This window comes from Giraffa tippelskirchi, chromosome 4, assembly GCF_054371585.1.
Source record: "Giraffa tippelskirchi isolate mGirTip1 chromosome 4, T2T-mGirTip1v1.2.pri, whole genome shotgun sequence".
NCBI lineage: Eukaryota > Metazoa > Chordata > Mammalia > Artiodactyla > Giraffidae > Giraffa > Giraffa tippelskirchi.
The window spans coordinates 133,609,702-133,679,759 of record NC_137278.1 but is presented as its reverse complement, the minus strand read 5'-3'; the positions used below and the strand labels follow the sequence as shown (position 1 = coordinate 133,679,759).

General features: G+C 50.3%; 1 protein-coding gene across 2 annotated transcripts; it reads right to left on the bottom strand.

The window, feature by feature from the left end:
* Positions 1–10,129: 10,129 nt before the first annotated feature.
* Positions 10,130–65,928, bottom strand: VDR (vitamin D receptor). 2 transcript variants are annotated; one of them, XM_081589127.1, is made up of 10 exons: positions 65,878–65,928; positions 45,624–45,705; positions 42,217–42,364; positions 33,114–33,244; positions 25,712–25,896; positions 25,426–25,540; positions 22,489–22,660; positions 14,898–15,049; positions 14,594–14,710; positions 10,130–13,371 (listed from the first exon to the last, which is right to left on the bottom strand). In XM_081589127.1, exons 3-10 carry the CDS (start codon positions 42,360–42,362, stop codon positions 13,112–13,114), a joined length of 1,278 nt encoding a protein of 425 aa, XP_081445253.1. In that variant the 5' UTR covers positions 42,363–42,364; positions 45,624–45,705; positions 65,878–65,928; the 3' UTR covers positions 10,130–13,111. The 2 variants fall into 2 exon arrangements, with proteins under 2 accessions (XP_081445253.1, XP_081445252.1); XM_081589126.1 differs by lacking the exon at positions 45,624–45,705.
* Between the last annotated feature and the right edge of the window lie 4,130 nt (positions 65,929–70,058).

Genomic DNA, 70,058 nt, shown 5'->3' with positions numbered 1-70,058 from the left:
AACCCCAGCAGCCCCCATTCCCAGCACCTCTTCCTCCACAAGCGCCCCCACCCCAAGCTCCTCCCCACTGGGCTTTTTTTGGGGAGTGGGAGGCAGGGGCTGGGACTCTCCATCCTCTCCCCCAGCCGAGACCCCGGCCTGAGGCAGGCCCTGCTGAGACTCCAGATGAGCTAACACAAGCAGGAAAAGGGAAGAAGCTTCTCCTGGCCCAGAAGCAGGGAGCTATGGAACCCCTTCTGCAACTCCAACCCTCTACTTCCTCAGGCTGGATTTTCCTGGTACCTCAATGCTGGTCCCTGAGTCCCTCCTTCCCCTTTATTCTGCTCTGACAGGGCACAGGGGTGTAGTGTCCACAGTGTGTGTGTGTGTGTGTGTGTGTATGTGTGTGTGTGTGTATGGGTGTTGGGGGTAGGAATAGGAAGGGTAGTCTCACACCCTCATTAATTACCTAGTAAAGCTTTTAAGGCTTTAGGGACCCCTACCCAGCCCTCCCTGGGGAAATGTAAGTGAGTCAGGGAGCCGCAATGTGGGGGAGGCAGGGGAGGAAGAGCATGGGGGCGAGGAGGGGGCTCTAGAAGGCAGGCGGGGGCGAGGGGAGCTGTGGTTGTGTTATCTGATGTGAGGAGCCAGGTGTGCTCTGGGGGTGGGGGAAGGAGCAGCCTGAGAGAGAGAGAGGCAGAAACTGCAGACTCGGCCTGGAGAAGCAGAGAGGCCGAAACAAGAAAGACAGAGCAAGCCTGGGACGCCCATCAAGGTCTCTCCTCGTCAGAGACCAGCTTCCCTCTCGAGCTCCCTCTCGAGCTCTGGAGGCAACCCGGGGTGGGGGTAGTGTCCTCCTGGTGGCCCCCAGCCTGGCTCCCCCAGCTCCCGGAGAAGCAGGCAGCTTCTCTCCACTGCAGGACAGAGCTGGGGTGGCCGGGGCTGTGTGGTGTGGGCCGGGGCTGTGTGGTGTGGGCGAGGGTCCAGCCTCGTCCCGAATCAGGGCAGTTGGAGACAGTTGAGGGTCTGTAATCTCGGTTGGGGGTTGATGGGTGGAGGAGGCTTTGCAGAAGGAGATAATGGGGAGGAGCCGAGCCCTGGCCTGGAACAGGGTGCCGGGGGCGGGGGGGCCAGCCTTCCCCCTCCTCGGGTGGCTTGAGCAGGCCTGTGAGCACCGTTGGGGCACCGGTGGGGCACCGGTGGGGTCCTTCACAAGTGGACCCACCAGGTGTGAGTCCCACCTGCTCCAATCCCAACTTAGGTGTATGTACGACGGGGGGAGGATGACTGAAGAGAGGAGAGGATCCCCCAGGAGGTGATGAAAATTCTAAGAACGAAGTCTAATAGTCACCAAGCACTTACTGCGTGTGCACCAGGCACAAGTCTCAATGCCGTGTGTTCACTTGTCTACTTTTCACAACATCTCCCAAGTGAGGATCACTAGTGTCTTCGCTCTATGGGAGAGAGACAGACCCTGTCCACCTGCCAGCAGTCCTGGCAGCAGCTACTTCAGTCCGGCTGCTCCGCTAGAAGAGGCCCTGCAGGAGTGGCAAGCTCCCTCCTGTTAGCTTCCCAAAGACCCCACGTTGCCCTCCATGGAGGGGAAACCAAGGCCGCGAGAGCTCCAGTTGCTGCAGTTGCTGCGCCCAGGTTATACAGCTGGTGAGAGGTGGTAACAGGATTCAGGACCACCTGCTGTCTAGTCCCTCTCTCCTTCACCACTGTGGCTGCTTTCCTCAAGGCCGGGAGTGGTGTGGGGTGGAGGGGCAGGGGACCCCCTTGTGTCCCTCTGCCTCTGCACCCACAGCCCAGCCCCTGCTGGCCTGCGGTGAGGACAGCCGTGGGGAGCACCCAAGGAAACCAACACCCAACTGAACCGTCCACTGCCAAGGCCACTGACATCCTGCCCACCGACAGTACTCCCTCTGCTCCCCGCCCATCCACTCCTCCACCACCTCAAGGCCTTCCTGTGAACATGGCAGAAGGCAGGAGCCCCTCGGGGCGGGGTCCCTATCAGAGAGGAAATGAAGCTGGCTTCTTTCCCATCCCCTTTATCATTTCTCCCCATCCCTACTTTATCACCCAGGGCTGTTCCACCATTCCTCCCCCACCCCACCCTTTTGCTCCCCTGGGGCTCCAGGGTGAGAGAGGGGAAGAAATTTAAATCAGTGGAACTTGGGGTGGGGCTGGGGGGAAACAGAAGGGACAGCGGGAAGGGGTTTCCCTGGCTCTCTGAACCCAGCTGCTCATTGGTCCTCCGCGCTTGGCTGGGCTGGCCTTGGTTGCAGAGCCTTTTCTGGTGGGCTGCTTGCTCTACCTGGCCCTCCTGGGAGGCAAATGGAGAAACAGGAGCCAGGGACAGACACAATTGGGGCCCCTGCTCTCCCCTCTCCTTGTCCTTGCTCCATGCTGGCTGCCACAGATGTTCACAGAATTTGTCATGAGATGGGGTTGGGTCTGGGTGGCACGGACCTTTCCAAATGCCCTGTAGGATTCTGAGTGCAAGTGAAGAGGACTGTGGGAGGCCCCACAGAGCTAAATAAGGGCCGCCAGGCTGTGCTGCATGTGGCTTCTCCATTTTTCACCACAGCATCTCACGGTGGGTGCCTCAGGAGAGTTCTGCCCACTGCCCACTGTCTTCCCCTCTCAGTAACCAGGATCTAAGAGACTGTGCCTTTCTTCCTCCAGTCTAGCTCAGACAGTATTTGCAGAACAATCCAGCTCGGAATCTGATACTTGATCCACCCCTTCCTGCACCCCCTGTATCAGATATCCTTGAATCCCCGAGCCTTGGCTCAGATCTGGTCTAATTTTGTAAGAATCTGTTCAGACTTGGGGTGAGATGGTTGGGTCCTGGAGAGGGAGGGGCTATAGAAGCATTGCCAAGTTCCCCAAATTCTTGTGGATGCCTGGGGTTTTGCAAGGCATCCACTCACCTCCTCAAGACTCAGTCTCATTACCCACCCCTTCCCTTGTTCCCAGGAAAGTCTTGAACAACCAAACCGAAGGGCTCTGGTCGGGGCACTAGTGTCAACCTGCAAAAAGGCATTGTCTTAGCTCTGTCTTAACCAACTCTGTACTTGATTTGCAGACCTAAGTTTTGGAAGATGCAAGGCCAGCATGGATAGTCAGAATGTTAGATGACAAAGTGAGGATTCCAAAGATTTGAACAGACTAAAATGTGGGCAAAATCAAATCAGATAGATATGAATAGGGATAAATGCCATGATAAATTCTGCATTTTGGTCCTCAAACCCAATCATTCACACACAGAGTAAGGGAGATATGGCAGGTGCTGTAGAGAGAGGCAGTTAACATATGGGTTCTGAAGCTAAAGGGACTTAACTTCTCAGTTTCCAAAGTTCAAGGGAAGGTGTTGAAATTTGCATAAGTCTGTTTGCATTTTATCTTCCAGCAGGGACCCACGCAGAATTTTTTTTTTGAACTTGACATCTATTGTGAAGATCAGATCTTTGAGACACCGACAGAAGTGGGTGGCGCATTGCCTCATTTTCATTCATTCATTCATGTATTTATTCAGCTACATTCATGGAATCCCTCCTTTGTTCCAGTCTGGTAGGGAGCCCCAAAGCCCAACCAGATATGTAGAACACACATCCTACCAGACAGTGGGTGCACCATTCTATCCGAGTGGGGCAAGGGAGGGTACAGTGTGGTGAAGTTCAGGGAAGAATTTGTGCAAGACATGAAGCTTGAGCTGGAAATTGAAGCAGCAGGAAGAGTCTGACAGGTTGAGAAAACTGGGAGATGGAGAATAGGTGGGGCAAAATCAGGCCAAGGAAACAAAGCTTAGAAGGATGTGCAGTGTAGAGCTCAGAGTGTAGGCTGGGACTCCTGTGGATTCCTGAGCCCCTTTCAGGAGCTCTGCAAGGTTGAAACTACTTTCATAATAATACCAATACATTAAGTGCCTTTTAAACTCTCATTCTCTCACTTGTGTACACAGAAGTCTCCCAAAGTTTTCACGATGTGGGGTACTCTAGCAGATGGGCTGCTGACCAGTTATGAGAATCTAGCTGCCTTCTATGAAGCCAGACATCAAAGAGATTTGCAACACTGTCAAACAATCCCTTCTTGTCACTAAACTTGTTAATTTTAGTAAAAATTGTGTTATTTATGTTAACTTATAATAGATTCATTACTATTTTTAATTTAATGAGTATTTAATGTTTTTCTCAATTTAAATTTCTAATAAAAATGGTATAGATGATCTTATTTGCAAGGTAGAAGTACAGACACAGATGTGGAAAACAAACGTATGAACACCAAGCGGGAAACAGGGAGGGGGACGATTGGGATGAACTGGGAGATTGGGATTGACACATATACAGTAGTGATAATATGTATAAAATAGTTGAGTAATGAGAACGTACTGTGTAGCTCAGAGAACTCTACTCAGTGCTTCATAAAAAACAAAACAAAACAGAGATGTAGGTATATGTATAGCTGATTCACTTTGCTGTACAGTAGAAACTAACACAACTGTAAAGCAACTATACTCCAATAAAAATTAATTTAAAATGTTAAGAAATACGTTTCTAACTTGGCAAATATAGATGGATATAATCCACATAAACGAAAGCTCTTTGGAGGTGGGGGGTAGGCATTTTGGGGGGCTTCCCAGATGGCTCAGTGGGTAAAGAATCCACCTGCAATACTGGAGATGGGGGTTCAATCCCTGGCTTGGGAAGATCCCCTGGAGGAGGGCATGGCAACCCACTCCAGTATTCTTGCCTGGAGAATTCCATGGACAGAAAAGCCTGGCGGCTACAGTCCATAGAGTTGCAAAGAGTCAGACACGACTAAAGCGACTGAGCACACACGCAGGCGTTCTTTACTTTTAATGGTCCAAAGACCAAAATATTTGAAAAAAAGCTGATGTGGAAGCAGCCTGCCGAGCCATAGTCACAGCTGCACGTGGTTGAAGGTGACCATAGCTAGTCTCACAGTCTGGACAGTGACGTGTGCTCCTGGATCACTGTGGGCCGTGCACCCCACCAAGGGAGCATGGGTCCAGTGAACACCAAGGTGAGTGAGTAGAAACTGTGACACGACAAATACACGGAGCCAACCTGATTCTTGCGGCTCATCGCGATTTCCCTCTGGATAGGAGCCACTTACGTCCAGAGAATACTGACTTTAGTTATGGGGGGGGTAATATGTGTACAGTGAGGTCACTGGGGAAGCGAAGCTGGTAAAGAAAGACCATAGTTGAAAGAAGCTGGGAACAGCATTAACTATAGAGTTCCCCGTTTTTTGAATTTCTGTGCCTACCTTCCCATCTCTTTCCCACAATTTTCTCTCCAGCGGAGCTGTTTCCATTCAGGCCTATTTGGCTTATTAAGTTGCACACCTGCCCCCTGGTGGCCGAATGGAGCAATGACGCCTTCTCCCCTCGCCGGTAGATTTTCCTAGAGCAGGAGCTTATGGCTTCCAGAGGCTGAGATCTGCGTGGCAGGGTCAGCCAGATCCCTCTGGAGCTAGTCCAGACAGCCTAGCAAGGATCAGTCGTCAGAGGGCTGGAGCGGTGTCAACGTCCAGTGAAAACTTATTTGACCATCCCTTCACTCTGCAAGCTAATAATGATGCTGGCAGCATTTATGATAAGGGCTTTTCACAGATTATATCACAACGAACTAGAAGTGGGAACTATTATTGTTGCATTGTATAGATGAAGATTCTGAGACTCAAAAACATTAATTCACTTGCCCAAGGTCACAGAGATAGCCATTGGCAGAGCCAAGGCAAGGCCCCATCAGTTTATGCCATTAAGTGTTTGGCTTCTGCTTGTGCTGCCTGGTGATGGCCTGTTTGCAGGTCTGTCTTCTTCCAGTGGACTGTGCCTTTCTTGGGGTGCTGCTGCTGTTGCTGCTAAGTCGCTTCAGTCGTGTCCGACTGTGTGCGACCCCATAGACGGCAGCCCACCAGGCTCTGCCGTCCCTGGGATTCTCCAGGCAAGAACACTGGAGTGGGTTGCCATTTCCTTCTCCAATACATGAAAGTGAAAAGTGAAAGTGAAGTCGCTCAGTCGTGTCCGACTCGTCGCGACCCCATGGACTGCAGCCTACCAGGCTCCTCCGTCCATGGGATTTTCCAGGCAAGAGTACTGGAGTGGGGTGCCATTGCCTCTTATTCACCACTGTATCCCCAGCACTGAGGCCAGTGCTGGGTTTGTGCTAGGAGACACTGCAAGGACTGCACAACCAAGCTGGACCTCAGGGGGAACCGGGGGCCAGCAGGGAAGGTGCTCAGAGGACCCAGACAGAAGGGATCAGGCACCTTCACAGAGATAAGGGCGAGAGGAAGAGAAGGGAGTGGGGGAGAGTGGCCAAATAGCTTAAACTTGTCCCTGTAGGGCAGCAGCACCACCTAGTGGTAGAACTCAACGTGATTTCGGGGGGAATAAAACACTAGACAGTCCAAAGCTCAGAAGCTGGGAACAGCCCCCTCTGGAGGGAGCCCCAGGAACTGTTGCTGCCCACCCCCTAGAGCCAAAAAGAAGGGCCTGGAAGCGTGCTGGTCCCTCCACAAGGCGTCAGGTTTTTAAAAATGTGAAGAAACAGCTCCGAATCCTACATAGCCTTGGCTGAAAAACGGACACATGAAGTTCACTCTTTTCTGGGGAGGGGGAAGCCTGCATCCAGTGACAAGGAATGTTAAAAGCTGGCTCCCTCACCTCAACTTGGGGCAACCTGAAGGGCCATCCCAGTTTCAGAGCCCTGGTGAGGGCTGGCTGAGACCTCTGCTGAGACTGCACCGCAGCCCAGCTTCTCCCTGCACCCGATCCCACTTTCTTCCCTGCCACCCACAATGATGATCTTGTGACTACTCCCTGGTGAGCTCCCTGCACTTCCATCTACATTTCAGAGTAGGCTTCCCCAGAGCCCAAGGCGCAGCAGCACTGTCTCCTGTGTCACATACTGTGTGTCTCAGTGCCTAGATTCCAAGCAGCTGTCTGGACCAGTGACCACCCCCATCCCTAGCCCCAGTCTCTGCTCCACATCCTGCTATGCCTCCTGGTCAGCTGGAGCACACACCGCCCCCCCCCCCCCGCCTCCAGGAGCCTCGCAGACATCATGCCTACAGTGAGGGCCAGTTGGCATAAAGAGGCATTCCCGTGGTCACACTGGGATGTCACGCATCACCCTGTCCCCTGCAGGGCCACGGGGCAGGCAGACAGACCCGAGGTGCATAGACAGCCTCCAGCGAACCTCAGTAGCAGCCAGAAACCCTGATCTGAGGGCTCTGGCCACTCCAGGCAAGCCCTCCCTGTCTGCTGGTCCCCAGGAGTGAGGTAATCAGTATGTCCTGGCACAGTGCTGACCTTTTTATGCCACATGAAGCTCTGAGCCTATCAGCCTTATGATCTATGAGATGCTTCTTATTTACATCTCTTCTGAGGAGCAGATGTGTTCACAGCAGTCCCATTACAACGTTGCTTGATGTAAAGGGAGGTTGTTCCCTAAATAGCCTCTGGTGGTGGTGGTTTAGTCGCTAAGTTGTGTCCAACTCTTGTGATCCCATTGACTATAGCCCACCAGGCTCCTTTGTCCATGGGATTTTCCATGCAAGAATACTGGAATGGGCTGCCATTTCCTTCTCCAGGGAGTATCTTCCCAACCTGGGGATCAAATCCATGTCTCCTCCATTGCAGGCAGATTCTTTAGCACTTAGCCACCAGGGAAGCATTTGACACCTCTATATGGTGTTAAATACTTAGTGGCCATCTGATGGACAGATGGACAGAAACGTACCATCCATGAACAGGATGCACTGTGTAGACCAACCCTGTCCAACAGAACTTCCTGCAAAGAGGGAAATGGTCTATCTGTTCCCATAGGCCTGAGGCTACTGGGCACTAAGAATATGGTGAGTGCAGCTGAAGAGCTAAATGTTTACTTTTATTTAATTTTAATGAATTTTAATTTAAATAGTCACATGCAGCCACCTTATTGAACAACACAGATGTGGACCCAAGGCCTGGAATATGAAAACTAAAAATCACTTTCTCCTAACTGGATGCATTCCTCTCTGTTTACCTGGAAAAGTTGATTGCAACACAAAGCCTTGGAGATTTTGTGTTCCTCTGGATCATCTATAAAAATGCTAAATAAGAGCCTCCTAACATAGGAAAAGGAGTCCGTCAAGGCTGTATATTGTCACCCTGCTTATTTAACTTCTATGCAGAGTACATCATGAGAAATGCTGGGCTGGAAGAAACACAAGCTGGAATCAAGATTGCCGGGAGAAATATCAATAACCTCAGATATGCAGATGACACCACCCTTATGGCAGAAAGCGAAGAAGAACTAAAGAGCCTCTTGATGAAAGTGAAAGAGGAGAGTGAAAAAGTGAATGTTAAAGCTCAACATTCAGAAAACTAAGATCATGGCATCTGGTCCCATCACTTCATGGCAAATAGATGGGGAAACAGTGGAAACAGTGTCAGACTTAATTTTTTGGGCTCCAAAATCACGGCTGATGGTGATTGCAGCCATGAAATTAAAAGACGCTTACTCCTTGGAAGGAAAGTTATGACCAACCTAGACAGCATATTTAAAAGCAGAGACACTACTTTGCCAACAAAGGTCCGTCTAGTCAAGGCTGTGGTTTTTCCAGTGGTCATGTATGGATGTGAGAGTTGGACGGTGAAGAAAGCTGAGCACCGCAGAATTGATGCTTTTGAACTGTGGTGTTGGAGAAGACTCTTGAGAGTCCCTTGGACTGCAAGAAGATCCAACCAGTCCATCCTAAAGGAGATCAGTCCTGGGTGTTCATTGGAAGGACTGATGTTGAAGCTGAAACTCCAATACTTTGGCCATGTCATGCGAAGAGTTGACTCATTGGAAAAGACCCTGATGCTGGGAAGGATTGGGGGCAGGAGGAGAAGGGGACGACAGAGGATGAGATGGCTGGATGGCATCCCCGACTCAATGGACATGGGTTTGGGTAAACTCCGGGAGTTGGTGATGGACAGGGAGGCCTGGTGTGCTGCGATTCATGGGGTCGCAAAGAGTCGGACACGACTGAGCGACTGAACTGAATGAACAGTTTCTGGGGACTTGTCGTAACATTTCTTCTGCCAGAGATGTAATCTGGGATAGTATTTCTCTAAACCCATTCACTTTTCTTGACAAAACAGCCCTCAAGCCCCATCCCCAATTCTTCTACTCCCATCCCATCCCCCACTGACACATTTGATTTGAAATCTTTTCAGATGCTCCTGAAAAATTAAATCACATCCAGAGGTTCCCCGACCAACTTATCCTAAATAAATACATTGGTTATGTTTTTCCTGCATGGTTTCCCAAGATGACCATTCTGTGTCTTTTGTTAGTTATTTGCGCTTGTGTGTTTAACAAAGCTACTCTTTATTATGTGTGCTGTGCTAAGTCGCTTCAGTCGCCTGACTCTTTGTGACCCCATGGACCATAGCCCACCAGGCTCCTCTGTCCCTGGGATTCTCCAGGCAAGAATACTGGAGTTGGTTACCATTCCCTCCCCCAGGGGATCTTCCTGGCCCAGGGATCAAACCAGCGACTCTTAGGTCTCCTGCTATGGCGGGGGGCTCTTTACCACTAGCGTCACTTGTGAAGCCCCACCCTTTATCATAAACCCCACTTTTTTTGGAAATGGAGGGGGTGCATTGGCTCCTTGGGGTCTTTTGAAGTCCTGTATATTCACAAGAGTCATTTGCAGCTTGCCAAGTCATGTCAAATACAGGCACAGTTTAGTCAACAGGTGCCTGGTTTCTATTCTGGAGGTTTTAGGTAAGGGCCACACAGAAATGGACACAACACATGCTACTGAATGCTTCCTGAGAGTAGAGCCCTGTTGTATCCAGCACCTCCAATTTATCTTTCCCAAGGCCTACTTTAGGAATGGGAACCTCCCTTACACCCCTTTTCATAGAGAGCTGGCATGACTAGCTGTCATTTGTCAGCCCCTTCAGCTCAGCAGGAATCAGTGTAATGTAGCAGGTAATTAACAGCTTCTAGAGCCAGCTGCCAAGGTTCAAACCCCATCTCTCACTTACCACCAGTGCCGCTTTGGGCAAGTTATGTGCTCTGTGAAATAAGCGTAGTAGTCGTCCATTTTCCCAAAGGGTCCTTAAAAGGATAAAGCAAGCTGGTTTGCATAAAGCATTTATTTACAGCAGTACTTGCCATAAGGTTAGTGCTATGTAAGTATCCACCATGTTTATTACCATATGGGAAGCTTTCTTCATTGGTTTTATTTGACAAATTCTTGGCAAATGTTTTTTCTCTTTGGAAATCACCAGGAGCCATTCTTCAAAACCCTCTTTGCTGTTTTATTTCCAGATTTAACCAGATCTGCTGCACATCCCAAGCTTCCCTGTTGACCTCATTCATATTCTCCTACTTCTTCCAGTCAGCCAGAGAAGGCTTTTCCTATCTCCCAGAATCTTGTTTATTTGGCATTTTTGCTGTATACTTTCCTGGCTTCCCTGGTGGCTTAGACAGTAAATAATTTGCCTGCAATGTAGGAGACGTGGGTTCAATCCTTGTTGGGAAGATCCCCTGGAGAAGGAAATGGCAACCCACTCCAGTATTCTTGTCTGGAAAATTCCACGGACAGAGGAGGCTGGAGGGCTACAGTCCATGGGGTGGCAAAGAATCGGACATGACTGAGCAACTAACACTTCCTAGCTTTCCAATAATATACTTTAAAAGGTTGAGATTTATGACTGTCTGCCTTCACATTCTCTCATTCTAAAACAGAGAGATGACAACATTTTCTTTCAGTCGCGGGAACCTCACTTTTCTCTCCCTTCCAGCTGCTAGACTGGACTTTGGGACTGCACTGGGCTGTCGGGGCACCAAGGCTGGGGAACAGTGTCCTCAATGCGTCCTGCCATGTTCCCTGGGAGGGTGAAGATAGTACAAAAACAAATTCACTTTATTGATAGGGAAACAGCATTAAACCAAGCTGAGGCAGAGACACCACCCAACCAGGGCCACACTGGGGTGGGGTGTGAGTCACACTGAGATACAGGCTGACCCTTTTCCTGGTCCTGAGGGGTCAGTGGGGTGACAGCCCAGGAAAGAGAGGCAGGGCTCTGGACTTGCTCTGTCTAAAACCCAGGGCTTCCCCCAAGGGACAGGTCCGCCACCAGGGGGATGGGATGTGAGGTCTGAGCTGTATCGCGGTGCGGTAAAAACAGCACGGGACCCCATGGCCAATGTCCAGGTCCAGACCTGCGGCTGCTGTGAACTAGTTACACGAGCTTGGGTAAGTCACGCCTTCTCCTCAGCATCAGGTTTCTCTAACAAGGGGATTGAACTGGGTTAGCGATTTTCAAGCCTTTTCTACAATCAGATCCCAAGGGTCTCTCCTTAATTTGTAAAATAACAACAATAATAGTGTGCAGAACTTCCCCAATGTAAGTCCACACCTCCCATAAGCATCTCTTCATGAGCAGTGCCTACTATCCACTTTATCAGGATGTGGTCCCAAAGGTGTCTAATTCTAAAGACAGCTTCCATCTATCAGACGTCAGCTCTGGATATGGGAAGAACACCGACTTTGAAGTTTGGTGCCCCCACACCACCTGCCTCACTGGCCCTTTCTGACTTTAGTGGGCGGGGTGGGAACAAGGAGGAACCAGCCCCACCCAACTCCACCTGAAGCGCTCTCCCAGACCCACTGCCCCCCACCCACACTTGAGGTGCTGGAGCAGTGCTGGAAGCAGACCCAGGCAGCCAGGGCGGGCTGGGGCTGTTGGGATCTGGAAGTTCCTCTCCCTCATCCCACCCTCCCATGGACAGAGGAGCCTGATGGGCTACAGTCTGTGGGGTCGCAAAGAGTTGGACACTACCGAGGGACTGACACCTTCACACTTTATCCCACCCTGCCAGGAAGGAAAGACGAGGCCCGGCTGGTAAGTGGCTTCTCCAGACTGCTGGGGGTGGGGACGGTGGACCGATCTCTGGGTCACCACCCTTGGCCATCCACCCCAGGGTGAGGCCCGTCCAGCCCCACAGCCGCCATGCAAGGGCTCTGGAGCCTGTGGCCAGTCCTCTGTCTGGGGTGGGTTGTAGGGACCCACAGGGTTTGAATGAGGACAGTGGCCACAATCCTCTGGAGCCTGGGGGCCGTTCAGTCCTGCCACGTGGACTGTGGAAGGGAGAAGAGCCCCCGCCTCTCCAGCCCCTTAGCTCCAGGCTGAGGAGCTATGGGCTCGGTGGCAGGATGGCTGGGGCCTCTGTCTGCTACTCTTCTGCCAGGCTGGTTTGCCTGTACCCCATCACCTGCGCCCTGCTTGCTTCTCTGCTTGGCCTCTCAGCACTTGGGTTCTGGGCCAGTGGCCCCTACCATGGGGAGAAAGCCCATCCTACCAGAGCTACTACTGGGGAGAATATTACCATGATGATAGGATGAAGGTGGGCCCTACAGCGTTAGGCAAGCACTCTTTGGCTGGCAGAGGTGAATGAGGGTGGAGGTTGTGATCTTGGTCACCTTGGTTTTGGGGCTTCCTTGGCAGCGAGTGTCCTAGGAGGGCCAGGGTAAGAAGGCAGAGGAGGAGGGCCCATCACAGCACCCCAGGGGCAGACAGCACAGACCGGCAGCAGAATGAGGAGGGGGTTGTGAGTCAGTATTTATCGTGGGTGGGCGGAGGAAGGGTGGTCCCAGCAGCTCTGGATGGGTGGGCCTGGAGTGCAGTGGAGGTCCCGGTGTCTCTGTCCCTGAGGAATGGCTCTGTCTCTCCCACCTGCCTGTTTCCTCGGCACCAGCCAGCAGCCACTTCCAGAGTGGCAGGGGCATCCCTGGGCAAGGGTCCGCCTTCAGCCTCTGCCCTCTGCCCCCACTGTGTTCCTTTGTCAAATAAACAAAAAATCCTCAAGACTGAGGTCTTGAGGGAAGGGGGGATGCGGTGGAGGAGGGGGGCAGCCTGTGGCCTGCAGGTGAGGGGGACCTGGTGTTAGACAGGGCAGGAGAGAGGATAGGCCAGCCGGGGAGAGGAGGCAGGAGAGGAGGGGCTGAACCCCAGCAGGGGTGGAAAGGGCTGCTGGGCAGCCGCCAGCCCCAGGCCTGGGTGCCTGGCCCTGGAGAGGCCGCCCCTCTCAGGTACCAGTGCAGGCCGCCAGAGTCAGGAGATCTCGTTGCCAAACACCTCGAGCAGGAGGGGCGTGAGCTTCATGCTGGACTCGGGCTGGAAGGAGAGGCAGCGGTACTGCTTGGAGTGCTCCTCGTTCAGGCTGCGCAGGTCCGCCAGCTTCTGGATCATCTTGGCATAGAGCAGGTGGCTGCCTGGGGGCGGGTGGCGGCAGCGGATGTAGGTCTGCAGCGTGTTGGACAGGCGGTCCTGGATGGCCTCTACCAGCGCAGCGTCCTGCACTCCAGGGCGGTCTGTGGGCAGAGAGGCGGGGGGAGGAGCTCTGAGTCGGGTCCCTTACTGCCCAGCCCCCACCCCTCAGCCCGAAGACAGACCCCCAGCTTCAGCATCTTCCTTGGTCACTCCTGGACGGCTGCTAACCTGTGACACCAGACCTCCCCAACCCCTTGGCCACTTCCCATTGCCTTGAGGATCAAGTCTCAGGTCCACCTGGGTCATCTGGTCCTGTCCCCACCTCGTCTCTCTCCTGTCTCTATTCTCCATCTTTCACCAGGATCCCGATCAAAGGCTCCCTGACCGCCAGGCTTCACATCTGTGTTCCCTTTACCAGGAAGTCATCTCCTTTACTTTTGCCTGCCTCTTACTGATCCTTCAGGTAACGGCGTAAAGGACCTTCCTCAAGGTCATTCCTGATGAGCCCTTACCGCCAGATGACATCAGGCTCCCATTTTCTGCTCTACCCTCTGTAGCATCATTTACTTTATTTTTAAAACTCTCATCACATTAGGAGTTGGTTGTTAAATTGCATGTGTTTAATGTCTTCTCCTACACTTGATGGCGGGGGGGATATGTGTCCTGTTTGCTGCTGAGTCCCTGTGCCAGGCATAGTGCCCGGTGCTTGACAGAAGCCTGATAAATCAGTGCTGAGTCAATGAATGAATGCATGAATGCAGTGGGAGGGGCTCCCATGTCCTCTCCTTGGGCGCCTGCCTAGGAAAGTGTCCCTTTATAGAGGCCACTGGCTTGTTCCCTGAACACCGTCTAGGTGGAGCCTCACCAGCCATCCAGCATCCTCAGGACTGCAAGATCTCCTCCTCCTCGACCTCTCTCCCTCTTCCCACCCCAAACAGACAGGAGAGCTTGAGGGTTACAACACTCTGCCTCCAGTATCTGTCAGCTAAACTCTCAGGCCAGTAGAGCCATCTATCAGGCCTCAGGGTTTTGTGCCCTGTCCCCAGGGGACCTCAAGTGTCAGCAGAGGTCAATCCAGTTCACACAAGAGCAGAGCCTGAGTCTGGTTCTTCAGAATCCCACCCATGAACCAGCAGTGGTCTCACTAGCTCAAGGGCAGTGAGGGAACCCTCAACAAACCCATACCACGTGGGCTATGCAAACCCAGCAAAGTGAGTCTTTCCTGGTCGGTCTCTCCTTTTGCTCACTTCTCCCCCCGAACCTCTCTGCTGGCCCTCAGCAGGGCTCACCCTTCATGCCCTCCCCCCACATGCCTCTAGGTACCTGGGGAGACAATGCAGATGGCCATGAGCAGGACATGTTCCTCTTCATGCAAATTCAGCTTCTTCAGCCCCACCTGGAACTTGATGAGGGGTTCGATGAGCTCCAGGCTGTGTCCAGCTACAAGAGAGAATGGCTGGCTGCTGTGGGCATCTGGAGGGGCCATCCACCCGACTGCACCCACCCTCTGGCCTGACCCTCGTCCTTCTCTCCCAGTTGCTACCTCCCTCCCTCTGAAGTGCCTGATGGGGCACATGACCCCAGGAGGGGTGGAGCTTAGGCAGGTAGAGGCAGAACCCAGCCACACCTCTGGTCACGTCACTGACTCGGTACTTGTAGTTCAGGCTGCCACAGGTCCAGGACATGTCGTCCAGGGTGAAGGACTGGTTGGAGCGCAGCATGATGACCTCAATGGCACTCGACTTCAGCAGCACAATCTGGTCCTCAGGGGTGAGGTCTCTGCCAGGGAGGGTAGAGGGGAAGGTCAGGTTACTCGTCAAGACCTTCATGTCATGCCGATCAGTACGATGCTTTGACAGGCATACACCTGCCAGGTGACCAGCATGTGCTCTGGGTCCTCCATCGAGGAACTTGCAGCCTGGGTGGAAGGAGCAAGACTGTTTCTTGAAGGAGAACAACTCAAAGGTGTGACCAAATGCCAGCTGGTGTAGCTCAGCTACTAAGACAGGAAAAATCCAGTGACTTTTCAGGGTCTCCCAAGTCTAAGCAGTCATGGCTCTTCTAGGGTCAGGAAGATGGAGCCTGAGGAGGCTCCCAGGGCTATGGCATGAATATGTATGTGCTAGGACACTTCAGTAGTGTCTGACTCTTCGGGACCTCACGGACTGTAGCCTGCCAGGTTCCTCTGTGCATGGGATTCTCCAAGAAAGAATACTGGAGCGGGTTGCCATTCCCTTCTCCAGGGGATTTTCCTGGCCCAGGGATCGAACCCATGACTCCTATGTCTCCTGCATTGGCAGGTGGGTTCTTTACCACTAGCACAACTTGGGAAACCCATGACATGAATGCGGAGGTCTGCAAAAGCATGGTCAGGACCATCCTCAATGGCTCCTAGTCTTTGGTCCTTCCAGTAGTGAAGTCAACTCTGTCTCCAGGACATCTCTGGACCCCACTCCCTCCAGACTGTTTTGATTCAGAATTCATCTTTTTCAGTAGCCTCTTATTAGAATCCTGGAGTCAAGTCTCTCGTTCACCTTTCTTACTGTCACTACAGGAAAGTGTCACTCCTCTGCTCAGAAATCCTCACTGACCATCCAACACCCTAGGTCAAGCCCATACTCCACAACTTGGCTCCAACATGTCTTTCCAGCCCTGCTTCCCATCACAGACTCCACCAACCCTCTATTCTAACAACATAAAACTACTCCATGTTTGGATGCTAGGCATTCTCACACTGCCATGCCTTTGAACACAGGACAACTCCAGCTTAGAGAATGCATCTTCTTCCGGTCCTGAGTCCAGTTAGGCCTCCCTCAAATCCCTCCACCCTCTGATTCTCTTCACAGAATTAGAGCCATTCCTTTAAGACCTGTTGCACATTGCTTGTATTCCTATTTTGTCTTTCCCCCTTCACTCCTGTCCTTTATTTTATTTTTTAATTAATTTGTTTATTTTAATTGGAGGCTAATTACTTTACAATATTGTAGTGGTTTCTGCCATACATTGACATGAATCAGTCATGGGTGTACATGTGTTCCCCATCCTGAACCCCCCTCCCACCTCCCTCCCCATCCCATCCCTCAGGGTCATCCCAGTGCACCAGCCCTGAGCACCCTGTCTCATGCATCGAACCTGGACTGGCGATCCGTTTCATATACGATAATATACATATTTCAATGCTATTCTCTCAAATCATCTGACCCTTGTCTTCTCCCATAGAGTCCAAAAGACTGTTCTTTACATCTGTGTCTTTTTTGCTGTCTCGTTACCATCTTTCTAAATTCCATATATATGCGCGTTAGTATACTGTATCGGTGTTTTTCTTTCTGACTTACTTCACTCTGTATAATAGGCTCCAGTTACTCCTGTCCTTTAGATGCTTGTCTCTGGCTCTTCATCATAACCTGCTTGAAGGCCAGCACCACACTCACACTCACACTGAGCCCTGAGCCCTGAGCTTGGTGAGAAGGTCAATAACTGTGTTGATGAGTCAAGAGGCTCATGACTAGTTCCACTATTCTGAGTCACGAGCTGGGCTTATCGGAACAAAGACAAGGAAAGAATCAGGTCCCACAGATCAAACTGCTTCCACTTCTTCTTCCCTTTCTCTTTCTGATTGCTGCTTCCTCCTGGATATCCTGTTGAGGGGCTGTCACCCCTGTGGCTGCAGTTTGGAATGTAAAAAGCTGGGAACAGATGTTAATGGATGAGAGTCCTGTATCAACAGGTGATGGGTGAGGAGGTGTGGAAAGGCTTGCATGATTAGATGGGCACCAAAGGGCCTGCACTGAAGGCAAATCACAAAGTGCTAGAGTTGGAAGGCCCTTCCTAGAGACTGTGGTCCAGTTCCTTCCTCAGCACCTCTGACAGATGGCTCTCACACAAACTCTGCAGGATTCCCCTGGGGCCAGGGAGCTCGTAGCTTCTGGCCACAGTCATGAGGTGCTTGGCTCTTGGGTTGATAACATCTTCTTCTGTTGAGCAATAACCCACAAGATGACACACTCATCCATGGCTTGTAGTTCCGTCCTCTCAAGGAACACAGAACTTGAGTTCTGCATTAGCCATGGGTGTGGTGGTGGTTTAGTCGATAAGCTGTGTCCGATTCTTTGTGACGCCATGGACTGTAGCCTGCCAAGCTCCTCTGTTCATGGGATTTTCCAGGCAAGAATACTAGAGTGAGTTGCCATTTACTTCTCCAGGGGATCTTCCCCACCCAGAGATCAAACCTGGGTCTCCTGCGTTGCAGGCAGATTCTTTACTAACTGAGCCACCAGTGAAGCCCAATCCATGAAACATCCTTTTAACCATTTAAGGAAAGCCACCATGGCCCCCTCCTCTTGCCTCTTCTCTGGAATAAACAACCCTGAGGCCACAGTGTATGAATGTCTCACTATCCTTGGCACCCTCCTCTGGGTGCTCAATCCACACTGAAAAAGTGAAAACTAACACCACCCTTATTTGGGTTTTAATTCATGATGCAAGTAAAATATGTTCATTATTAAATCTTGGGAAAATACAGACAAGATATAAAGGCAAATAAAAATGGCTCATATCCACAACGAACATTTTGGTTTATTTTCTTCCTATCTGTTTTGCATGCAAATATCTCTTTTTCAAACGTGCACCAGGTCATAGTAATCCTGTGTCCCACTTTCTATGTCAGTTCATAGTACGTGGCATCATGTTACATCAATGTATTATAGGTTATTTAATCCGTCTCCCACCCACCTATGTTTGGGCACTTCGGTTACTTCTAAGTTTTGCTGTTTGGGGCTTCCCTGGTGGCTAGTGGTAAAGAATCCACCTGCCAATGCCCGGAGATGTGGGTTTGATCCCTGGGTTGGGAAGATCCCCTGGAGAAGGAAATGGCAACCCATTCCCGTATTCTTGCCTGGGAAATCCCATGGACAGAGGAGCCTGGTGGGCTACAGCCCATGGGGTTGCAAAGAGTTGGACACGACTTAGTGGCTGAACAACAACAGCAATGAGTTTTGCTGTTATAAGTAATTCCATGAGGGACATCTTCGTATGTAACATTTTGTTCAGTGGGCCCACTCAGAATGGATGGCCGGAAGTGAACAAACATCCCATGGGTGCCTGGCTACAGAGGTTTCAGCAGGACCACTGCCTACTGTGATCCAGGCATACGACTTCTATAAAGCAAATCTAGAACGACCTCGAACTACCACCCACAGCCTGGAAATACAGGGACTTTCTAAGTGCAGCTTGCAGCCAGAACCGGTAATGGTGGTGGGTGGGGGTAGTGGTGGAAGTAAAGGGGAAGTCAGGAAGAGACCTAGGTCCTCCTGGTTCCTGCATCTGCTCTGGCTCTGGGCTTCTCTCTGGACCTGACTAATATTTACACCCAGATCAGTTTTCACACCTGCGGCCACTTCTGGGCACCTGTGAGATGATCTGGGTACATGTTGCTTGTCTTTCCCATTCCCACCAGGCAGTGTCCAGACCCTCCCTGCTTGCATTCTCTCAGCTGCATTCTCTGCAGCTGTTCACATGTCTGTCTCTTCCATCAGACACTGAGCCTCTGGAGGCCAGTCTTATTTTATCTCTTACAGTATATGTAAGAAAGCTGAGTGCTGGACAGATGCATAAGTGAATATAGAGGAAAGGCACAGGAGGAGGGAAGCACTGTGACTCCAGGCCTTTGGCCCAGGAAGGAGTCCTTAGGGATAAAAATAGTGGTGAGGTTGAAGGCATGCAACCTTCTGGGGTTGATTGGATCTGGTCCCCCATGCACACCTCTGGGCAGTGAAACCTGGGGTCCTTGGTTCTTGAATCCAAGACCACTCCTGGTCATTGAGTTGCTGCTCCTGATGCCACTTTCCCCTGCATTTCTCTTGCGGGGCTGAGGGAGGGAGATTTGTGGGGTGCAGACTAAGAGGCTGAGGGAGAAGAGGTGGGAGGCAGGAGCAGAGCCAAGGTCACACCACAGAGCAGTTCACACCCAGCACAGCCCATCCAGTCCTGCCCCTCTTTGGTCCCACACCCGCACTGGAGTCTCATCCTGTATTCTCGCCTCCACTCATCCACACAGAAGTCTCATCCTGCCCTCCCCACACTTTCCACCCCTGCCTCCAGGCAGCAAGATCAAAGCTACCAGGGACGCAGGCACTGTTCTTTCACTACTTGGAAGAACAGAACCTCTAACTGCAGAAACCGGCAGAACCAGAGAGCAGATGGGCTGGCCCCACCTGGGTCCCGGGAGCCTGGGCTTTGGTCCAGGCCTGGTGCAGCATCTGCTCCATCCAGTCCCAGGGAACATCCACATCAGTGACTCTCGCAGAGCCCTTGCTAAGGCCTGCTCCAGTTTTGTTGGAAAACATTCCACTTTGTAACTTCTCAAGCCATGCTGAAGCCAGAAAAGTCAACTCAAGCATGTTTAGGATTGATTTAATCCATTTGGCCTCAACAGCTGGGTGGTTGCAGTACCTGTTCGTATGCACCTCACTTTGGCCAGGACTGCAGGGCTACACCAGGGAACTCTGGAGAATGAGACTTGAAAGGGAAGGAAAGGGGGAGATTTTAGCTCATCCTTGGGGAGAGGAAGGCTTCTCACGTGGCGCTAGTGGTAAAGAATCTGCCTGCAATGCAGGAGATGCAAGTTGGATCACTGGGTTGGGAAGATCCCCTGGAGGAGGGTATGGCAACTCTAGTATTCTTGCCTGGAGAATCCCATGGACAGAGGAGCCTGGTGGGCTACAGTCTATGGGGTTGCAAAGAGTCGGACATGACTTTCACTTGGGGAGAGGAATTGAGGGGCTAGTGATGCTATTTTGTATGAGAGTGTGTGGGATAAGGGTAAGGGGTAGGGGCCAAAAGAAAAACTGGGGCTCGGGTTACTTAGTGGAGGGGGAGCATTGGGGTAGTCTGGTTAAATGAATCACTTTCTTTTTAGCAACATTTTCGCAGGTGGAAAATCCCCCAGTCACCACTGAAAATCACCAAACCTCAGCCTCTGGACAGGGCTTCGGGTGCCCTCTGGTCCACTGGGCAAGGAAGGAGGAATCCTATGCAGAGGAGGTCTGCTGCTCCTGGAATTCAGCTGGGAGCCGCCTGCTACAGTGTATCCATCAACAACCTGAAGTGTTTTTTTCTCTAGCTATTTACACAAAACAAGACTTTGGAACAAGTACAGTTTGCCAACAGTAACATGAAGGGAGGAGGAGGGAGTTGGAACTTGTACTAAGCAGAATGTGTCATCGATTCCAAGGAAGGGCTCTGGAGGGTGAATCCCGGGCCCAGTGCGCTGCTGGCCTCACAGACAACACCCGTTCTGCCGGAGTGGCCTTTACTCTTTGTAATGCGACCAAGGTGCGCGATATGGTAAGAATGTCTCAACACCATTTGATGTTTTCACTCCTTTGCAATTTTCATATTAATTCCAGGAAAGAGCATTGGCAAATACCTGGTATTTGAATCGGTGTGAAGCATAAAATAACAGACAGCAAGTTGTTTCAGGATAGAAACAAACTGGGAAGTGCTGGGTTTAGCTGCACACATTACTAACATTTAGCCGGTAGCGTGGTAGCATGGCAATTTTGACAGCAGCTGATGGCTTCCCTACACAGCAGAGATTCCCCAAACAATAAATGCACCCTCTGTGAGCTTCCATCCAGAGCTGGCCAACATACAGTCATTTTCCAGCTCCCAATGTCCTAGCCCTGAATCTGAGCATTAGTGTTGAGGAAGCATGCTGCCGCTTTCTGGTACGACTTCGACTATTGCTATTAGTTGAAATGATGAGAATGCTGCTTGATATTCCTTAATTTACTTCATGTCTCAACTGCATTGTCTATGTATTTGATGACAATGTCCCAAATGAACTTTTAGAAAGAAAGAGGCTATAAACATTCATAAGTATAGATTCAACTGCCTCCCAGCATATCTACTAAAAGTGTCAACTTTTACGAACTGTTAAGGATGTTTAGCACTGCATGACCATTTAAATGAGGAGGGCGTGGCAACCCACTCCAGTATTCTTGCCTGGATAATCCCATGGACAGAGGAGCCTGGCAGGCTATAGTCCATAGGGTCACACAGAGTCAGACACGACTGAAGTGACTGAGCACGCACAACCATTTAAATATAAGTATTATATACCATTATTACCAAAACAATAGAACATTTAAATAGAACATTTAAACATGTATAAATGAATCCTAAAGGGAGGGTCTCTACTTCAGTTGAGGGTTTCCTGGGTGGCTCAGAAGTAAGAACCTGCCTGCTAACGCAGGAGACGTTAAGAGATGCAGGTTCAATCCCTGGGTTGGAAAGATTCCCTGGAGGAGGAAATGGCAACCCACTCCAGCATTCTTGCCTGGAGAATCCCAAGGACAGAGGAGCCTGGAGAATCCCATGGACAGAGGAGCCTGGCAGGCTCCAGTACATAGGGTCACAAAGAGTCGGACACAACTGAGTGACTACTTTAGTCGAACTCCTTATGCTTACCTACTTTGGGAAAAAATATCTCAGTACAATTAGGAAATGGCCTTGGGTGATACATAAATTGGGTGAAAGATGCCCAGGTTATAGATGCAAGTCCCTCTCCCTCTAGGATTTCTAAATTACTTTACAAACTCAGCCCTTTCTCCACTCTATCACTTCATCCTGATTTCAGAATTAGGAGTGAAAGATTAATGTAGGTTTAATTTAAAAGGATAACATGAGGGACTTCCCTGGTGGTCCAGCGGCTAAGACTCCACGCATACTCCCAATGCAGGGGGCCCGGGTTTGATCGATAAGTTGCAACTAAGAGTCCGCATGCCTCAATGAAGATCAAAGATCCTACGTGCCACAACTAAGACCCAGCTCAGCCAAATAAATAAATAAAATATTTTAAAAAATAAAAATGTAATATGAGAATTAGATTCAAGGCAGCTGGAGTGGACACAGCAGCAAACTCAGAGTTCTCAACCCAGTTCTGACACACTGGCTCCAACACCGGAAATCCTGGTGTTGAACTTCACTGGGCAGTGTCTGTTTTATCACACAGACACTGTGAAGGATGCATGGCTTTCCATTGCCGGCCTGCCCCATAATGCTGGAGAGGCTGCACTTCTTAAATACGGATTTCTGGACCTCGCCCAGAGATTCTGAAGGTGTATTTTGAGAAGCAGTAGGTTGAGAATTTCCAAGACTTCTTTGGGCTCAGGATAGGATTCTGACTCTGTCTCCCGGATGTCCCAGAAGCTCCTTACCTGAACCCTGGGATCATCTTGGCAAAGCCGATGACCTTTTGGATGCTGTAACTGACCAGGTCAGCCAGGTGGGGCAGCATGGACAGCTGGGACAGGTCCAGGGTCACAGAAGGGTCATCGGAGTCTTCTTCATTCAGATCCAGGTTGGAGAAGCTGGTTGGCTCTGTTGTGTCTGGGGAAGGAAGAGGGAAGAAAAGGAACTACTTGAGCCAGCCTTCCTCCTGTGAGGCCCTCCTGTTCTCTGGCAGCAGCACCAGTTGGGAATTCGGCATGACTGCCTCTCTCCAAAGTCACTTCCACCCAGGTGTCCCCCTGGGGTTCCCCGTGTCTTTCTTCAACAGAGTGAAGAAGCAGCAAAATCAAAGAGCAGAGACATTCTGAGATATGAAACTTCTTTAAGAGTGATATTACACATTGTTCCTAATGATCTCGAGTCAAAGATGAATTTGGAACCAAAAAACTTGTGGAAAACAATGTTCAGCCTCACTAGTGATCAAAGAACAGCCAAGAAGAACATCCACTTTTCACCTCTAAACTAGAAGCAAATATATTTAAAGGTTGACATCAGTATTTGTAAAGATGCAGGAAATTAGGCAATCCTTGTGCAGTGTTGGGGTGCTAAAGGAGGCACACGTTTGTGCAACTAATCTAGAATGCAATTTGACCAAGAGGGTCAAAAGCCTACAGTCATGTATACTCTGTGACCAGTAATCCTATGTCAGTGAATTCAGCATAAGGAAAAATTCAAATTGAGTGCAAATATTTAGCCACAAGCACATTGTTAGCTTAATCAAGAGCTGGGGGGAAAATCTAGATATCCAGTGATAGGGGGTTTAGATGTGTTATTGTACATTATACCCCAGAATACTATGTAGCTTTAAAAATGATATTCTAGGTATGTACTGAATGACATGAAAATATGACATAATATAGGCACTAGTGGTAAATGCAGGTACCCCACCCGGGTAACCCGCCTGCCAATGTAGGAGACATAAAGAGATGCAGGTTTGATCCCTGATCAGGAGAATCCCCTGGAGGAGGGCATGGCAACCTATTCCAGTATTCTTGCTTGGAGAATCCCAAGGACAGAGGAGCCTGGTGGGCTACAGTCCATAGAGTTGCAAAGAGTCGGACACGACTGAGCACACACACACACAAACATACCAAACATACCATGGGGGTAGGTGAGCACCTCAGATTAATTAACCTATAAGGGGAAATCAAAACTTCTAAATAATATAAAGCTGTTATTAAATGTTGAAGTACAAGATGAACCTATTTGCAAGGCAAGAACAGAGATGCAGACATAAAGAACGGTCATGGGGACAGAGAGCAGGTATGAAGAGGGTGGGAGGAACTGGGAGATTAGGATTAACATATATACACTACCATGTGTAAACAGATAGCTAGTGGGAACTTGCTGTATAGCACAGTGAGCTCATCTCAGTGCTCTGTGATGACCTAGAAGGGTAGAATGGGCTTCGGTGGGAGGGAGGTCCCGGAGGGAGGGGATGTATGCATATGTATAGCTGATCCACTTTGCTGTACAGCAGAAACTGTATAGCGTTGTACAGTTGCTTTACAACATTGTAAAGCAATTATACTCTGAAAAAAGTGAAGTACCAACCAATGTATAACATACAGTTTGACCTTCATTGATAACAATGATTAGACCATAAAGTAAAGAGTAGGAAAGTGGATAGGGAAAATTAACCCAGGAGAGAGGTTACTACAAGGTTAACTACAAGGTGAGGGGCCCAGGGATCAGTTATCTGTGCAGCGGTCACAGCAGATGGGTAGACACATGACCCGCTTCGCTGTTATCTCTGTCTAGTTGGCACAGAGACCCCTCCCACCTACTCTGGATCTGGGCACAGATCCATCAGGGAGTCTGGAAGCACCATGTCTGAGGGTTCCAGCTCCCCAGGGAGCTTTTCCATCCCTGCCCTCCTATCCAGCAGAGGGCAGCTGGATTGGGTGAGAGGTAGAGGGATGAAGACCTGGATAGGGGAGGATGAAGCAAGAAGATGCCGAGGAAGGTAGAGAAGGACAATAAGAAAGCAAGGATGAGTTGGAAGGGACAGGTTCTCCAGGACCTTAGTGGAAGGTGGCTTAAGTGGAAGGTGGGCTTCCATGCTGAATTTCACCTTCCAAAGGCTCAGGCTCTGATGACTAGTTAACAATACTGTTTGCTATATTTAAAAGTTGCTAAGAGAGTACATCTTAAATGTTATCACGAGGTTGGGGGGGGGAACTCTTTGTAACTCTATGAGGTTAACTAACTTATTGTGGCAATCATTTCCCAATATATACATATATCAAATCATTATGTTATACACCTTAAACTGATACAATGCTATATGTCAGTCACATGTGTGCATGCTAAGTCGCTTCAGTGTGTCCGACTCTTTGCCACCCCATGGACTGTAGCCTGCCAGGCTCCTCCTCTGTCCAGGTGAATTCTCCAGGCAAAAATACTGGATTGGGGTGCCATGCCCTCCTCCAGGAGATCCTCCTGACCCAGAGATCAAACCCACATCTCTTGCATCTCCTGCATTGGCAGGTGGATTCTTTACCACTAGTGCCATCTTATATTTTTATAAAGTTGGAAAAAACAAAAACCAAACCAACAAACAACCCACCCAGCAGCGAGGGCCCAGGCTCAAAGGACCGCTGAAAGGAATCAGGTGACTCCCAGGGAGGGAGCCCGGGGTAGAAGCCTGGCTTAGAGGAAAGAACAGAGGCTCTGCAGGCAACAGCTTGGCCTCTTCCTCAGAGTCCTCAGCATGGGCCCTTGGGCAAGTCACACCTCTTCTCTGAAAAGGGGTTGTTCTGGGCAGCACACAGTAGTAAGTGCTGTCCTTCTGGCTGCAGCCAAGGGTAGGTGGGCTGGGAAAGCTCTAGGTCCTTCAGGAGGGAGCGTGCTGTCCCTCTCACCTGGAGAGGAGTTATACTGATCCGAACAGGAGGAGGACGAGCTTCCAGAGAAGCTGGGCGTGAGTATCGACCTCGAAGGATGGTTCCCCTCATCCTCACTCTTGCGAACTGGAGGCTGGAAGGGAAAGGTGGAGTGTCAGAAGCCCACATTGGAGGTCACCTTCCTCCCCCAGCCCTGATCTTTTGTTTATAGGAGGGGCAGTCCTCCCCAGGGTTAGAGGGCAGAGCAGCTTCCAGCCCTCCCCAGGTGCTGTGCCCAGAGCCCCTCACCCTCCAGACCATATACCCGGAACTGGCTGAAGTCGGAGTAGGTGTCGTCGTAGGTCTTGTGGTGGGCGTCCAGCAGGGTGGTGATGATGCGCTGCTGCTCCTCCGACAGCTTCGGCCGCAGGCTGTCCTTCAAGGCCTCCTCCTCCTTCCGCTTGAGGATCATCTCCCGCTTCCGCTGCACCTCTTCATCAGTCAGGATGACTGCAGGGGGGCCGGAATGGGGTGTCAGGAGGGCAGGGCCTGCAGCGCCTCCAGGGAACCTTCCTCCAGGTGTAAAGGCCCCCAATGGGAGGGGCTGTGCCCTGACACTCAGAGCTCACCAGGCCATCCTGCCACGGGAACCCAAAGCCCATGATACAGATGGAAGAGTGGGTGCTGTATGTTGAAAAGGCAGGAGCATGAGAGAGGAGGAAACAGGATTTGGGAGGCAGGATGCTTGGGCATCATTAAGGAGACTGGGATCCTAGAACAAGGTGTCTGACTCTGACAGATTGAACTCTCCAGGCTTCTGTTTGCTTATTTCTAAAACGAGGCATTTGGACCATAGGATCTCTCCTAAGATCCTTTTTTGTTCCTTCTTCCAGGAAGCACGTGATGTGGGGATCCTATGTCAAAGGACCAACTGCTTTGAGACCTGAATGCAGCCCAACACAGAGCAGATGCTCACTCAGGGGGAGGGAGGGTGCAGGGTCCCAGCGTCGGAAGCTAGGAGATGCTGAGAAGACCCCTCTACGTGGTCATCCCCACGTAACTTTCCAGGCACGTGATCTACTCTGACCAATGTAGAAAGACTTTGCCTCTTTGGTTCCCTGCAAAACAACCCCTCCCTCAGTGCTTCCAGTCGTGAAATTTCTGCCCAAGGAAGTTTTTCAGTCCTTCAGAAGTCCCCGAGCATAGATAGCAGCTCACAGCTCTATCTGGGAAGCTCTCTCCAGTGGCTAGCCAGGGTGTCTGATTGCAGCGGGTCCAAGCCTCCCAGTGTTGGGCGACTGCCGGGAGGGTGGGGCTGGGAGCAGGCCCGGGGCACAGACCTCCCGGCCGGGGCTTGCAGAGCGCTGACAGCAGGAGTGGGCACTGGGGCCCTCGGCCTGTAGCTGCTTGCTCTGTGCTAGTCTTGCCAGGGCATCTGCCCACAGAACTGAGCGTTTCACAAGAGCAGGAAAAAGATCCAGAATGGCAGAGTGGGTGGCTTCTGGGCTTCAGGAAAGGCCCATGGGCCTTGGCCTCTCGGGTGGGGGTAGGACGAGACAAGTGGGGGTGGGGGAAGGAGAGCCTGTGGAGGGTGTGAGTGGGCAGGGCAGGAAAGGGAAGCCTGTGGCGAAAGATGGCACGTTCCCTCCAGAGCTGAGGTAAACCATACCTAGAGGAAGACTGGGCGGAGGCCACGCCCAGGTTACTGACTCACCTACCCAAAGAGCTGCCCGCCCTCCTCCCACAGAGGGTGTCAGTTCAGACCCCAAGAGATGGGAGGGGGGAGGAGCAGGAGGCACTCCATTCAAGGCAGGGTGTGAGACACTAGCCTGGGGAGGCCAAGATTAGGGGCTGAGTCCTTCCCGTTCACCTGAAGGGCAGGCGCAGGATGTGACGAGGCTGGGGTTAGGGGGATGGCTCTGGCTGCCCACAGGGGTGCTTTTCAGCCCCGCGGGGCTCTCATAACCCCCTGTGATTCTATGACGTCACTGTCCTGCTCAGAAACTTCTTCTGAATCCTTCCTGCTTACCATGCCCCACCTGAAGCCAAGATTCTTTGTGATTTCCCTTCTTCCTAACTTTCCAACCTCATTGCCGGGGTCTTGACACAGCTGCTGGTCTAGGCGCACTGGGATTGCTGGCCTGTGAACATGACCTGCTCACTCCAGCCATGGCATTTCCAGTATGCTGGATGCCTGTCCAGCTGGGTCTTCTCTCCCCAGTAGCCATGCAGATTTTATCAGTTCCCCAGCACCCAGCTCACACCCTCTTGTACCACAAAGGCTTCTGTATTGCCCTGATCTGCAAGGAGCAGTTTTTCCCACACACATCGGCCCCCCATCTTTTTTCACTCTGTCACATTTATGGTTATAGGTTCCAATAAATACTTGTAATGCTGCTGCTGCTGCTGCTAAGTCGCTTCAGTCGTGTCCGACTCTGTGCGACCCCATAGATGGCAGCCCACCAGGCTCCACCGTCCCTGGGATTCTCCAGGCAAGAATATTGGAGTGGGTTGCCATTTCCTTCTCCAGTGCATGAAAGGGAAAAGTGAAAGTGAAGTCGCTCAGTCGTGTCCGACTCTTCACAACCCCATGGGTCTGCAGCCCACCAGGCTCCTCCGTCCATGGGATCCTCCAGGCAAGAGTACTGGAGTGGGGTGCCATTGCCCTCTCCAATACTTGCAATAGAGAGAGCCTAAGTTCAAGGTCTCCTTCACTGGAACTGCAGGGTATCTAAGGATGGGGCTGCATCTTACAATGCCTATATCTCCCGTGCCAAGGCTAGCCCAGGGGGGCATCCTCAGTGGTCTGAAGTACTGGAAACCCAACATATCAACACTGACTGTGTGCTGGTTGTCCACATCCCCTACAATTTCAGAATGGCACACTCCACCTGCCAGTCCACTAGATCACTGAGCAAAGTTTACATTTTCAAATACTCGTGACAAGTATTTTCAAGACAGAACCGCTTGTAACGGAGCACCTGTAACATCATGTAACTTTTGCTTGATGATTCAGAGGCATCATTCTGAATAATTATTGGACTTTGCAGGAACAAGGTTATGACCTCAGAACCATATGGGTCTGTTTTCCTGCATTGTGTGACTCAGCCTGCTATGATTTTGAGTTCCTGTGTTACTCTTCCAACCAGTCTACCCTGCTGACTTAAGCTATGTGTTGTCTCTTTTTACTGGAGTGTACCTTTATCCTCCTTAAGAGTTACTTCTAATCTGCTGGGAGCCAGAAACTCTGGTGATCAAGCTGTATGTCCTAAAAAATACTGTTAATAAATACATTGTTAATAAAAATGAAGTTTTTTTTTTTAATGTACCAAGCACTATTCCAAGTACTTTTTACATATTAACTCACATTATTTGGTCCTTATAATAACCCTTAAGGCGGATGCTATTATCCTCATTGTACAGGTGAGGGGACCTGAGAACCAGAGATGCTCAAAGTCACAGAGCAAACAAGCGGTAGAGCTGGTATCAGGTCTGAGTTGTCTGGTCCTAGAGTCCAGTGTCCTAACCACTACTCCACACTGCCTACGACTATCATCGGCTATGAATGCTCAGCCAGACCCCGGTCTTCAGCTGTGGAGTCATGACACAGGAGGTGTTCTAATTCACCTGAAGAGTGTGAGAAAATAATGATCAAATAAAGTAGCAAAGCTTGTAAGTGATTTACTTTAAAAGGATAACGTTAAAAGATTTGAGGTTAACCTTGTGGCATTTCTCCTCTCCATCATTTCTAGCAAATAGCAACCATCACCCTGTTTGCAGTACTAGAGGAAGAAACACTAAGATCTGCTGGTTTCATGGACCTCCCTGCAGGCAATGTTGGCAGGGGACTAGATAAGCTATAAGCCTCTCACATATGCAGATATTGTTGTGACTTACGAAATAATTCATTTGCTTAAAGGGGATGTTAATTTCATACAATGCTTAAAAAATCATTTTCTCAATGAATTGCTACTAAAAATACCATTACTGTCATGTAGGAGAACACTTTTTTGTTGTTTGTTTTGTATGTTTTTTCAGCTTAAACAGTAGAAATTTATTTCTCACTAGGAGGCACATTTTGAAGTTAAAAGCCCATTGATGGGTTTGTCAATGAATAAAGGGCATGAGCTATGTACATGGACTTTGTGAAATCCATATGCTGCTTGGTAGCTTCTCAATTCCTTGCTGGCTAGGTAAAGGGCTTTGCTCAAGATAACCCCGTGTAAGATGTTCCCTATTCCATGAAGTCTTGGAATCGAGTTAGGGAGTCAAGCTCTGAAAGCACAAGCATCTTAAAAACATTTCAAGTTGCCAAAAGTGGCCTAAGAACAACATTAGGCAAACAGACAAAATTTTTCCAAATGAATGACATTGACAATGTCAGATGTGGGTGATCTTCTTGATCTATAAATCAGTAGAAGATGCAGAGATACAAAGAAGCATAATGGGGAGCTAATATTTAATCATTCAACACATATTTATGGAGCACCTACTATCAGAGGCTGTGCTCATGATGGGCAGAAAAGATGTCCATGTATAAAAATATTAAACAAGTTCACATGTGCAGGCCAAGTCTACAAGAGGCCAGAACTCAGCTATGAAGTGTCTTGGGCTCCAAGGACATCAAGTCAACCTGGACTTGAAGAGACAGAGAGAGTTTTTAGTGAGAACAAATTCTCTTCAATCTATCCCTTAGGGCCCCAGGCAGTGCCTGGAAATGCAGAGTGGAGGAGCTCTGGCCCACTGAGGAGGGTGGGGGAGAAGGGAAAGGGGGACCAATGGGTTATGCTGGGGTGCAGCCCACAGTCCTGGCCTTTGGAAACACACAGACCTAGATTATTAGCTTCGGAGACATGATATTTTAATGTCTCTGAGATTGCTCATCTATTACAAAAAATAAAAATAAAAACAGAAGTATTTACATATTCATGGATTGTTGTCAAATTTTAAGAAGGTGCTAGTGCCTGACACTCATATAGTAAGTGGCCAACAAATGTTGGTTCCCACATGCATCCCCGCCCCCTTCCCATGCCTCCTGTAGGGACAATCCACCTGCTCATCCCCATCAGAAAGGAGCCTGGGTTTGCAGCTTCCTTCAAAGGGAGCCCTGGGGTGTGCTGTGGTTTTACTAATGTTGACAATCAGTTGTCTCCAGGAGGCTAGGCTTTGGGGATGACAGCCAGCCCTAATGGTCAATAAACAGATCCCCTAGGGATCGATTGGAGCTGGAGAGTTCCAGGCCAGACATATTGACAGGTCTCCCAAAGTTTGGCTAAACAGAGGCAGGAGATAGAGCTCTTCCTGGAGGACCTTCCTTTTGGGGCAGTGGAAAGAATAAGTTAATTGTTGCCCCAACATTTCCATCTTACCTGGAGCTCCGTGCTACCAGCCCATCCTGAGCTCAGCACAGCTCCCTGCATTAGAATGGCGAGAGGGGTGGGCACTGGGCTGCTCTGAGCATAGAGCAGCATGGGAGCACGGGGCTCTGTCATAGGGACTGAAGCTGAGGTGGGGGTGGCTGAGGCACAAAGCTGATTGGAGTTTGGGGGTGAGCATCCATTTCTAGGTTGCTGGCCCCCCACCATGTGGCATTCCTGGGGCTGGGGCACCCTGGAACATTCAAGGCCTGCTCATCATGGTGGACACGGTGCTCTCCATGGGGACCAGGAGGGATCTAGGAGGGGACAAGGAGTTGGGTTCTAGCCCCAACTTGCTTTCTGATCCCAACCCGGGTGCTTTTGCTTTTCTGGGTTTCAGATGATTTCTAAGTGTGCTTCCTGTTCTAAGCTGATGAACATCTCTTTTCTCGCAAGATACCAGGAGAGGCACCTCTGGGACATCACTGAGGCTGGCCATGTCCAGAACTCCTGTGGCAGAGCCTTACTGGATCCCAGGTATAAGTCTGCACCATTCTTGGCTGGCTGGGGCCTTAGAATCATGGCTGTCTGCCCTGTGGGGGCTGTGTGCTCGGAGCAGGCGGGGGCTTCACGTTCTGCATCCTGTGTCCAGCCCAGCACCTTGAACAGAGCAGGCTGCACTGAACCAGCATGTGAGAAGCCCCATGAGGCACCCAGGCCTTGAGCCTCCACGGCTCCAGAATAAACAGGAGTTGGGTGGGGCAGGGGACCGGGCAAGGAGTGATCTGCCTGCCCAGGCCTGCCTGCTCCTGTGGGGGTGAGGAGGAACGACAGCTTGGAAACTTCTTCCAGCACTGACTGTTGACTAGGGAGCTGGGATCAGGAGAGGGGCTGTGGCCCACCAGAAGGGAGCCTGTCAAGGCCTGAGGAGGCTTCTGTTTCCCCCAAAACAAAGAATATTCATCTTGCCAAGGAAGAAATTTCCCATCCCGTCAGCCCTGTCCTGTGGCTTTTCCCTTGTTCGAGACACATCTCCCCTGTACCTGGCCTCCCCACTCCCCCACACCCATGCACCCTCACACACCCAGAATGGGCCCCATAGCCAAGATAACCTCCAGGTCTGGATGCATCTGAGTGCCCCTCTTTAGCCTCCTCAGCCCACAGCTCAGCAGGACACCCACACGATCGCAGATTCTGGAGAGGATCAGGGTACAGAGCACAGACAGGGGTGAGCCAAGGGACATGGCGGGGCAGAGTGTGCAGAGGATACCCATGCCTAGGGCAGCCCAGTGTCCTTGCTTCCAGCCCAGGGAGGGCCTAGCCAGGCCTTTCCCAGGTCCACTGGATTCAATGGCATCTCTGGTTACCAAGTAACTCATACTAGAGCTCAGATGCAAACTCCAGGAGTTGTTTTTAACAGTGAATCAGAACATGTCAACCTGCCCCATTGGTCCTCTCCTGCAACCCCAGAGCTCGAAAGGAAGTCCTAGAAGATTGCTTCTCCTTCTTCATCTGGATCTAGAGGGTCCTGCTAGAGTTTGGTGCCTCCCCTTTCAGGATCTTTCCACCTAGCCCTGGGTACGCGCTAAGTTGCGTCAGTTGTGTCCGACTCTTTGCCATCCTATGGACCGTAGCCCACCAGGCCTCTCTGTCCATGTCCAGGTCTCTCCAGGCAAGAGTACTGGAGTGGGTTGCCATGCCCTCTGCCAGGGGATCGTCCCAACCAGGGGAGTGAACCCACATCTCTTACGTCTACCAGCATTGGCAGGTGGGTTCTTTACCACTAGTGCCACCTGGGAAGCCCTAGCTCTGGGTACCAGCTCTCAGATTTGCTCACTGGGCCAGACTGACTGGGAGGCTAGGGTGGGGCAGAACCCCCACGACAACCAGGCTCTGAATATTTCTTCTCCCCATCAATCCTGCCTCTCCCCACCCACAGCAACCCTCTCCCCCAAAGCCCAAAGAATCCTGGGGTCCTTGAGCCTCATCCTTTCCCAGAAGGTCTTAAGAAAATGTTGCTGTGAGAATAGCGATGAAGTCTCAGAGGAAGATTAACCTGAAGGTGGAGACTGATGAAGGTAGTGGCCTGTCTGTCCCTCCTCACAGACCTCGCACCGGAGAGGCCCTTTCCAGGCCTCTGGGACACACACACAGATCCCAGAAAGGCTCACAGGGCCCCTTGGACCTTGGAGTTCCAGCCACCCTGCCTCAGGCTGCAGGTCCCACTCACGCGGCAACTCGGGGTCCCAAATCACAGCAGCTACAGAGGAAGGGCAAGCGGACCTCTCCGGCCAAAGGCACAAAAGGCGGCCGCCTTCCCCTGACCCCGCCCCCGCCCCGCCCCTCCCCGGCCTCGTCCCAGAAACTCACATTCCTTCATCATGCCGATGTCAATACAGCGCTTGAGCCGGCAGGCCTGGCAGTGGCGGCGGTTGTCCTTGGTGATGCGGCAGTCTCCATTGAAGGGACAGGTGAACAGCGCCTTCCGCTTCATGCTCCGCCTGCCGAGAGAGAGCAAGGACCCTCCGCTGGGTCACCCACCTCCCAGCCCCTCAGCCCTGCCTGCGTGAGAGAGGCTGTGACCATGAGACCTGCCGGCCAGGGCCCTGGATCCAAAACTCCCAGGGAGAATGGGGGCCCAGCCAAGCCCCTGGCCCCTCTCAGTGGCCACCCCTGCCCAACCCTCTGACTTGCTATGTATGCCAACGTGCCCTCCTCCTGTTCATTGCTGATTCTTCCCCCATCCTTGACTTTTTTTACCTTTAAAGTCCTCTACTCCTCTTTCTTTTTTTATTACAGGAAATATGAGTGAATTAACCTAACAAAAATTTTTTTATAAATACTGAAATCTGCAGAGCAGCTTTCACTGCCTTTAGCTATGTGTGTGTGTGTGTGTGCGTGTGTATGCAAGCCCAAAGGTTCATTTTCCTAATTCTGGCTTTCTCCCCTGCTGCCAGCTACAGCACATGGGACTTTTATGAGGCTGCATAGAGGACATCTTCCTAGAGGTTCCTCTTATAGTGAAGCAATTTAGCAAAGAATAAAGACCCCCAAGTTGGGATCTTAGGAGTGTGAAAGTGTTAGTCTCTCAGTCGTGTCTAACACTTTGTGACCCCATGGAACTGTAGCCCACCAGGCTCCTCTGTCTGTGGGATTCTGCAGACAAGAATACTGGAGTGGGTAGCCATTGCCTTCTCCAGGGACTCTTCCTGACCCAGGGATTGAGCCTGAGTCTCCAACATTGCAGGCTGATTCTTTACTGTCCGAGTCACCAGGGAAGTCCAAGAATACTGAAGTGGGTAGCCATTTCCTTCTCCAGGGGTTCTTCCCAGCCCAGGGATGGAACCTGGCTCTCCCGCATTGCGGGCAGATTCTTTACCGTCTGAGCCACCAGGGAAGGCCTTAGGCATGTGAGTTCTTAGCTTCTTGGATACTGTTTCATCCCCAGAAACTCAAGGAGCCTGATGAAGCTGAGCCCATAGGCAGAAGGTTCCAGGCAGCTGGCCCTTGAGAACAGCTCAAGGCAAAGGATACCCAGTCACCTGGGAAATAGCTGCTGTTGGCTTTGGACCTCAGCCCCTGGTACTCTCCCATCACAGCCCTCATATCTAAGGAGCCACCAGCAGACTGGGCAATACGGGAAGGCGGGGGTGTTGGCTATTTGGTGGTTTACCCCCAGCCAGCCCCTGCAGTGACCCCCCCCAGGGAAAGACTGCAGCCCCAAGATCTTGCCTGTGGAAACAGAAAGCCTTTCTCCTTGTGCCTGAATATGTTTACTGCAGCTTCCCAGAGGAAGAGAAGAACATGTAAGCACCTCAGGTAGCCTGAAATGAGACGCATCTGTGTATTCCAGGACCAGATCCCCCTTCACTCCTTTCTCTCTTTCTCATCTGGTGGTTTCTGAGGTGCCATCTGTCACCATAAATGCTCAGGCCCCAGAATGACCATGATTCTCTAAACCTACTTAGGGACCAGAAGTTTCTAATTAGAGAAAACTCTCAATTCCTTTTTTTTTTTTTTAACAGCCAGGTATTTTGCCTGGGGTGGGTAGCTGAGAGGCAGCTGAGAGGCTGCTCTGTCCTCCCACCCACTGTCTTGTGTGGCTCACAGTCACCCTGTTCTTCTTCGAGAGCCATGGTCACCAAAAAGAACACGCATCATGGTACCTCTAGACCTGTGAGCCGAAGCCTCTCACAGCCCTGCACTGGGGCCCGAGAGCTTCTCAAGGCCCCAGAGGGAAGAGGCCCCCATGTCCTGTCCAGGCTTCTCCTTCCTCAAGCTCTATGGGCCCCACCTCTGACCCTCCTTGGTAGGCACTTCCCTCAACTGCAAATTTGCTTGGAAAGAGAGTTTGAAACGTCATCCTTTTTCTTTCATCTTTCTCATGTTGCAAAGCTGAGGCCTCACCCAGGAGAGCTGGAGCCTGACTTGGCCTGACAGCAGGAGTGGACTCCGAAGAGGCTGGGGTAGGACTCCAAAGGGTGCACAGCTAGGTTAAAAGATGCTGGGGGCGGGGACCCGTGTCCTTACTTTCAACCGTGTACTTGGAGTATGAAGCCCAAGAGAACTGAGATAGAAAGAGAAGGAAGAAGAGGACCAAGACCATGACAAGGAGGGAGAAATGGAGAGAAAGGAGGAGGTGGACGGGGAAGAAGAAAGGAGGAGAAGAGGAAGGGAGGGAGAAAGATGTGGCCAAGCACATGACCTCACAGCAGGGCTCAGACCAGGGTAAGAATGCAGCCTGTGCTTCTTACCCTTTGCCACCCCTTGTCCTGGAACCCACCAACCTCGAACTATGTCTCCACATTATTTGAGCAAAGCAGAAAGCAGCCTATGAATGCATGGAGCTCTCAAATTATTATTATGAAAACAGGCAGTAACCAGCCCTCCCTCAGCTCCTCTACAGACAGAATCAGAGGCAAGGAGCTGGATAGTGGCTGGGGAGACAGAGGCTGTGCCTTGTGAAGAACATCATCACGCTCTGGGCTGTGGGGTTCAGCATCCGGGGCAGGGGATGAGGGCAGAAACCTCCCTCACCAACTCTAGCAGCAGACCCAGGCCCTTCCCGGAGCCCAGGTTCTGGAGCAGGCATGTTGGCTGTTTCCCAGGACCATTTCCCTGGGCTCTGAGGCCTAGCTCATCCCATTCCGCCACCTTCTAAGGTCACTCACACACATGTGGCTGTCATCTGGTCTCTGCCCATAAGGAGTCAGGGCAGCCAGACTGGCTAGCTCTGGCTCTGCGCTTGTCCTCAAGATCCAGACCCCGCCCTGCCTTCCTCCCAAAGCTAATTGCCTGTGAGTTGGTTTGGTTTTGAGAAACAAGAGCCTCAGGTTTCCATGGGAGCCCATTTCCTCAGCTGCACTCTCAGCCTCATCCTCTGGGTGGTTGGCAATTACACCCCAGCTCAGGAAAGCGGGGTAGTGGTGGTGCAACCAGGCTAAATATAGATGCAGTTTCTAGAAAGCCGGGGTGAGAGAGGACACTGACCGATTCTTCTGCCAGAGGCCAATTCAGCAAAACATGAGACAGGCAGCTCACAAAAGCATCAGGCACCTGGGCCAGGGTCTCAGGCCTGGGGCGGGAGGGTCCTTCTTGAGTAGGTGATCCCTGCCAGCAGAGACACACCTTGTAAAGGCCAAGACCGGGGCCAAGTGCTAGCTCTGAGCTTTGTCTCTACTGCAGCTCCAGTGTCAGAGAAACTCCAGAGCCTGGTCCAGGTGGAGGTGTCTGCTAGAGCTCCTGATATGAAAGGTCCGTGTGGTCTGATAGTGAGACCCACGGGGTTCACTGTGTGTGGTGACTGCCAGGGCTTCTCAGCGGGTGAGTTAAAAAAGAAAAGCCAACTTTAAGGAAAGGAAAGTTGATGGTATGGAGCACAGGCTTCTTTTTTGGAGAGCAATTCAGCAAGACAGGCATATATTGCTACAGGACAGTTTTGGGTCCAGACCACCGCAATAAAGCCAATATAGCAATAAAGTGAGTCATACAAATGTCTGGTTTCCCAGTGCATGTAGAAGTTATGTTTATGCTGAATTGTGCTCTGTTAAGTGTGCAATTGCACTCCATCTATAAAAACAATGTACACACCTTAATTAAAAAATACCTTCTCACTAAAAACTATTAATTATCATCTGACAATGCAGAATTGCCACAAGCCTTCAATTTGTAAAAAACACAACATTTGTAGAGTGCAATAAAGCAAAACACAGTAAAACAAGATCTTCCTGTGTCTACCAATATGTAAAGTGCACGGAGCCTTTATTCATACAGTAAAGCCATTTTCAGGAGTTCATCCTGGAAATGGGTAGACCAGTCTCATGTAGGGACCTGAGAACTGGATTGAAAAGATTTATTTTTCACTTATGTCCCCTTTGAACTGTCTACATCTTAAAAAAACCCAAAACATTCACAGGAGTTATTCATAGGACCAAATACAGCAACAAATAAACACCACCCTTTGTAACTATTTTAAAAATTTAAGTGAAACACAGGCTTTGATTACATGGATCTGTTTGGGCTTAAATTCTAATGCACAACCTTGGGCAAATTACTTAATCTCCCCATGTCTCATTTTCCACATCTGTAAAATGGAAACAACCCTACAGAGGGGGCGTTGTAAGGATTAAGTAAAGGAAGCAGGACTTTTACTGCACCTTTAGTGCTTAAGCACTAAATAAAGGGAAGGGAGAGGAACTGGCAGGCAGGGGCAGTGGGAGGGAGTGCTGACGGGTGGCTGAAGAGAGCAGTGTGTAACCTTCCCATAAGAATCCGAGACCAGCACATCTCCACTAACTCTCAGCCTGCCTGGTGTGGGGTTCCATAGGCAGAGAGGCTCGAAACGTATCATCGTGTCATATGTTGTTGCTTCTGATGTCTAGACCCACAGCCCTCTGTGAGTTACAGTGACCAATGTCCAGTTTCTCTGAGTGCCAATCAGGTCCCACAGAGTTCCTGACTGACATGAGGGTCTCTAGAGCTCCCTGGACAAGCCCTTGCTTTCTCATATCTGATATTTAACTCCTGTTTGGGGACCTTTTACCAGAGACTCTTGCTGACACGTCACAGTTACGTATGTTCCAGGTCCCACAATAGAGGATAGGAGAGGACTATCTGTTCTCAGAAACTGCAAAGGAACAGTGATAAAAGCCACCAGTTATCTAGAGCCTTCTCTTCCAGCACTTTACATATTCTCTCTGATGCTCTCAACAGCCTAGTGGGATAGGTATCCTCCCAATTTTACAGGTGGTACAAAAAGGCAATGGGAAGTGAAATAATTTGCTTGGTGTCACACAGCTAAAAAGTGTGAAAACTGACATTAGAATCAAGATTGGTTGGATTCCAAAGCCTCTGGGATTCTTATGTAATACGGTCTTTAACATAAATCTACCATATCTCAATTCCAGCTGAAGCAGGTGTCAAAAGTCTGCCCTCCCAGAGTCCACAGGCAGGAAGCAGGTGCTGTTTGAAGGACTCATGTAGGACAGAGAAGCACAGAGGCAGGACTCGAGATGGGCAGGTTGGAAGTGGGGGTGACCTCTGCCCATCCTCTCCATGGGCACCTCTATTGCCAGGGCATGGAAAGGATTCCCAGGGTGCGCAGAGAGGGAATTCACAGTGAGCCCTGAGGAGAGCTGGGTTCCTAAAGAAATAAAACTGACCAGAAAGAAATGTTCAGGGAGCTGCCTTTCTTGACACCTCCAGTGGCGTCCCCTCTCCAAATATCTGGCTTCTCCACCCAAACTTCCAAACATCACTCTTGGCTGCTCTGAACATGACCCTTTCATTCTCTTCCATTCACATCCTTGAGCAGCTGCCAAGCTGACCTGGACAAAGTTCTCTCTAGCAACACTGACCTCTTGGTGACTGATTCACTTGTGCCCACAGAACACCCTGGGTGGTCACTCCTCGCCTCTTGATTTACTCTACTGCCTTTAGGCACTTTGAGTCACTGGATACCTGCCCCATTTCTGTTCCTCCCGTCACATCACAGGTCCTGCAAATATCATTTGGGTGAACTTCCTGAGAGCCAGAACATTCCTCATGTTCCTGGCTCCTCACCAGCCTACACTTCCCCAAACCCATCATTAATGAGTTCCCTGAGCACCTAGGGGCTCACGAATAAAGAGGCATTTCTCCACATCGTCTTTGTCAGCTTGGCACTTACTGCACATATCAGCTTCATGGTGTCCTGATGAGGAGGAAAGCGACAACATAGAGAGGCAAACGGTGATCTGTTTCTCAGGCTTGCCTTCCAGGCAAGGATTTTAAACTTCACCATATTCTTCATTCTCTTCATCAAAGGGGTCTTTCTGATTTCCTTCCCATCCTTTACACCTTCCCTTATATTAGAATCTGGACAAAGCCATTCATGACCAGAGATTCATCCACAGATCATCACTCGCTCTCTCTCTATATATATCTTTATCTATCTATCTATATATTTATGCTTTATAGTAGACCTACATATATCCCCCCTGTGGCTCTTGCTCATGATTTGGTTGTTAACATTGTTCAGTCACCTAGGAGTGTCCTACTCTTTGCGACCCCATGGCATGCAGCACACCAGGCCTCTCTGTCCCTCACCATCTCCCAGAGTTTGCCCAAGTTCATGCCTATTGCATAGGTGATGCCATCCAGCCATCTCATCCTCTGTCATCCTCTTCTCCTTCTGCCTTCAATCTTTCCCAGCATAAATGTCTTTTCCAATGAGTTGGCTTTTTGCACCAGGTTGCCAAAATATTGGAGTTTCAGCTTCAGCATTACTCCTTCCAATGAGTATTCAGAGTCTTCTCCAGCAACACAGTTTGAAAGCATCAATTCTTCGGAGCTCTGCCTTCTTTATGGTCCAGCTCTCAAAACCCTACATGACTACTGGAAAGACCACAGCCTTGACTATAGGGATTTTTGTTGGCAAAGTGATGTCTTTGCCTTTCAACATATTAGGTTAACATATTACCAAGACATATAACCATCTAGAAGCCCGTCCATGCCAACCTTTTATTCTCACTGGAAATAGCATCTTTCTCTATGGATTGCATGTATTCCAGAGGAGCAGGAAGCACAAACAACATGAAATGGCTTGCAGGAGTAACTGGCTGGCAATAGTCTCTAATTCTTGACCAGAGGTCAATAGAGCCAACCAACCCCCATAATCATACTTTGGTTTGATTATGAGTCTTAGACTTGCTGCAATGACCACAACTCGCTTCTAGAGCGATTTAGTTTGATTTAGAAGTCACTCAAACACTAAATGGTCAAATGGGCTTATACCCCAGGGGTTAGAATATAGACAGTGGCTCAACCCTAAGGTAATGCTTTTTCCTTGAGAACTGATCTTGCAGGGCTGAGAGAGCTTCTGGAGAGCGAGGAGTTGTGCTATCTTTGTGTTCTCAAGGATGCAGTACCCAACACAGAGAAGGACCTCCTTCTGACAGAGGCCTTCCTACCCAGGATGAGGATTCTGCAGACAGATACAACTGACAATGGAATTCTCAAACACCTATTTGAAACAGACTAAAGTGGAAGATTATCAAATAGTATACGGATGAAGCAAAGGAGGAGAAGTATGTGGAGGGGAGAGAGGAGGAGAAATTATGTACAGACAGTCTATTCTTGCTATTTGTGGTAGTTACATTCATAAAGCCATCATGAATGCTGAATCAGCAAATATTGAATCATTGCTCCTAGGAGAATTTGGATTAGGTTCCTGTGAGCCTCCGGTCACAATGCTTTCATCAATCCATCAGTAAATAACTTTGTTTCATGTGTGTCATCTGTTTAAATGCACCTCATTTAATACATATTGTTGACTCATTAACATTGAACTCACAGCCAACAGCTCTATAGCCCACGTCTAAACAAAGCTTGTCTAACACGTCTTTTCTCTGTAAGGCACCTTCCAGCTTTCACATGCTTAGGAGCACCTAATAGAATGTCAGCACCATGCTTGGGTGCCATCTTACACAGTGAAATCACTATCAAATGGTACAAAGATGCAAAAAGTGTGGCCCTAAATAGACCAAGAACAGGACACTGCTCACAACGTGAGAGTTGAAACAGAAGGCAGAATGTCTGGCTCAGCCTTGGCTGGGAACGCGTGCAATGAGAGACCGAATTTTTCTCCACTCTGCATGTGTCCACAAACACCAGTGCTGCAAGTATTGATCTGGGGATGACAAATAAAGTTCACCAGGTGGTCAGATTTGCAGATATGGATTCCACAAACAATGAGGATCAACTGTGTATATTTATGAAACAGAATTCAAGCTGAACAACAACAGAGATGTTGGCTCTTCAGAAAGTGCAGCCTGGGCTGTCATCAAGGCAGAGGCAGTAAAGTTATAAGGTAGGTGGAGGACAGGGAAGCAAGATAAAAGCAGCTTGCTGGCCATAACGCCAGACCTTGCAGGAAGGAGTAGTGGCTGTCAGTCAGCTCAGACTCTAAGGGGTCTCAGACGGTGGCTCAAGGCAATCAAACTCCAGGCCTGCTAGTTTCAGCCTCAGAGGGCAGGTGAGTCAGGAGCCTGTATTTATAGAGCCCAGGGGTCGCTGAGCTGTGGGGGGACCACCACACAAGTCCTGAGGCCTCTGATTCACACTGCCCTCAGTTCCAGTTCAGGGAAATGGACTCCTTGTTCTGCATTTGATCTGGTCTTTCCTCTGATGGAAAGCCCTGCCGTTAGCTTTACTCACCCCCAGCAAGACTATTATATAGAAGTTCATTTTTGGCTGCCTTCTTCCAGGCTCCATTCTCTTTCTCTCTCCAAAATATGCAAAATGCTAATTTCTCCTGGTTTTGAATCCCACCCTGCCATTCCTCACTTCTGTCTCCTCCATCCCTGGCTCCAGATGGGAATAGCCTTTGTCCAGCTTTTCCAGGACTTTCCCATACAATTTGCACTGGTAATGCTGGGCCTACTTGAAAAGAGAAGAGGCTGCTCTCAGAGAAACTTGCCCTGACCAAACCAGAATGCCTGTGCTTTCCTACACACTCTGACGTTGGCTTTTCAACTTTGATAAGCAAGTTGTGGTGCACAGATCAAGTATGGAGGTCCAACCAGGGATGTCCTTTCCCTTGTTCCAGGGAATGGTTTGATTTGGATGGTGGCCGGAGGGGAGAGGGCGGGGGTGCGTGCTCTGAGGCCAAGTTCCTGGGGCTCCTAGAGGCCATGCCCGTCTCTTGGACTAGGAAACTGATCATCAATGGTATGAGGTTCACTCTGGAAGGACATGGGTGGGTGCAGGGAGCTGTGTGTCAAGGGATGATGGAAGGATGGGGGCTCACATGTCACCCTGGAAGCAGTTGGGCCAGAAGAAAAGCTGGAGCTGAGGGCAGGGGAGGAAGAAACAACTCTGTTGCCCCGGGGGTCTGTGAGAACAGGACAAGGAAGGAGACGCAGAACATGCAGGGTCTCTTCGCGGGAAACCCTGCTCCTCTCCCCGCTGCTCCTCGCCCTTGCAGGGGACTCACCTGAAGAAGCCTTTGCAGCCTTCGCAGGTCATAGCATTGAAATGGAAGCCGGTGGCTCGGTCCCCACACACCCCGCAGATCCGAGGCACGTTCCGGTCGAAGTCTCCGGGGTCAGGTAAGGAAGTGCTGGCCGCAGTCGCCTCCATGGCTGCAAGAACAGCAGGCGGGGATGAGGCCGCTGGCAGCCTTTCTGCTGGGAGCCTAGCAAAGCCGAGCTGCTCCCCAGGGCCGAGGTCTCGTTGGGACCCTGGGCGCCCTCCCTTCGTGGCTCTGGGTACCACCAGCTCTCCCTCCTGAGGCTGCTGGCCACAAGCAGAAGCGGGTCCCCCCGACAGGCTGGAGCACGTCTGCAGGGGGCGCTGTGGCGATGCTCATCGCGTGGCCTGGCGTCAAAGCGCAGAGGACCAAAGGCCGTGTCTGGTGCCTATGGCAGGGCCCATTTGGGTGCCCTAGGGGTCCTGCCTCTCTGTGTCCCACTGTCCTCATCTGAAGAATGAGTTTTACTTCACTGGGTGTGAGGAAGGTTCTTGTGAATGATACGCACACCATTGGCCTCAGCTGCACCTCAGCAGTGGACCTGCTGCAGGTCAGAGGCCTCTTTGCCCAGGGTCCCCTCCAAAAGGGAAGGGAGGCCTCCAACAGCCTTGTACACAGAGGGACACCCTTAGCCCCTCTATACTTGAGGGCGAGGGAAAGAGGACAGGTTACCTGCCCACAGCAGACCCTGTCATGCCAGCTCCAAGCAGCCCCACGGCTCAGGACGGACAGCCTGGTGTCCTTGCTGTCCTGGTACCAAGGTCATCAAAGCCTTCCCCCTCCCCTCTCTCCCTTCAATGTAAATTCAACACATTGTTCTGATTGTCCTTCTGAGTACTGTGAGTCGTATACCAGGAACTAATTTTGTTTTCAGAGGCTGCTTTTATAGCCATTATCATCTAGAGATGGATTTTGCACTTGAAGAAGGAGGGGAAAGAGACAGAGGGGACAAAATATAATAGCTCTGGGAGAGCCTTCTCAGGAAGCAGCTGACAAGCCTTCCCTTAGGCAAGCTGGGACCTCGGCTTCACCTGCTGCCTCCAATCCTGCTGGCTGCTAGCTCAGGGCTATGTCTGGGGTCCTTCCTGCCTGGTGAAAGGTTTCAGACTGGGCTGCCTCCCAGTTTTATCTGAGTCCTCACAAAGGTCACTACAGGTTTAAGTGCCTTGGCCTCAGGGCAGGACAGCAGGAAAACAAGGACAGAAGGAAAACAAGTGAGAAAGTCAGTGGTGAGGGGCCAAGCACTCTGTCCCCTCCCACACCACAGTGCCACGTCCTCCCACTGAGGTGAGAAAGGTAGCTTCCAGGGGCCCCTGGGGGCTCCGAGCTTCTTTCCAATGACTAGACCTGAGCCGAGGTACATCAAAGACCAGTAGTAGGGTCTTATTTCAGTCCATCTTCAACTTACTCCAATGAGGCAAGTACTATTATCATTATTATTGTTATTATTGTTGTTGCTGTTATTTGGCTTGCAGCACCCCAGTTCCCTGACCAAGGATTGAACCTGTGCCCCCTGCAGTAGAAGCATGGAGTTCCAACCACTGGACCTCCAAGTAAGTCCCGAAGCAAGTACTACTATTATTACTCGTTACAGAGGAGGCCCAGAGAAGCCCAAACATTGAGGTTCTCTAGCAACTACAGTTACCAAATGCACAAAACAAAGACTTAATATTGCAAAAAATAATCCACGAAGAGTTTTAAGCTAAAGGAAAGAGATGGGACAGATAAGGACAGGTACTGTCAGTCCTGAAGGGGTAGAGGGGCCCTGAGCGCAGACAGACCTAGCAGATCTCCAACTTTCTCTTTCAGCTTTTCTTTTCCTGGGAACTTTAATAACAGTGACCCTGTTGCCCAGCCTAATCATAGCAAGGTTGATACTTGTTAAGCTCTAATGTTTTTATATACATACATGCACAGAGACAGAGAGAGAAACACTTAAAAAAAAAAGAACAAAGGAATGATTGACAGAAACTTTGGAGGGAGTGAGATTGGGGAGTACTTGCAGAGGCATTATGTACTAGCCATATTCAATTTCTTTGAGTGGCAGGTATTATGGTGTATATGTGTGTGTGTGTGTGTTTAGTTGCTAAGTCGTGTCTGCCTCTTTGCAACTCCACAGACTGTAGCCCACCAGGCTCCTCTGTGGGATTTCCCAGGCAAGAAAACTGGAGTGGGTTGCCATTTCCTTCTCCAGGGGATTTTCCAGACCCAGGAATTGAACCTGTGCTTCTTCCTCCATTGGCAGGCAGATTCTTTACCACAGAGCCACCTGGGAAGCCCCATTACTACTACTACTACTACTAAAATACTATTATCTGTTTTATATGCTCGTCTGTATATATAAAACATTGCCTAATTGTTAAAACAAAAATAAAAGAGAGGGTGCCTTTTGTTTGTCAGCCTTGTCCCCACAGCCCATAGGAAGTCTATGCTCCAGGCTTCTGGAGCATGACATACACATCCAAAGAATGGGCAGGGACCCCAGAGGCCCTATACCATGGTGGGACAGGAGGAGAAACTGTCTAGGATGCCTGTGGCTTAACCCTAGGTCAGCTGAGATGTTGCAACTCCCTGTCATGGTGATGTTGCTACAGACTCTGTGTCATTCAGTGGCCAAACATCTGGTGGATTTGGTGGAAAAAAAAGAAATTAAATGTGGGGGTGGGGGGAAATCAGTCAAATCAGTCTAACAAGTATTCAGCATCATCTGGGCTCACGGAAGATGCGATGACGCAAGAGAGTTGGCAGAATGCGACAACACAGCACCACAACTGTGCCTTCCTGTAACAGGGTGATGTCAGGAGGGTTACTGGCCCCCAAAGTGGGGCCCCAGGCACTGGGTTAGGCCCGACCGAAGGCTGGGCCCAGCAGTCAGAGGCCCACAGTGAGTAGGACAATTTCAGGTGAACTGAGAGACAACTCAGCCCTGCCTAGGGTTCCATGCTGCTACCAAGGAGCCAGACTCAGGACCAGAGTCCAGAAGTGGAGAAGAAGTCCAGGCATCTATGGCCTGAGAGCTGGTAGTACTAGGAATGGAGGGCAGAGATTGCGGAAGGCAGGAGAGACAAAGGAGATGGGAGTTGGGCTGGAAATATGGCCATGCTCATGACCCCTGGGGTCCTGGCCTGGGTGTCTGCAAGCCCCTCCCTCTGAGCCCCCACCCCAACCTGGGCCCAGCTCAGCGTCTCAGCTTCGGGCTGCTGTGGACTCTGCTGACACGGGATGGACCCACCCATATCTGCCAAAGGCAGGGAGTATCTCTTCCTCCCTCTGATCACCGCCTTCCTATTTGCCCCCACCCAACATCCCTGCCTCCCTCACCCCTCAAAAACAAAAAGCCCAGAGGTTGTGGCTGAGGAGGAAACACCCACCTGTAGGAGCAGGGGGACAGGGAAGTCGGGCCAAGGGGTGCCCTTCTGTGAGGGCTCGCAGATGCTTCCAACCAAAAGGACTCTGAAATGTAAAGAGGGAAATAAATGCTTTATGTACAGCCCTGTGTTGATCTCACCACTGGAGCTCTAGAGGGCTCATCAGGGAGGATGTGAGCCTCTTTCCAGGGACTTTGGTCCTCAGAATGGGGACTGAAAACTGGACAGGAGTGATCTGTTGGGGGCTGATGTGCCATGTCATCACTGGCTGGGCTGAAGGGGCAGGAACCCAGCCAGCAGCCGGGAACCACCCTCTCTTGAGGGGGGGCGTGAGCAGCGTCCGGCAGGAGGGCAGATGGAAGCAGCCTCCTTGCTGCAGAGGGTGTCAGGAGCTCGACTGCTCCCGCGGGCCCCACCCCAGGTTTTAGGGATGCTCAGAGGAGCAGGGTGACCTGGCAGGCTCTGCAGAGCGGGAAGGAGACCGGTGCCTGGACACTGGGGACAGTGTAGTCAGGCCTGGCCTCTTGGGATGGCTTCAAAGACAGGTGTCTGGGATATACGGTTTGTGGAGACTGGGTGTAGGTGGAACAGGTGCTGCAGGGGTTAAATACAGCCATGTACGGCTTTCAAACAGGATGTTTTCTGCCACTTTTAGCTCTTTCCCAGACATGCTCAACACCCCCGGCCTTGGCGAAGCCTGAAGGTGGGCTGACTCTGGTGTCCAGACTCTGGGTCTTAGTGGTGTGATGGGTCACCAAGCTGGGGCTGGTCGAATTTCACCCTTTCCACTTTCACCCACACCCAGCACTACTTGTCTACCCAGACATACACACACGCGTGCACATACACACACACGCACACTCTTCCTCTCTTTGCTGACACCAGTAGGAAGTAGCTGGGGAGATAATAGGTACACAGGTGTCTGACCCTGAGCCCTGGAAAGGCCTTTAAGGCAAACCCCCGATGGGGAAGGTTCAGACCCTCAGCTTTTGTTTCTCTGCCTCCTAGTGGTCCGACTAGGCAGAGGTGGGGAGAGCCCAAGGAGCATCCAGACCTGGGCTCAGTCCTAGGACTGCCAGCCCCCTGACCCATGTGTCCCCCAGGAACATGTGAGCAGAGTGTCAGTGGACCCTACTGAGATAACGTGGACATGGCTGACCCCCTCCCAAAGACCGTGGGTGGAGGAGGGATACCTGCCGGGCATAGGCATGTTGCCACTGCCCCCAGGCTCTCCTCTGCTCCCTCTGCTTGTACTGCCCAAGGTTCCCAGCCAACCAGGCTCTTCGGGATCCTACCCCACGGCCTTGCCAATCTCCCAGACTCCTCTTGGCTTGCTCCGCAGGAATTCTGAGGTGAGGGCCAATTTGGTATAGAAAGGACCACTGCCCTCAGCTCCTAAGACACTCAGAAGTCAGATCTGAGATCCAAGTAGCTCGCCATCCCTGAACTTACAGAGAAAGCATATGCGTATCTACCATGTGCCAGACTGCTAAGCTTCCCACCTGGGATCTCATGCAACCTCCTAACAATCCTGCAAGATGCAGAGTAGTCCCATTTTATAGATGGCAAAACCAAACTCCCGGTAGGGCACTTTGAGACTTGCCCAGGGTCCCACGGCCAGGCCAGCAGTGAAGCCAGGGACCAGGCAAGGATGGGCTGCCTGCAATAAAGGGCGGCCCTCTTCTCCTCCCTACTCTTCCAGCCCAGTGATAACCACTGACAGGGGCGCTAGTACTCACTCCCGCCCTGCTCCAGATTCCTCCTGTGCACTCACTCATTAATCCTCATAACAACCTCTAGGCATGGAGAAACTGAGGCACAGAGAAGATGATTATCTTTGGAGCCCAGATTTGAACCGAAGCAGCTGAGCCCCGCGTCTCCACTCTGCCACCTTTCCTAAGGGACATAGCTCAGTGGTTTCCTCCCCCTAAGCCCTGGACGCCCCTCACCTCCACAAAGTCAGGGAGGAATGGACAGGACCATCCCCAGGTCACCATGGAAGAACATCATGGCTCTTTTCCTCTCAAGGCTCCCAAATCAGCCAGGATCTCTCTTCATTCTGGCAACCCCTCTCATCCAGGAAAACCCCCATCAAAAGGTGGAGCTCTCCTGCCCAGGCAACTTTGCACTACTGGGTGCTCCTTATAGGAAAGATGGTCCTGTAGGTCCAAGTTCACAGAAAGTGGGGCAAAGACACAGGGTAAAAAAACGACAAGTGGAAAAAAACAACTTAATACTACCCCCTTTGCCACATCATACAACCCCCACCCCCAATTCATGTTCTGAGTATGAGAACATCCCACTACCTTTGCTGGGACTGTCCCCAAAGCCACCCCCTCCTGCCCCTGCCTTAGAAATACCCATGCCCCTAGCACTGAGCCTCAGAGAAGCAGGGGGGGAGTGGTTCAGCTCTGCAGAAAGCCCCTGGCTTCCACTCCTCCAGGCTCTGCATCCCACATCAAAACCCCTGCCTGAGTCTGACCCCAGGTCTGACCCTGCTTAGCAAGAAATGAGGAGATAACATGTTTCCTTCCAGTCATCGAAGCCACAATCACTTCTCCCACACATCTGCCTGGCAGCTCACACAGCAGGCACCCCGTCTTCCAGCGGCTTCTGCTGAATGGACATCCCCAGGCAGAGTTTCGCTTAAGACAGTCTCCTGGGGTTGGGGCTGCAGGGTATCTGGAGCAGAGCTCTCATAAGACAAGGATCAAATTGCCGCTGGGCCGGGTTTAACTCTGCGGCAGTCACTGGACCTCCTCGGACTCCTGAGGGTGGCAAAGCTATGGCTCTGGGGGGACCAAGCAGTGGACAGAGGTTTGACTTCTAAGGTCTTTTCCAGGTCTGAAAGTGTACAACTCCCAGGCTGAATTCCCACCATGATGAGGCCTTAAGATTAGTCAGGAATGAAATTCCCTCACTGAGTTCTCTCCCCGACCCTCCCAGGAACAGGTGAGGCCCCTTCACCCTCAGATGCTAAGGCCCAGGAAGAACAGGAGGGATGTGGCCCCTTGCAAGGGTCCTGTGGGGGCTGGGAGCCCAGGAGCAGGCTCCCGGCGCAGCTAAGCGGGACTGCGCCGCTTCTGATGGACTGATCAGAACGGGTTTTCTAACTGTGGACATTAGCTCAAAGCTCAAAGCTCCCTCTCCTTCTAGAAAGAAATGGAAAGCTATGTGATTTCCCAGCAGAGGAGGAGAAAATTCCTCCTCTTCCTAAAATTGGCACACATGGAGTCAACCACACACCGGGCTGTCTCTGGAGGGGATGAGCCTGTGCACACGCCAGCCACAATTGCACATGGGCTTATGCGTGCACGCCCGTTTCTTGCTGTTTTCATTTCATCATCCTTGCAACTCTGCCCATAGAGTTCTGAACACTGTATGACCTACCCAATTTTTTACTTATCATCTCTTTATTCTAGTATAACTTAGGCTCAGCTTAGTCTCATGGCCAGTTGGGGTCATGCCCTTTCTTCCTTCTCTCCCATCCCCAACATATACCCACATTGTTTTTCCAGAACAGTCTCAGCATTTGCCTTCCAGAAGAAGCTCAGAGGGAACAGAGTGGACATGAGAGCAAGGAGAGAGGAAAGTGCACTGCAGTTAGAACTCAGCCTAACTCTTTCCTCCTCCACCATCTCCTCAGTTCCTACTCACACACACACACACACACACACACACACACACACACACACACGCACATTTTAAATATGGTGAGAGTGCTTGGAAATTATTTTCTGCAGACTACAACATCCAAAGTAAAACCCAATGGATACCAGTCATCTCAAAATATCTCAAGATTGAAAGGAAACTTAACATCACCTAGTCCAACCATTTTAAACTCCTTCTATAATATTCTAGCCTATATTTAAATATCTTTTCTGTTGGAGAACTATCTCCCAGGCCAACCCATTCTCTTTGGATGGCTCTATGCTTAGAAAGTTTTTCATTATGCACAGATGAAAGAGCCCCAATAGTTTTCAACTACTAGTCCTAGACCAGCTCTTCACAGCCATCTAAGAGGAACCTATCAGGCCATTCCCACACGGTCTCTTGAGGAGGGATCAACAGGGCCACCATATGACGCCACCACACACAGTAGAAAAAGTAACCCATTCCTCACCTGCTGGAAAATTGTCGTGAAAAAATAGAAAAACTCTGTAAAGTTTTTGATGCAAGTGAGGTTTCAGGGGAGAAGCAGAGGAAGCTAGCCTGGCTACATTTCATTTTGATTTAGACTTCATACACATCCCAGGTATGGTCATGATTCCCACTAGGGCAGTGAATAAGATGGTGAATGCAGACAGTGTCTGCCTCCTTGGCCTTCACCTGGAAAGAAGCTTCCAGCCCAAGAAAAGGGCCTGTGGAAGAATGTGAGTAGCTATATAACCTCTTCTAAGCTTTCCTGCCACCTCCATCTCAGGCTTAGCTGTTTCCAGGGGAGGCTGACCCCAAGAACTGCGGCTCTAGGAACAAGGTTGAGGTGGATTGAACTGTTTAATGGCTGACTGAAGCATGGTAAATCAAGTGGCTGATGACCCAGTGGTTTCAGGAATAACTTTTCTTCTGAAAGTGCTTCTTAATTAACTTTTTGGGGACTATACCTCACCCTTGAGAACCTGATCGAGGTCATGGACTGACTGACTCCTACAGTGTCAAGGGGTAATCGGTCACTCCACAGAAACCATGCCACAGACTCCCACTCTACTGGCCATTCATCAAGACTGTTTCTCGGCAGACTGTCATGTCATTCTTGGGATAACTGGCAGCTTCTTGAAGCTGAGCAGAACCGAGGCAGGAATCCATGAGGCTCTAGGCAGTGGAACAGGAGATTCATAGTTTACTTAGATATGTTTCCACTTCTTATCAACAACAATTATTCCTGCAAGCTGCTTTATTTTCCAGTGGAAACTCAGCCCTCACCTTTGTCAACAAGATCTCTGGGTTGATTACTGCTCTCCAAGTAACTACTGGAAAGTGTGGGCAGTGACGGTGACTAGTGAAGCATAGGGAACCAGCCCGTGCGTAGCTGCAGCCTAATCTCTCTGGTTTCCTAGCAGAAGAAAACTGAGACCACCACAGGAGAAGCGAGTGGTCTTTCTCACTTTTCTTCTGGGATCAATGTAATCTCTGCATCACTCAGCCTCTTCCTGCACTGCAGGAAAGGTAGTACTCAAGCCCCAGGTCCTGCCAGCTCCAAGCAAGGTATTCCAGATCCTTGGTATCACAGCCCTTGCTCAGCTCCACAACCACTTGGCCAGCCTGACACCTTGGCTACCTGACTACCATCCCGCTTCCCCCTGAGCCCATCCCCGTGTCCTAATCTACAAATAGAGACATGACCGCTCCCAGGTCTCAGGCGGTCACGGGGACCAAGTTGACTGTGCAGCACTCAACACAGCACCCGGCACACCAGAGTTTTGTATGTTTGCTCTCATTATTACAGCAGTTACTGTTAGTACAGTCATGAAGAGTTCAGGACCCAGAGAGGTCAGGAAGTCTGCTCTCAATCCCAAACAAACATTGCCCAGAAAGCCACATTTCTTAACTGGGAAAAAACTGACCACCCCACCCATTGGCTGTGGCTCCCAGAAATCTGGCTGCTAGTGATGGAGAGAATGGGTTGCTCTCTTCTCTCCCCGACAAGCAGAGAAGCTAAGCTACACATCTGGACTTTTCCTCCATAGGGAAGATGACACCGTGGCTACCAAGGTGCCACCAATTACTAATCACTTCTGCTCATCGCCGGTCCTTTTCCTCTCTCACCCCGAGTCTCTTTCCTACCTTCTCTGTCGTCCAGGGCTTATCAAGCGTCTGTTCTCTCCACAGTGGGACGCTGGCTCAGCACACCATGGCATCCCCTGTGTGTTCTCAGGGCAGTGGCATTTCCTCCCCCCACTCCTGCCCCTCTGCAGGCAGCAGAAGGCTGCAGAGGCCTGTGGCTCTGTCATGGCCCCAAACCTAGGCACTGGGCTGGCTCTGATTCAGTGGGCCCGGATTCCTGACTGCCCCCTGCTCTTGGCAGCCCTGGAAAGCCATTCATTGATCCCAGGATAGATTCTGAGGCCTGTGTCAGAAATCCACAAGGGTCCCCAGCTTCTCTGAGATGGGCAGGGCTGGGTAACTCTCTACGAGTCCCATGTCAAGTCCCATGTTTGTATGTGTTAGTCGCTCAGTTGTGTCTGCCTCTTTGCAACCCCATGGACTGTAGCCTGCCAGGCTCCTCTGCCCATGGAATTCTCCAGGCAAGAATACTGGAGTGGGTAGCCATTCCCTTCTTCAGGGGATCTTTCCCACCCAGGAATCGAACCTGGGTCTCCTGCATTGGCAGGCGGATTCTTTACCGCCTGAGCTACCAAGGAAGCCTCATTTACCCAAAGACATCCTGTCTGTCTTCAGCATTATTCGCGAGGTGAACACTCCTGTATTCCGGAGGCTTCTCAGGAAGAGGCCAAGCTGGGAGGTTCCCGTTTACTTTCAAGGGCAGGCCTAGTCACCCCCAGCTTGCTCCTTAGTTTCCATGTAGAATGATGTCCTCCAGAGAGCTTTTCCAGAGTTTCAGTCTGGTCAAAATTCCAGCCATCCTGCTCTGTAGACTTCTTCTTGGGGACCCTACTGGAAGACCAGGAGGCCACGGCATTTCTTCTTGGCCTCACACTGTGGTGGCCGTTGGTTTTGGTCTCTGATGCCTTATCTCTGATGGTGACCTGTGCCTGGTTTTAAGCACTGACTACACAGCAAGCCCTACATAAGGAGTCAGGGACACCATGGTGAGCCGCACAGAGACCCAGCCTCATGAAGCTTACTGTCTACAGGGAGAAAAAGACAGGAATCTTCAACTCAGATCTGGGCTGCAATGCAGGTAAGCACAGGTGTGATGGGAGCAGGTGGGGGAGCATCTGGCCTGGCCTTGGAGAGGCAGAGAAGCTCTTTAGAGGATGTCACTTCTCTGCCTCCCAACTGAGACAGGAAGGACCGCAGTTGTAACATGATAGTGGTGAGAGGGTAGAGAGAGGTCAGGCAGGTAATACCGAGCTAGCAAAGTCTTCGAGGCAAAAGGGAAAGAGCATGATGGAGGCAGAGAAACTAATTCTATATGGCTGGGTGGGTGAGCAGGGGGCACCAGGAAGAAAGAAACCAACCAACCACACTCATTTCAGTCGGAAGTAAATTCCATTCTTTCCACTACTGCGTACTTCTAGTAAACCCGCTGACTCTCGAATACCAGGAATTTTAAATTGTTGCAGTGGTATTTTGCAACCAAAGACTTTCAGACTCCATTCAGATTCCCGTTCCAACCTGAATCGACCTTGAGTTTTGTGAAGGAAGTTAAAAACGGGCCTCCTAACCTATGGTTCATGGAGAAGGGACCCCTGGGTCAGCTGGGCAGCGGGCCTCTCTGCACTGGCTCTTTGCCCTGGGAAGACCATCAGTAACTGTGTGGGAAGGGAAAGGTAGAGGGGAGAATTCTGGAAAATCCAGCCCAGCTAAATAAGAAAATGTGAGAGAAAGCCAAAAGAGAGAAGAAAAGGTTCACCAAGGGCAGACGGAAGCTGTGAACAACTCAGCGGCGTATCACCAGCCAATCCTTATTTAATGCATCAATCTGTCCAGCCAGGTACGGTCGCCAGGCACAGGGAGAGCTAACTTACCACACAGCCACCTGGTCCCCAGACCTGTGTCCCCCAGCTGGTTCAGCTCACTCCTGTCTCCCAGTCTACAAGGTCACTTCCTTGTTCCCAGGAATCAGCCACACACACACATGATGGTCACAAACAACGCACACCATGGACACGTGCAGGAAGTCCCCTGCACCTGCCAGCCCATACCCCAAGTCCAGAAGTCCACGCTCACTGCTGATAGCCCTTAGAGCTATCACTGAAGATAACCCTCTTGCTTCGCTGTTTCAGGCCAAACCACTGGAGGATTCTTCCCTGGGGTCACAAAGTGGTAGGAAATAGCAGCCTTTGTCCTAACCCTTGAACTCTCTCCAAACTAAAACTCTCTCCCCCAACCCTACCCCTTGGCCATCTTCCTCTTCCTTGATTTTCTTTGGTACCTGGGGCAAAGATGGAACTGATTTGCTGCACAGAGTGCCATTCAGTGCTGCCCAGATAATCACGATGGTGTGATCACTCACCTAGACCCAGACATCCTGGAATGCGAAGTCAAGTGGGCCTTAGGAAGCATCACTACAAACAAAGCTAGTGGAGGTGATGGAATTCCAGTTGAGCTATTTCAAATCCTAAATGATGATGCTGTGAAAGTGCTGCACTCAAAATGGCAGCAAATTTGGAAAACTCAGCAGTGGCCACAGGACTGGAAAAGGTCGGTTTTCATTCCAATCCCAAAGAAAGGCAATGCCAAAGAATGCTCACAATACCACACAATTGCACTCATCTCACACGCTAGGAAAGTATTACTGAAAATTCTCCAAGCCAGGCTTCAACAGTACGTGTACCATGAACTTCCAGATGTTCAAGCTGGATTTAGAAAAGGCAGAGGAACCAGAGATCAAATTGCCAACATCCGTTGGATCATCGAAAAAGCAAGAGAATTCCAGAAAAACATCTACTTCTGCTTCACTGACTATGCCAAAGCCTTTGACTGTGTGGATCACAAAAAACTGGAAAATTCTTAAAGAGATGGGAGTACCAGACCACCTGACCTGCCTCCTGAGAAATCTGTATTCAGGTCAAGAAGCAACAGGTAGAACTGGACATGGAACAACTGACTGGTTCCACATCAGGAAAGGAGTACATCAACATTGTATATTGTCACCCTGCTTATTTAACTTCTATGCAGAGTACATCATGAGAAACGCTGGGCTGGATGAAGCACAAGCTGGAATCGAGATTGCCAGAAAAATATCAATAACCTCAGATATGCACATGACACCACACTTATGGGCAGGAAGTGAAGAACTAAAGAGCCTCTTGATGAAAGTGAAAGAGGACAGTGAAAAAGTTGGCTTAAAACTCAACATTCAGAAAACTAAGATCATGGCATCAGGTCCCATCACTTCAGGAAGGCTGTGAAAACATTCTGAAGTGTAACATGTGGAGAGTGAGCCCTTCTCCATGAGGTCACAAGAGAGCAAGCAGCATGACGTCCTCACAGCCCAGGAGAGCCTCAGTGCTGGTAGGGTTTCAGACCAGGCTTGATAAGCATCATTCATTGACTGCCAAGCCCAACCCCCAAATGCCACTTTTCTTGGCCTCAAGATCTTTTCTTTGACCATTAAGAAAAGAAAACCTTTGTTTTCTCTACATTGAACTTTCCTTCTAATATCTATAGGAAAATATCTGACTGGGAAGACAGAGCAAGGGAGGAAGGAGGGAAAAAGGAAGGAGAGAGGGAGAAAGATAGGGAGGAAAGGGGAGGATTCATTCAAGGCCTATCAGATGGAAAGATTTCATTATTACTCTCCAGAAAGAAGCCATCTGCAATGTGAAGTATTTTCATGCAATGGGACTGTACCCATGGAGAGGGATCACTCATGGCATTAGTAATGAATTCTGTGCACGTTAGGGCTTTCCTAGTCCCCCTCCATGTAACAGTCATCTGTTAAAAGAAACTACCAGAGGATACACAGGAAGCTAAACCTGACCACAGATGAGTTTGGTTTATCACCCTCCTCCCCATCACCACCAGTGAGTATACACTTTTAAGTCACTCATCAATGTTTAAAAACATAGAGATTTCACTTTGGAAAAAAATCTGGGTGTCCAGCTTCCTATTAAAAAAAAAAGAAAAAAGGGACATTTTGGCCACACTGTTCTGCAATTCCAGGCAACCTGCTGGCCTGAAGTGGGGTTGCCTCTCTAGACCAGGCTTGTGCCCTCCACTCCATCCCACCAGGGTTTGCTCTCGCTGTTACCCACCTGGCCCTGATCCCTGGAAGCAGCCCCCAGTGACAGCTGAGCTCTATGGTCAGAGAGATAGTTGAGCAAAGAGGTTCTGGGAGGCAGCCTGTGTGTTAGTCTCTCCATCGTGCCCAACTCTTTGCAACCCTATGGACTGTAGCCCACCAAGTTCCTCTGTCCATGGCGTTCTCCAGACAAGAATACTGGAGAGGGTAGCCAATCCCTTCTTCAGGGGATCTTCCAGACCCAGGGGTCACACCCCGGTTTCCTGCATTGCAGGCAGATTCTTTACCATCTGAGCCACCAGAGAAGCCCAGGCAGCCTGCCTGGGTACAAACCCTGCCTTCCCTCCTTGCCAGCGGTGTGACCAGAGCCAATGACCTGGGCTCTCTAAGCTTCTGTTCCCTCACCTATCCAATGAGAAAAATAGCAATGCCTACCTCATTTGTCTGTGAGGGTTAAATGAGATGATGCGTGTAAAGTGCTCAGCACAGAACCTGGTGAGTAGCTCCTTCTCAGTAAGTGTTAGTGTTTGTTATTATGCAAACTGCTCAATAACTGGAAGGATTCATCTCATGTTTTAGTCACATGAAGCAATTGTCCTTCAACTGTCCTTTTTAGCTTAAGGGATCCAGTCTACCTACAAACATATTTCCACCCAATAAACTATTGAGCATGTCTGTGATGAGTTAGGTATCTTAGGTGTCGTGTGGAGTGATGACACCTCGGAGATGGGCTTCAGATCTGTTCTCTAGGGCTCACAGCACAATGGGGTGAATGGATAACTGAACAGTCACAGCCTCGTCCCCTCCCAGCCCTGCCCTACTACTGGGGAGCGTGGCTTTCAAAGGAGAGCTGGAATGCATCTGACTCTTCTCTGTCTAGGCTCTACACCCTCCCAGAGCCTTACTGAGAGACACTAAGGGGGAAATTAACTCCATTTCACCTCCAGTTTCTCATATACAAGTTCTTCCACTACACCCAGGTTAACACAATCCCATTTCAACAAAGCCATTCAGATCGCAGATGGCGTTCACTACAATGGAATTTTACCTGAGGCAGCCCATCCCCCACTTCTTAACAGGGCACCCAAGAAGTTGGCACACTTGCCAGATAGGCTGGGCAGAAGTAACTTCCCACCTCTGGCAGAAGTCCGGAAATTCAGAGTCTTCTGGAACAAAGAACTCTGCCCCGAAGGTGTTTTCCAGCATCACTCTGGCTAGCCTGGAACTGTCCCATTCACCCTCCACTGGCACCCCCTGCTGCCTCTTTCGAGCCCTCCTCAGACAGGGAGGGGAGGGAAGGGGAGGAGAAGGAGGAGTCTGAGCTTGGGGAGACAGGACCCTGTGCAGGAAAGGTGGTGGGCAGGGGAAGAACGACCACACGCTGGGTCTTAGAAAGACCTGAATTTAAGTTCTAGCTCTGACTTGGAAGTTTGATGGTTTGGGGCAAGAAATTTAGCCCCTTAACTTGCTGGAACTCAGTTTCCTCATCTGTATAGTGGGGATAACAATATTACCTACCTCATAGGATTATTGAGGCATATACATGAGAAGATGCACGAAAGACATTTAACCCAGTGCCTGGAACGTATTAAGTTATAGTAACCTTTTGGTTTATTATGATTATCAGCAATTATATAATATGTTAGACTCAAAAAGTTCAAAGGTTGATGTTGAGAGAGACATTTGGGGAGGGCTGGGGGTGGGGGTGGCTGCGGATAGGTGGGGCCCTGCCACGGAGCCCAGCCTGGGCCTGGTGACCAAGATTAGGCCCAGGGCGCAGGCACCCGCCTGTCCCTGGAGCTGACAGGCACAGACTAGATGGGTAATTACAGGATTGTGGGCTGGGGTGGCCCATGCAACTGCCCAACCAGCCACATTCTTTTGTTCCGTGGGTGGCTGGGTGGGTGGGCAGCTGGCTGTTTATATAGCTGCCAGGACACTGAGTACATCTAATACCAGCACGCATCCTCCCCCAGGCAAAATATTCAACCCTTGGAAGGGGAAGGGGTTCTCTGTGGGCATTCTGCTCCTTTCCACATGGCACTGCCTCTGCTCTCTTCAATTCATCTTCCAGATACTCTCTGCTCTCCAATCGGACAAGTTAGAGAGTCAAAGAACAAGGCCAGACTCTGAACAGTTGGTCAGTGGAGACTATTAACTTCGATTCACTTCAGTTGGAGTCTTTAAATGATCAAGAAGCCTGAGACACTCGTAAATCCCACCACTGTTCCCAGCCCCATGTGCTCTGCTTAGCTAGCACACACACGATTCTGATACTTCCACGTCTTGTTCTTAAAATCAGTGCTCAGGGAAAATATCCATCCCTCCCAATCCACTTGGCAGGAAGGCAATTCAGGAGGTATTAACTGAGCATCTGGTATGTTCTCAGCCCTGACATCAGCCTTTGGTTGAAGTGAACAAAACCCCAAGTAGTGGGGAGGATGTGGAGCCGTGGGATCCATCCCCTACTGTTGGTGGAAGCCCAGTGAGGAAGGGCTTCAGCTGCACCTGGGGACACTGCATGGGGCTCTCAGAGTCAGGCTGTGGCATTTACAGGACCACCTGTGCACAACACATCAGACAAGCATATGCATAAGCCAGAAACCAGGTCCTTAGGTTGAAAATGATACAATTACTATAGCTGAAAGGGACTTTGGAAGCTCACCTAGTGTAACTTCTTCCTTTTAGAAATGAAGATTATATCAAGTGTTAAAAAGGATGGAGAACAATAGGAACTTTTACCTACTACTTAAAGGAGTGTTTTTGGTACAACCAGTGTGGAAGACAGCTGGTGCTGTAGAGTAATGTCAAACATGGAATGCCATGTGCCCTAGAGAAATGCCTACACACACACCAGAAGACAACCAAGCATCTTCCCAGCAGTATTGCTGCTGCTGCTGCTAAGTCGCTTTAGTCGTGTCTGATTCTGTGCGACCCCATAGATGGCAGCCCAACAGGGCTGAATCCACCATCTCTGGGATTCTCCAGGCAAGAACACCGGAGTGGGTTGCCATTTCCTTCTCCAATGCATGAAAGCGAAAAATGAAAGTGAAGTCGCTCAGTTGTCTCTGACTCCTAGCTACCCCATGGACTGCAGCCTACCAGGCTCCTCCATCCATGGGATTTTCCAGGCAAGAGTACTGGAGTGGGGTGCCATTGCCTTCTCCGCCCAGCAGTATTAGCTGATCATAATAGCCCCAAACTGGAAAGAGCCCAAATGTTCATCAACAAGAGGAAAGATAAAAATTGCAGCATATTCTTAACGGAGTATGACGCTGTGGTGAAAACTAATCAACATATCTGTGTGCTTCGACATGGATGAACCTCAGAAACATGATACTGAGTGAAAAAAAGTGCAACACAGATAACACACATGTATGTAAACTCAAAAGTCATAAAGCTGAACAATACATTGTTTGTAAAACAAACAGATGATAACTTGAGAAGGAAAGCAAGGACACATTAATTAAAATTCATATTAGTTTCGCTGTGGGGTACAGTGAGGAAGGGGATGTAAAAGGGAAGAGGAAAGTGAGTTTTAAGGTTCTGAAATTGTTCCACTTCAAACCTGGGTGGTAGGTACCACATATATTACACTATTCTTTAATCTATACATAGGACTACTTGTACTCTTGTGTATATGATATATTTAGTTTAAAAAAATAAGACTCTGAGCCCCAGAGAAGCTAAACAACTTTTCTAAGCTCATCAGCTAAGAAATGACAGAAAGAGAAATCAAGTTACTCAGTCTGAGTTTAGCCATTCCTGGATTCTAAAACGTCCTCTCACAATGATGAGTTTCTGGTCTAGTAAATTTAAAACAATTGCAAGAGTCTTTTCTTTGCACTGTTAAATCGCCAGTGTCTTGCATAGTGCCTGGCACATGGTAGGTAAACCTCAGTGCATATCTACTGAGTGTCTGCACACACTCTCTCTTCCAGGGCTTACTTCATGCCAAGTGCTTGGCTTGTATCATCTGTAATCCTCACACGACTCTGCAAGGGAGTTACTCTCATTCCAGTTTACAGAAAAGGAAACTTAGATTCAGAGAGACCAAGAAACATGCCCAAGGTCACGAGCTACAAAGTGACAAAGCCGGAATTTAAACCCAAGTGTGTCTAACTCAAATCCAGTGTTTCTCCTGTCCTACCAGGTTGCTAATAACACTACCTGAGAGTTCAGTCATTTATCAAGAAACTCTGAGAATCCCACTGAAGGACAGGTTGAGTGTTTCCTACTGTCTCGGGCTCCGGTGCTTGGAGTGGTTTGCACAGCCAGGCCCAACACCGGCACACAGTGTAGAGCAGTGCCTGCGTGCATGCTAAGTCGCTTCAGTCGTGTCTGAGTCTTTGTGACCCTATGGACTGTAGCCCTCCAGGTTCCTTTGTTCATGGGATTCTCCAAACAAGAATACTGGAGCAGGTTGCCATGTCCTCCTCCAGGCGATCTTCCCTACCCAGGGATTGAACCTGAGGTTCTAACATCTCCTGCATTGATAGGAGGCTTCTTTACCGCTAGCACCACCTGGGAAGCCCATAGAACGGTAATCATGGGTAAACTTTACAGTATGGGATAGGTTACTGCATCTTTACTTTAAAGCTTGGTTTTCCATATACATGCTGGAGAGAATACAGTAAGTCCCCTACATTCAAACCTTCAAGTTGTGAACTTTCAAAGATTAGAACATGTATTTGTATATCCAGTCATATCAGGCTTGACTGGAGTTGTAGCTTGCCCTCCATCTCCTATTGTTGATGATCCTTCAGCTCTACCATCTCCCACCTCCTCTCCCTCCTCTAGTTGGTAACTCTTCTTACCTGTTCACTCGATGCCAGTCCCTGTATGCCAGCAAGCCATTGTACTGGACTACTGTACTTTTCAAGGTATTGCACTGTAAGATTAAAAAGGTTTTCTTTATATTTTGTATTTGTTTGTTTTTTATATATTATTTGTGTGAAAAGTATTATAAACCTATTATAGTACGGTGCAATACAGCTGATTGTTTTTAGTTAGGTACCTAGGCAAACTTTGTTGGGCTTACAGACAAATTGGACTTGATGTGTTCTCAGAACAGAACTCATTAGAATGTAGGGGTCTTACTGTACTAGTAACTTAATCCAAAGAAAAGTTAGAAAAGCTGGGAAGATGAAAGGAGACAAGGAGAGTAATCAGCACAGTGTCTGGCAGAAGCTGTCAGATGAGGCTGGAATCCAATTCTCTTTCCAGGTGTGTAGGTTCAGGAGTGTTCCTTAAGGGATAGCCAGGAGAGGAAGAGGTAAACAAAGGGAGACTAGCTCCCAGCTGACCTATGGGACAATGGCCTCTTCTTCCTTGGCAGACTTAGCACTTAGATGGTCATCAATAAAGTGACTTGTTTGAAATTGAGTTTATTTGCCTTCCAGATCATACAAGTCTTGTTTTATCCATACAATCTCTCCATACAGGTTCTTGTCTGCTATTTTTACCCAAGCAAGGAACCTAAGAAAGTGGGACAGGCACCAAGGTCTGAGGGTCTAGCAGAGGGGGACTTCTGAGAGACCACTATCCCCAGAGTAACCTTTAGGCAGACTGAACTCACTCCCAGGTCACCTCCTTCAAACTGGTGTGTAAGTCCAAACCTGCCTCTCAGGAACATTTCTGCAGGCCTACGTACGATGTGCGAGGCAGGCCCCAAACACCTATGGCTGCCTGCTGAGAACAGAGGTGTCAGGGTGCCCAGAGGGTAAGACAGACCCAGTGGGGCTCCTGACTCTCCCACTCCCCAGCTGTGTCACCTTGGCTCAACTTCCCTGAGCCATGGTCTCCCATCTGTAAACGGAACCTGGTTGCGGTTCCCACGTCACAGGCTGTGGCAGGTCTGGGAGGCCATGCTGTGCCCCACCTGGTACCGCTGTTCCTGGAGCTACAGCCTCAGTGCCAGCAGGTGGCACACACTGAACATCTCACTAGCAGAGCTCTGGGCCTCATGGGAGCCCCACAGGGCCTGGAAAGTCACACCTGCCCTCAGAAGGCCAGTGAGAGGAGCAGCTTCCCAGGATGCTGCCCATACTCCACTTTCCCGCCAGTGTGGCTGCCAACGCCCTGCTCAGGACCAGGGCTCTCCCCTGTGCAGAATGGGGACTTTGTGTGGCATCTGGTTCTGGGAACACTGCTCAGTCTATTCCTTGGCACGGGACCTGCCCAGCAGGTTTGCAAAGGCATGACACATGCTCAGACTCCTCGAGAGTCTGCTATTTCTGCCTCTGGCTCCTGCCAGGTACCCACCAGCCTGCCACCCCTGCCACCCCAGAAGGTCTCTCCTCTCCCCTCCCCACAAGTTGTTTCAAAGGGTAAGACTTCCCACGAGGTCTTCACCTGCCCTTTTCATTTACCAATGATGAGAATGACTTCCTTCCTGCCACAGTAGACAGTCATTACACACAGTCATCAAGGAGGCTCCACCCCCACATCCCCGTCACTCTTAGGCTGAACCTCTGGGGGTTCCCCAGGGAACTCACCCTGAACAACTGGACCACAAGGACCCAGGACTCAGAAGGGAAGGCGGTTTCTCTTCCACATGTCACCATGTCAGGATGCAGCGGCTGCCACAAACGCCTTTAGTCTGGGTTGAGCAAGAACAGTCTGTCCCCACCCTGGACCATTTCCTCAATTGTCAGACCTGCTGAGAGTCAAACTCCAGCGTCCAGGGGACCCGACTCCATCTCCTGCTCTGTGGCTTCTCTCGGCTCCTACCTCCACTTCGCTTACTATATCCTGGGAACCTGATTACAAGTGCCCTGTGCCCTGTATCCACGTGGGCAAGGTTTGACTACCCTTCCCTTTCTGGTTGTCTACCTGCATTAATGCTGAGCTTTCCTGCCAGGCGGCGTGGCCCCTGGAGGTCTGGGAAGATGCATGGACAGAATGAAGAGGCTACAGACTTGGGGGAAGAGGGAAGAGGAAGCGTGAGGCTGGGTCTTGGCTCCAGGATAAATCCCAGTTCCCCCAGAGGCACCCAAAAGGGAGTTGGCAGGCCTTCCTGTCCCTGTCTGAGGTAGGGGTGGGGCAGGAAAACCAATGGTGAGGCCGGTCACAAGTCAAGGGTGTAGGAAAGTCACGGGGAAGGGAAACGGAGTGAATGGAAGGCTAGTCCGGAAAGGGGGGAGCGAGGAACAGTCCCGCCCTCAGGGAGAGACTGCCCTTGGCGGTAACACCACATTGCAGGTTACCCCCAACTTCCCTTTATCATTAAGCCCCACCCCCATCTTCTCCTCATTAAACCCACACTCACCTGTCTTTCCTTCAACACCGTGACCTCCACTGGGTCTGTGGTGGGGTTCGCTAGAATGCCTTAATGTTCCAATTTGTCCTGAACAACTTGGGTTTATGTCTATTGTCCTGACAGAACTAGTCATCTCACCTCTTTCGCTCCCAGTTTGGGCAATAAATTATACAGTCACTCTCTCTAGCACATCCAAGAGGGGACTGACACAGAAGGTCAATGGGGAATCAGAGCAAAGTGTAACTAGAAGTGTCAAGACCATACCGGTCCCAAGCGACAGCCAGGCTGGCTTCTGCCCAGCTGGATCCCCTGAGAAAAGGACACTAGTGGAGGGAGAGCCCAGGACACACTGTCCAGCCTGAGCTCAGACCGTCTAGGGGGAGGAGGCCCAGTCTGGTGGGCTCTGCTCCCTGTCCTCCCTCAGAGGACCTAGTACCATGCAGGGCACACAAGAAGCTCTGAAGCAAATCTTATCATTTGGTTACTTGTCTTTTCCTGCAGCCAAAACACACATGAAAGAAAAGTGAAAGTGTTAGTCATTCAGTCACGTCTGAACCTTTGCAATCTCATGGACTGTAGCTCGCCAGGTTCCTCTGTCTATGGGATTTCCCAGACAAGAATATTGGAGTGGGTAGTCATTTCCTCTTCCAGGGGACCTTCCCCACCCAGGGATCAAAGCTGGGTTCCCTGCATTGCAGGTAGTTTCTTTACCATCTGAGCCACCAGGGAAGCCCACATAAACAGTGACAAATGGAAAGCTGGAGCTCCTATAGCTCATCCTGTTAGCAACACACTGGAGAGCCATCCTAGCTCAGACCTCCAGGTGCTCATGACTCTGGCTCTCTGGCCACTGGAAACCACATGCTGGACATAGGCACCTGCTGGTTTCTAGTAGAGAAACTCTGGTTCTCAGGCAGGACGGCCGCTGTCTTCTTAGCATGTGGGGTAAAGAAATGAACAACTGCAAGTCCTTCTCCTGTCTTGGTCTGGCTCATGAAGCCCCGGGCTTTCCTCCAAATGTGGAAGGCACTGGCATTGGCACTGGCCATTTGCTCTGGGAGTAGAGGGTGGGAGTCCAAGAAGACCTCTTGGACCTCTTGGACTTCTGTTTCCTCTGGGATTCAGTCTCCAAAGGAGATTAATTCTGAGGTCAAATAGGGAAAGAAGACTGAGAAATCACAAACACAAGTAATCAGGGCACCTCACACACCATCAGACTTCCTACAATATTTATTCAAATTAAGTGACAGCCTTGGCTGAAAAGCTGTGAGAAGTCAGAAAAACTTCTTAGCCCTCTTCTTCCCCTTCTTCCTTCTCCCGCTCTCCTCTTTTCTTATGCCTTTTCTCTTCCCTCCTTTCTTATCCATTACCCTGGAAAGGGTCCAAGTCGTGGTTGATGAGTGACAGCCAAACTGAAGCCATGGGACCCAGCCAGAGCACACACTGTGAATTCCCCAGCTTTCTGCAGTTTGAGTCAGCCCCATGGCCTGGCTATGGATTCTCCTCAAATGGGTCCAGAGAGGCTACTGAGTGGGGTGGGGTGGGGCGGGGAATGAGCTCTGGGGCTCCTACTTCTGCCCAAGGATCTGAAGCACCCAAAACAAAAGTCAGAGAGAAATGTGAAGTCTTAGTAACAACCTCCTGGTCTGACATCATTTCAGAAGGACCTACAGTCTCCTCCAGCACTTTGACAAGCATGCGATGGGGAAGGTCTTCCCCAAACATGACACTCTTGGTTTATAGAGTTGAAGCACCAGTGTCCAGATAATCCATTTCCACCTCAGCAAACCACCCCTATTTCCCAGCCCAACTTAAAACCTTTGCCAACACCATGGCTTCTCTCTTCTCAGAATCTTCCCTGATTTCTTGTGCATAGCCATCCCACTAAGAGACACAGGCAGCTAATGAGATCACTAGGCAAACATGGAATGAAGGGCTGGAAAAGTCTGCAATGCTGGGATGCACCTCCTGATCCGAGAAGAATTAGAGATGTGGATTTACCACAAAGCCACAGTCCCTTCACTGTTAACCCATTCTGGAGTCATACCATAGCCATCCCATAATCACTGTGGTGCTGTGTCCCCTTCAGGACTGGCCACCACCGGCTTCCAGCAGGGAGCTGGCGCAGAGCTGAACTCTGCCCAGGAGAGCTTTTGCAATGCTCAGAAAATGCCTGCCCAACTGCTTGCCTGGGCTCTGGCCCCTCTGGCTGCAACTGAGCCCAGACAGGAGGCTGACTCACTCACCGCACAGAGGAGGAAGAGGAGGAAGAGGAGATGCAGGAAGGGCCTGAGCTCACAGACCCAGGACTCTCCCTGAGCAGGCAGCCTGGGTCTCCGTCTCAGTGGTCCATGGTGGGGAGGGGACAGTGTCCAACTGCTCCCTGGAAATCATATGATGTTCCCTCCTACATACTTCTCCTGAAACCCTCTCCACCCACCACCCACAGATGTGAGGCTCCTAACTCCTCCAGTAGAAAATACTCCTTGAGCCCCCTCCTCAGTTAGATGCTTGTCTCCCGAGTTCATCTGGACATCTATGAAAGGGATTTCTTGAAAAAGTAAGCCCAGTGCACTAGGGTCAACCAGATCTAAAATAATCGGTAGGTTTTTTGTTTTTTGCTTTCTAAGTCAAGGAAAAAAGAAAAAAACTCCACTTAAAAGATCCAACTCCATCATCACGGTGACCATACATGGGCCCTACAACATAACAAGGCTACACACACCCCACCCCCAGAAGACCTCAGCACCTCCGAGAGCCAATCCTTCGCTGTCTCATTCCTCCCACTGACGCCAAGGCGCCCAGACCGGGGAACGACGCAAACGCTTATTGCTCAAGTGCGGAGCGCTCTGCCGGAGGAGCACTTCTGCGTTCGGCTGTTTGAGCCCCGAGGAACTCGCCGCTCCCCGTGCCAGCATGGCACGAACTTCAGGTCTTTCTCAGACCTCAGGATCCCCTCAGTGCCCCAGCCTCATGGCACGACAGCCCAGTTCTCAGTCGCCAAGTTTGCCCAGACTCTAGTGCTTGTTCCGGGGCACTGAGGTCCGGAACTCCCGAAGCCCCCAACCCTGCGCCACCTAATCCCGATCCTGGGACCCCCCGCTCCGCCACTCCCGGGTGCGCACCTGGTCCTGCGGGTGGGCACGCTGCTCCGCGCTCCCGGCGCCCCGGGCTCCGCGGCTGCCTTTTGACAAGCGGAGACAACCCAGCACCTGGCCCCGCCCCTCGCATGCCCTGCCCCCGAACAGGCCCCGCCCCGGCCCCACCCACAGGTCCAGTCTTCACTTGCCAAGCGCTCCAACCGCGCTGCAACCATCTTGACTTGGAATCAACCACCGCACTCTCTCCTGGGAGACTGCCCAGTATAGACTGTCCAGGACTGCCGTCCATGGGGCCAGGCAAGCTCTGCCCTCCGTGAGCGAGAGCTTTCGATGGTTATACGTGTGCAGATCCACGAGTCTGCCTGCGATAATTCGTGATGCTTCCCCTCTCCTCCCGTTGTCGTGGTTCTACCCAACTCTTTGCGGACGCCTCCTCCAGGTGCGTCACTCCCACCTGGGATGACCCGGCCAGGACGACTCAGTCGTCTAACGCTCTAGGGGAATCTTGGGGACCAGCCGCCGTCGCGTTACTCCAGCCGAGCGCCAGGGAGCTCAGCCTGATCCCACTCACTAAAAGAGCGAAGGAAAACAGGGCCGAAGTCGAGTCTGGAGTTGCACTGTCATCCCTATTCGATGTCCCCTCGGGCGCGACCACGACTGACCACGTACTTGGCCCTTCGCGAACGTCATCCAGGCAAACTGAGTCTCAGCTTCCCTGGGCCCTGGTCCCCAACACCACTCACTCAACGATGCCATGCGACCTTGGTATGAAGAGATGGAAGGAGGTGAGAAGTACATCTGAGACCTGGAATTGTAGGTGGATGTGGACAATTCGCCATAGAAAATGCTAATGGCTATGTGCTAGGCACCGCTGTAGATGCTAGAGGAGAGCCAAAAAGGATGTGGTTCCCTCCTTAGAGCTCACTGTCCAGTGGGAGAATGTATAAATAGTAATTACAACCTAACGTTCTATAATAGAGATGCCCAGGAAGTCATCCACCAGATGGTACCCCCCTTTAGGCAGGGAAGATGTTGCTATTCACCTTTTACAGGGGAGGAAACCATGGCTCAGAGGGACAAGCTGAACAGGTGGGACACTGAGGTACAGAGAGGTTAAGTGATTTGCCCAACATTACACAGCTAGGCGATGAGGGGCAGTTCTAAAGCTCAATAAGTCTGTCACTGCGGTGGCCTCATCCATTTCTAAAACAGTTATGCTAGGCTGTAGGATAATCAGGCCCTCTCAAATTCTCAATAACTGGATCAAGAGAAAGGGACCAAGGCTAAAAAGAAAAAAGAAAACTTTGAATAGTCACGTTTGTTAAGCACCGAAACAATTCATTAAGAGAATATCATTGACACTTTCTTTCTGGAAAGGTTTTAAAAAATAGAAGAAACACAGATTGATTGACCTTGGGAATGGGCTATCCATTCTGAGAAAACAGATGAAAGGAAGTGCCCCTTGGAAGATTCTGCCAGCCTGATGGATGGATTTCCTGCTTGTAATGAAAGCAAAAGAAAGGATCCCCTTGCCCAGAGCACCATGGGAAAGCTAGCAGCTATTCTCATGGGCAAGACAGTTTAAGAGGAAACCTCTAACAACTAACACCTTGAAACACCCTCAGGAATTTCCATGAGCCTCTGGAAGAAGTTGATCACTCAGAAGTCACTTTGTAGTGCTTATTTGGCCAGACAGGTGAACCTGGCATCTTGAAAATAAACCTTATCAAAACGTGGTAGAAGATGAGTACTGTGTTCCATAGTAATTGATAGTGTCTTTTCACAGCTCTTCATTTGATCTTCATCATGACATTTTGAGTCAGGCAGGCTGGAAAATACTCTCCCCATGGTACAGCTGATGTGCAGAGTCATCTGAGCTCTTACAGCTAAGGAGCGACAGAGCCACTTGAACTCAAATCTCTCTGTACTTTCCATGGTTCCATGCTGCCTCTCAAAAAAAAAAGTGTCTATAGGCTTTTCATCTATGGGACCACAAACTAGATAACCCAGCCTTGGAGAACTCAGAGGTTCTGAGTTTGACAGAATGAGCCATGTGATCACACTCCCCAGCACATGTACTCATTAACCTGTGAGTATGCACACTTGTGTTAGACTCTTTGTGACCCTATCAACTGTAGCCCACCAGGCTTCTCTGTCCATGGAATTTTCCAGGCAAGAATACTGGAATGGGTTACCATTTCCTACCCCAGAGGATCTTCCCAACCCAGGGGTTGAACCCATATCTCTTGCATCTCCTTCACTGGCAGGCAGATTCTTTACCACTGCACCACCTGGATAAGTCTCACTCGTTAGCCTCATCCCTAATCAATTTCTTTTTATCGTCCCCCAGTACCGGAACTGCTCCCTCTCATCTGTCCCTCTAGGCCCTACCCTCTTCCAGGCTGCTCTCCAGGTAAAAATGTGCCCTTTGAGCCCTCTCTAGAGCACTCCCATCTAGCTGTTTGCTTTTCCCTTTTTTAGGGCCCTTTTCTCTTCTTAAATTTTTTTATGGTTATGGGTATGGTGGGAATGAAGGAAAGACACTGACTCAGAAAACTCTGGGGTTTCCCTGGTGGCTCAGATGGTAAAGAATCTGCCTACAATGCAGGAGACCCAGGTTCTATCCCTGGGTTGGAAAGATCCCCTGGAGAAGGGAATGGCTGCCTACTGCAGTATTCTTGCCTGGTGAATTCCATGGACAGAGGAGCCTGGCGGTCTACAGTCCATGGGGTTGCAAAGGGTCAGACACAACTGAGCGACTAACACTTTTCACTTTCAGCAAACTCCGTAACATCAGAGAGATACAGAGTTGTGGATTCATAAAAACAAAGTCTACCAGGTCATCCCAGTTAGTTCTCTTGTTTTATAGATTAAAAAAAAAAAAGTCCAGAAAGGTGAACTTATTTATCTTTACTAAGCTATATTAGGGTTGTTCTCTCTGTTTATGTTCCAGATGGTGAAAATGGAATGAATAAATGGAAGAAACTGTAAGCAGTAAAAGCAGCCCAAACAAAAGGGTCTTCCCGGGATACTTTTATCGAATTTTTTTTTTTTTTTTAGTTTTATCGAATTTTTAACTGCAACTCATAGTCAGAAATAATTTTTGTCATGGCTCAGTATACCCATGCAGATACACATTTTATAAAACAAGAGATGCCCTGCAATGTTTTCAATTATTTTTCCCTTCCTTCCTTCCTCCCTCCCTTTCTTCCTTTTGTCTTTATTTTTGGGATCCATCAAATTGATTTCACAGTCCACAGTGGGTTGTGACCTAAAGTTTGAAAAATCCATTTTATTGCGAGATCCCTTTATTTAGAACCCTCAACATGAGATTACCAGAAAGGCCTTTGAGAGCCCAGCCTGGCTTGCACAGGGCACTCTCAGAATCCCATGAGGGGTCTAAGGCCTTGGAGAATTCTACATCCAAGGCCACATTGCCAGGGTTAAGTCATTGAGGAAGCGTGTATCAACCCAACATTTGCCTTTGTGGCCTTAACTCAGCTGTTACCCTACCATGATCCTGCATTTTCCAGCTTTGGGGGGTTCTTTCAGCCTCATGAAGTTTTATGGCATGTCAGGAATCCTGACTTGCCCAGAACAGGATAGTGGTGGAGGTGTTACATGCAAGGCCACACAAAGTGAGTGTCCACAGACTTGGCTTGCCCTAGACAGAGTAGCTCATCACTGTTGATTGAATCCAAATCCGTCTGGCCCCAGGGCTCCATTCCCAGTAGCCCAGCTCATGTCTCCATCCTTGGGGCTTTTGGCACTTGTCTTTCCCACCTGCCCCCATACCTTTGAGCCCTAGGCTGCCAGCCTGCTGGCCCGCACATGGCGTCTGCTGGCACAGGAAAGTGGAGCCTGGGGGCCGGAAGGAGGAAGGTGGAGGCTCCCACCTGCATCTCCCAGCAGAGGCAGCTCCAGAGCTCTCCTAGGCTCCCAGGTATTTGCTGGGCTCCCATCCAAACCCCAGCAGACAATGATGACTCTTCAAGCCCCCATCCCAACTGTGGAGACCAGTGGAATAAACAAGAGGCTCAAGTCCTTTCCCACCTACAAGGGACTGTGGCTGTCAGTTTTGCAGCAACTACGATCACTCTAGCTGGAAATGAAGTGACGCTATCCCTTAGCCCTTGGGGAAATTGTTATTTCACTCCTCCAGGGAGGTGTATTTTTGAGAGCCTGGTGAGGCTGGTGGGTGGAAA

Excerpts from the sequence above, each read along its gene's own strand:
- VDR (XM_081589127.1), bottom strand. The coding sequence starts at position 42,362 with ATGGAGGCGACTGCGGCCAGCACTTCCTTACCTGACCCCGGAGACTTC. Across the intron at positions 22,661-25,425 it reads TCAGTATAACTCCTCTCCAG|ACACAACAGAGCCAACCAGC; the intron begins GTGAGAGGGACA and ends TTCCTTCCCCAG. Across the intron at positions 15,050-22,488 it reads AAGATGATCCCAGGGTTCAG|AGACCTCACCCCTGAGGACC; the intron begins GTAAGGAGCTTC and ends CCTCCCTGGCAG.